At 45.7% G+C, this 69,255-nt stretch overlaps 2 protein-coding genes, 1 long non-coding RNA gene and 1 other non-coding gene across 4 annotated transcripts; 2 read left to right on the plus strand and 2 right to left on the minus strand.

Moving 5' to 3' along the window:
* The first annotated feature begins 8,145 nt into the window (after positions 1 to 8,145).
* On the plus strand, positions 8,146 to 28,211 carry Zfp449 (zinc finger protein 449). Its single transcript, XM_003752076.6, has 5 exons — positions 8,146 to 8,240; positions 9,927 to 10,373; positions 14,741 to 14,945; positions 24,941 to 25,054; positions 25,211 to 28,211. Exons 2-5 carry the CDS (start codon positions 10,020 to 10,022, stop codon positions 26,092 to 26,094), a joined length of 1,557 nt encoding a protein of 518 aa, XP_003752124.1. The 5' UTR covers positions 8,146 to 8,240; positions 9,927 to 10,019; the 3' UTR covers positions 26,095 to 28,211.
* Positions 28,212 to 28,725: 514 nt separating this feature from the next.
* Positions 28,726 to 38,712, minus strand: LOC120099129 (uncharacterized). Its single transcript, XR_005498082.2, has 3 exons — positions 38,315 to 38,712; positions 37,882 to 38,025; positions 28,726 to 29,804 (listed from the first exon to the last, which is right to left on the minus strand). It is a non-coding gene; the product is annotated as an uncharacterized LOC120099129 (long non-coding RNA).
* Positions 38,611 to 41,933, plus strand: Smim10l2a (small integral membrane protein 10 like 2A). The gene is made up of 2 exons (NM_001419687.1): positions 38,611 to 39,302; positions 40,185 to 41,933. Exon 1 carries the CDS (start codon positions 38,733 to 38,735, stop codon positions 38,967 to 38,969), a length of 237 nt encoding a protein of 78 aa, NP_001406616.1. The 5' UTR covers positions 38,611 to 38,732; the 3' UTR covers positions 38,970 to 39,302; positions 40,185 to 41,933.
* Positions 41,934 to 45,188: 3,255 nt separating this feature from the next.
* LOC120099410 (U6 spliceosomal RNA) lies at positions 45,189 to 45,294 on the minus strand. Its single transcript, XR_005498598.1, has one exon. It is a non-coding gene; the product is annotated as a U6 spliceosomal RNA (small nuclear RNA).
* Between the last annotated feature and the right edge of the window lie 23,961 nt (positions 45,295 to 69,255).

Raw genomic sequence — 69,255 nt, forward strand, 5'->3', positions numbered from 1 at the left:
TGCTCAGTGGATCCTCTCTCATGGCCATCACCTCTGGAAACAAAGCAAGCTTATTATATTATTATATTATTTATGTGGAAAGGCATGGGCCCAAGGAGAGAGAAAACAAAATTGAAACAGAAAGCTAAAGAGGGAACAATTATTTACCTGAGCGTAGATGCAGAAATCAAGGCAGTGTGGAACTGAGTCAAAGAGAGATGGTGGTGAAGCCTAACATCACAGTTATGAGAGTTATCACAGGTCACTTCCATCAGCAAAGGTACTATAGGCTCATGAGCCAGAGGAAGCCATTGTTGTTAGTGATGTAGCCGGGAGTGACTCTTTAGACATAAGTTTGATACCGTAAGCGTGAGCCATCAAAGTCAACACTGATATTTTTTGAGACAGGGTTTCTCTGTGTAGCCCTGGCTGACATGGAACTCACTGTATAGAGCAGGCTAGTCTCAAACTCAGAGATCCACTGCCTCTCAAATGTTGGGATTAAATGCATGCATAACCACTCTGTGGCACAAACACTGATATATTAAACATGAAACTGTAAAGAATTTTGCTCTGTGAAAGATCATGCCAATAATATCAAAAATAACCTGCGTACTGGGATAAATGATTTAAAAACTCATGTCCAACAAAGGATAATGTCAAAGGTATATAAAAATATTTCAAAATTCGACTTTAAAACTGCATTAAATTACAGGACTATATCAGTGCATACAGTGTTGATCCTAGCACATGGGAAGCAGAGGCAGGCAGATCTCTGTGAATTCAAAACAAGTGTGGTCCACAAAGCAAGTTGCAAGCCAGGCAGGCAGACTACACAGTAAGACGCTGCTTTGGAAGTACAAATCAGAACTATTACAAGATAATACATGCACAGTATGCTAAAGGCTAAAGTGAGAAAACAGTGCTCACATGAAATTCTGGCAACAATGCAGAGAAACTGACTTATTCATACATTACTGACTGTAATATAACATGACATATTCATTTTGGAAAATAATTTAGCCATCCCTTAGAAAATTAAATACACAACTTTGTTCTGTGAAACAGTATCTTGCTATGTAGTCTTGGCTGGCCTCTGCATCCAGAGTGTTGGGTTTCAATATGCCACTATTTCGATGATTTTACCATGCGTCAGTTTGAGCAAACTACAGAAGTCAAGGGTCAAACAGTCATCTAAGAAGTAGTGTGACAGTATTTTGTAGATTGATCCATCCACAATTAGCTGATTAAAGTAAAAAGAGTAAAGAAAATGACTTCTCATAAGACAGATGGATCTCACACAAAGACTTAGAGAACAAATGAATTGTCCTAGAGAAAGAAGAAATTCTGCCTTAAGTTCACAACATTTTTGCTTATATTATAGGTTTCACCCTGTCAACCCAATAGCTTTCAGGCTTGCCAACCCCATAATCACATAAACCAACTCCTTAAAACAAATATCCCTGTATATATGAGTATACACATGTTCATATGTATATGGTCATGTATTGGTATGTATTCATATTTCAATAGCTAAACGTGCATTAATGTGTGTTTATATATATATATATGTATGTGTGTGTGTGCACACATGTGTGTTCATGTGTGTGTGTTCCATATTCTTCCGGATCTGTTTTCTCTGAACAACCCTATCTGAATCACATTTTAGTACTGAGAGTGGTTTTCACAGGAACAGAATTTTAAGGTCAGATGCTCTGTGCTCTTTCTTTTAATCTGATTGCAATGATTCAATTTCCTGAGTGAAAGAAGACCATGACTGTCTGTGATATGATAAGAAATACAGGTAAGTGAAATGTCTGTGTTAGGTAATCTTAGCAAAGTACTTAGGGAAGGTTAAGATTTGAGGTGATCACATACTGGGCATCTTGGAACATTTATTACAACTAGGGAATATGATGAGGCTAGCTAGTTGATCTTAACTGAGCTAGAGAGAATGAGAACAGAAAAAGAGAAACTCTGGTATTCAAATTCCCAGATCCATTGCCACAAAAATGACCAGGAAGCTTCTTTGCATGTTCCAAAGGAAGCCCTTATCTCCTGTAGCCACAGGCTGAAAGCTGAAAGGGTGACTCTTGGTAAGGGACTGCCGGAAAAGGAAAGTTGTTCTGTGACACTGGTGTCAAGACTTAAAGGACCATCCTGGTAAAGCTGGGAGCACTGAGTCTCTAAACTCTACTGAGTCTCCTCAAACCAAAAAAAGTATTTTCGAGTTGTACACGGTGGTGTGGGCTTTTAAACCCATAACTCAGGAGGCAGAGAGAGAGGCAGAGAGAGAGGCAGAGAGAGAGGCAGAGAGAGAGTGAGTTTGAGGACAGCTTGGCTGGTCTACTTAGTGTGTTTCAGGACATGTAGAGCTCTAGAGAGAGACTTTGTCTCCCAAAACAAAACAAAACAAAACAAAACAACAGAAAAGTATCTGCTACCCGTTTGAGATGAACCCTGAAGACACTTTAGTGCCAGTTAGTCGGTTGCTTTGCAAGACAATGATGATTTCCCTCAGGATCTCCCTAATAAACAACCTTGCTTATTTCTAGACTGAAAAGTAGTCTTACATTCTAGCAGCCCTCAAAAGGTGAGATAGAAGGACAAAATATGGTACAGTTAAAGATCAGTTTGGTTTCTAACTCCTAAACACACGAATTTAGATACTGCAAGCAGATGTTAAGAGTGTGGGACAGAACTCATGGCTCAGGCGTTAAGAGCACTGGTGGCTCCTCCAGACCAGGTTCTCTGAACTCACTCATGTCCCCTGTGGTTCCCAACCACAGAGAACTCCAGTTTTGTGGGATTTGCTGCCCTCTTCTGGCCTCTCTGGACAACAGGCATGAATATGGTGGACAAAATCAAACTAATAATTAATTAATTAATTGAAAATAATAGTGTGATTAAGATGACATCATTTCCCCTGCACCCCTTTTCCCTCCAAATCATTGCATGTGCCCCTCCCTGCTTTTCAGTCAATTTTACAGCTTCAGTTTCTTTAATTGTTGTTAAAAAATATTTTTTTGAAACAAAAACTTCACAGTTCCAAAAAATTTTGAAATAACATGGAGGCACATAAAGTTGGGTCAAGTTGAATGTACTGAGATTGGGCCAGGACATCGTAATTCTAAATGTAATGGTAAAACTCAAGGAATTAGAAAGAGCTAGAGATCCTAACTCAGTGAAGCTGTTGCTTAGCATGTGCAAAACTGGGTCCAATGGCCAGGACACCATCTCATTCATTTGCGGAGAGAGGATTACTGCCAAAAAATACTGTAAAAAGTAGATGGGGTGGGGGGTAGAAAGAGTTCTAGCAGGTCACGGAAATGTGAACCAAAGAGAAGCTTGTGTTAAATAGAGTAGAAATGGTTAAATGGCCTTGGTATACTGTATATTAAGGCTTAGGGAGAGGAGAATGGTAAAGATCTACATACCCACGAGGCAGGATTTTTATTTTTTTTTTTTTGGTTCTTTTTTTCGGAGCTGGGGACCGAACCCAGGGCCTTGCGCTTCCTAGGTAAGTGCTCTACCACTGAGCTAAATCCCCAGCCCCGAGGCAGGATTTTTAAATACATCCACCCAGCCCGCCCCCTCTTCCCCTCTTGCTAAGCCTTTTAATTCTGTGGTTGTTTCTCTGCAGATCAAAAAGTTCGCTGGGAACTGCTGTCTGTGAGCCTGTGTACATGAAGCAATGGAGGAATTGGGGAAACTATCAGGGTGGCATGAACCAAATGAAGACATTTTATGACATTGACTTAGTTTTTCATAATGTCCCTTAAAGAGAAATAAAATAAAATAAATTCTCCTCCTCCCCCTCCTCCTCCTTTTCTTCTTCCTCCTCCTTTTCTTCTATTTCTTCCTCTTCCTCTTCCTCTTCCTCTTCCTCTTCCTCTTCCTCTTCCTCTTCCTCTTCCTCCTCCTCCTCCTCCTCCTCCTCCTCCTCCTCCTCCTCCTCCTCCTCCTCTTCTTCTTCTTCTTCTTCTTCTTCTTCTTCTTCTTCTTCTTCTTCTTCTTCTTCTTCTTCTTCTTCTTCTTCTCCCCCCCCTCTGGTTTTTTGAAACAGGGTTTCCATATGTAACATCCCTCACTGTCCTGGAACTCACTCTGTAGACCACACTGTCCTCGAACTCAGAGACTGCCTCTGCCTCTTACATGCTAGGATTAAAAGTGTTCACCACCACTACATGGTGACTAAATTCTTACTGGGTGTATGTAAGCAAACAAGTTTTAGATAGAATTCATAGACTAATAGTAATCATGAAAATCTCAACCACTTTTGAGATCTGAGCCAGTTTCAAACTTACGACCTCTTGGATGAAAGGGAAGGCCATACTCCCTTGAGAAAGGATAGGCTTCATTTCCTGCTGCAGTCTCAAGAACATAGTTCTACCAACCATGTTACCAGATTTCCCGAAAGGGAAGCATGATCTTTTACTAGATGAATGGGCAATGCAGAAAATGTATGGGCATTTGGGGCACTAGTCGTTCTTGAATATGAAATGACAGTGCTTACAGAAGATCTAAAGCATCACTGTGATCTACCAATAAGAGTGGAGGGTTATAGAGGTCAGGTGATAATGGAGTTTTAGCTCCATTCTCCCAGTGGGTCCAATAGGTCTCTGAATCCACCCTACAGGTATTCCCCACTTCCCAAATGTTTAGGTGGAATAGATACACTCCTCAGAATTTCCACACCCTTACCTTCACCTGTACAATGAGCTCTATTGCAATGGATTAACCCATGTGCAAACCATTAGAACTGACTTTTTGTTGTAAACACTGAAGCAACACCAGGGTTCCATTCCTGAAAGAATTACAGAGATTGGCCCCGCGCTAAGGGTTTGAAGCCTACAGAGACAGTGACCCCCACCATCTTTCCATTCGACTTGCCTATTTGGCCTCTGTGGAAGCCAGGCAGATTTTGGAAGATAACAGTAGATCACTGTAAATTTAATAAGGTGGTGATCTCAAGAGTGGCTGCTGTTTCAGAAGTGGTCTGGAAGTGGTTTTGCTGATTTTAACAAGTTGAGATCCCCCAGAACGTGGTGTGCAGCTACGGATCTAGTAAATACCCTCTCCATAATTGTTAGTAATGACTAAAGACTACAAGGAGCAGTTTGCTTCCAGGTGGCAAGACTAACAATTCATAACCACTACCCTATTACAGAGGGTTTTTCTAACTTTCTGGTCCTATGTCATAATTACTTCACAACATTCATTTTTAATAAAATATTTTATTAATTCTTTGATGTCTTCATACATGCATACAATATATTTTGATCATATTCACTCCCAATTCCTCTCCAAGAGCCACTTCTACTCCCATAACTTTGTGTCCTCTTCTTACTTAATAACCCACACAGATCCAAATTGTGCTGTCCATAGACTCAGGGTTGAAGGGACATCCACTAGAGCTCCTTTGACCTACCAGGGACCACATGCTTAAAGAAAACTGACTCTTCCTCCCCCAGGAGCCATCAACTGTCCATCGCTCTTCAGGGAGGAGAATGCTCCTCCTCCATGCTGGAATGATGACTGGCTTGATCTCGCACAGGTACTGTGTAGGGACCCACAGCTGCTGTGATTCATGAGTGCAGCAGGTCTGCCAATGTGCAGAGCCTGCTGTGCCTCAGTACTTCACAACCTCCGCACCACGCAGATCTGAAAGCACCTTTTGATCTAAGGGCACAGCTGATATCTTTATTGAAGTAACCCTACCTTTCTACAGAAGCCAGAAACAATACCATACTATGTACTATACTTGGGATTTGGGGAAGAATCTGGGGGAGGAATCTTCCCAACTAAGACATTAAAGCATCACAGCTAGAGATAGCTCATTTTAGAGTAACCCAGAAAGTCTGAATGGACAATGGATGAGTGAGTGGGTAAAGAAGTTTGGGGTAGAAGCTGAGAAAGCTCACTTCAGAGACAGAAGCATAAAAACGAAAGCTTTATTTTCCACACATCCAGGGAGGCGGCCTGAACAGTCTCCAAAGGGAGATTGTACAACACTATTATAGGATGGGGACACAAAGTAAGGGGGATGTGAGTGGGTTGTTGCATTGATCAATCACACTTTGACACAAGGGGTTAAGCAAGGAAGTTACTGTTAATGACTAGGCCTTATCTGGGTCACCTGGTTTCAGGGTCCTTGAGTCAGCTTTTGTAGTCAGGCCCCCTCCTGGACTCTGACCTGAAATCTAGGAAGATAAAGGCACAAAGGAGTGGATAAACAGCACGTAGTCAATTAAGTCAAGAAAGTCTGCACATTCATGGCTTCTGTGCCTTAGTCTAGCTAAGAGGATAGTAGCATCGTCCCTCTTTACATCCTTGATTGGTTAACAGACAAAAATGAGACATCTGAAAAGCAGGATAGAGGAGCGAAGGAGTAGATAAACAGCACATAGTCAATTAAGTCAAGACAGGCAGCACATCCGTGGCTTCTGTGCCTTAGTTTAGATAAGAGGATAGCAGCATCGTCCCTCTTTACATCCCTTTCTGGTCATGAGACATCTGAAGAAGCAGGATAGGAGTTGGGTTCTGGGGCCCGGAAACCTAAACTCAGTTTTGACCCTGTCAGCAAGGTGGAACTTGTTCCAGAGATGGCTGAACTCAGGAACAATGGCACGCAGACATGAAAATGTCATAAGAGAATCTATACTTGTACAATTAGTATGTGTTAATTTAAAATGATGGATGGATAGTATTATATAAATATATTGTATGAAGGTATGAAATTTTCAAAGAATAATTTTTTAAAAAAAGAAAGAAAGAAAACGGCATGTGTGAGGTACTAGGTCCAATTCCCAGAAAAGGGGAAAACGACAACAACATGAACACAGAACCCAGAAAACAAACAACTGCCTCCGACCTTGGGGCCAACTTTGAAGCAGAGAAATCTTCCCTCTTAACATATTCTCCAAGGTTTCCAAGCTCTCTCTCTAATCAAATCACACATTTAAAAAAAGTTGGAGCTCCTTCGAATTCTTAAAAGCATAGGTGGGCAGCCTTTAGGATGGAGATCGGTCCAGGGGGACCGGTCCTGCCTCTCTGTGTGCAGTTTTACCATTACCCTTTCTTTCAATTTGGCTCTCAAATCCAAAAGAATCACCAGGCTCCCATAATATCTTGGTTGAGATCAGCCTCTCTTGCTGTCAAAGATGACGGGGGGCCCAGATGAGAGTAACGGTGGCTTTGCAGGACTTGAGAGTCAGGGACTCCAGGCCTCAGCTAATGAGAACAACTTTGGCTTGGATGGAGCTGTCTTCAGTGCCTGCCAATAGCCCCGCTCCTCCCATGTCTGTCTTGCTTCCACCCGATCCTCAAGGAGGCACAAGGACAGGAAGCTTTTTCCTTGCTATCTTGGACACACTCAGGTCTAGATACAGATTCTCGGGCAGAAATAAAGTCCTAGTGCTAAAAAGCTGGCCCACACAGACCAATAGCCCCAGCCCTGGACCAACATGAGCATGTTTTCCCAATCAGCACTATTGTATTTAGTGGCCCTTGGACCAAGTCTCCCTACAACTCACTGACAAAGGAGAAGGAAAACTTTGCTTCCAAGGGCAGGAAAAGCAGGGAACCATTTGGAAGACTTGAAATAGTGCCAGAAGGCTAATCCTAAAACTCCAGAGATCACTGGGGGCTGTTGAAGGTGGAGAAGACTAGGAGGGGTTCTCTAGATAGAAGAAGCTCCAAGCTTTCAAGAGAAAAAAAAACTAAGAAGTATATTCAAGGTCACTGTGGCACACAGACAAGACAGATGAGAGTCCGCACCCCCCCCCCCCTTTAAAAAAAACTTATTAAAATGGCTCTAAGCTCTTTTGCTCTCCAGGGTGTCGTTAGGGATCCAGAAATCTGAGTTTTAAAAAATGCTTTCCCAAGAACCCCCTCCCCCCCGGGCTTGAGAATCACTGAGTGGATAGGGACTGTTTTAAACAAAGTTGTTCCCCCACCTGCATCAATTAATCTAAAGCTGATGGGAAGTAGCCCTTACTTGACTCACTACTCAGGGCTCGTCCCACCCAATCCCCTAGGACCAAGAAGCTATAAGACCGGAAATAGGAGCTCTTCCAAAACAGCTTGAAGCTAGGTGGAAGGCTAGGAGAGTCCCAGCCATTCCCACGTCAGCATCCTTGTGGGCTATAAGAGCGGCGGGAGGCGTGGAGCCTGCCGGGAGCTGTAGTACTCAAAGCGGCTGTGCGCCTGCGCCCTGGGCAGTTGCCGGTGAGCTCGGGCGAGCCGTGGGCGCAGAGGCGGTGAGTCCCGGAGCGGACAGAGGGCGTGGCTGTCCCTGGGGCGCGGGCGCGGGTAGCGGGGCTCTTTTTGCTGGCTGGGGCCACGCAAAGTGGCTAATTTCGTATGTGCCGTGGGCGCCAGGCCCCAGGAGCAACGAGGAGCAGCGGGCCCCTATTCGTTCAGGGACCCCGCCGCCGCTCCCTGCGACCTGGCCAGGCCTTGCTGGGAGTCCACGATGACTGGGAGTGCCTATCTGGGTGGTCGGACATTGTCATCCAAGAGCTCTCGGGCACCACATCTCTAATACTGGCATGGGGTTTTAAATCAGCTTTTATGCTTTTCAGGGACATGTCAGGTCTGTCGTTTCCCCTAGTGCCCTCTTTTCTTAATGGTGCCTTACGGGTAGGCCCTATGAGGGTGGATTCGGAGGCAAGCTTTGAGTGGGGGAAACACTGTTCCTTAATGAAGTGAGGTTTTTTTTTTTTACTATGTAGGGCCCAGGAAAGAACCTAGGGGATCACTTCCCTGGTAGATGTGGTGGAAGGTTTTGGGTCAGCCAGGAGAAGCTTCTCTAACCAGCTGTGAGACTGGAGAAGATTAACTAGTGGGTCCACAGCCAAAAGACTGCAGATCCTTGGATATCCTCCAGCAACGGTTACATGCTTGGGCTCAGGAAACTAGAAGCTTCCTAGGAAGGAGTCTTGACCAGCAATAAACTTCACTTGAGATCTTGCCTTGTGCCAGGCAGGCTGCTATTCACTTTCTGTGCCATTTGATCCTCGAAGGATATTTTTTTATGAAGCTGATGCTATCATTATGTGCTTGTTGCAGACAGGGGCATTTGGGTGTGAGGATTACACAGCAAATTATTCCAAAACACATCTGGCACAGGAGGACAGGTTACTATTACAGTAACGTGCGTTATTAAGTCAGGTTCAGTTCAGCTGACAGAGGGGGAAGAGGTTCAGGACTCCTTTTCTTGAATCCTCTTCAAAAAACCTTAAAGAGGACAGGTACGAGAGTTGCCTCTGCAAATGGGGTGGGTCCGTAGTATCTGTGCATGGTCAGGTCCTGAGCCCTGTATAAACAGGTATCTACCAACCCTGAGACCTCAGAGATTGCACTAAAATTATCTTGATACTTTTAGTTATTTCGGAAGTATCATGTTACCCCTCCTACATTTCTTTTGAAATTTCCATATAGAAAAAGAAAACTACTTGGAATTAGAGTAGGGATGGAATTAAATGCCAGCAGATCGGGGGGGCCTTATGAAAAGGCAGAGTTCTTACCTGTCACTGTGAGGTAGTAGAGACATGCTTTGCATGATGCTATTCACTGAGCACCTTACATCTATCTGGCATTTCTGAGGAAGCAAACTGAATTCTCAGTTAAACTTACAATACTATATGGTGTCATTGGCATATAGAATAGCGCTTTCTAGACTCTAGAATTAAGAGGCTATGGGGGTTTCATTGAGATTTTGTAAATATTTGAAATGTATGTACAATACAATTGATTGTGCCTATAAATGCTCTTCTGGGAAGTAAGTCCCCAGCTTTGATCTGATTCTCGAAACCACCAGAAAGACTGTGAGGTGCCCCTTTAAGTTCCTGTGGGAGAAAGCTGAGCACTGTTGAGTGAAGGGCGGTGAGTATGCTATGTTGTAACCATTGCTCTCTCTCCTTTTCATGTTTTCCTGTCTTCAGCTGTAAGTGGCCCCCCCCAGATTCTTACAGAGAGGAAAGAGCTGGAATCTGAACCATAGACCCCAGATAAACTGTAAGCTTCTAGAAGAGGTGATGGCTGTGGCCCTGGGCCGTGCAATCCAGGCCTCCTTGAATCAGGGCTCTGTGCTGCAAGAGTATGACACAGACTGTGAAGTTTTCCGACAGCGTTTCAGGCAGTTCCAGTACACAGAAGCCGCTGGGCCTCATGAAGCCTTCAACAAACTCTGGGAGCTTTGCTGTCAGTGGCTGAAGCCAAAGATGCGTTCTAAGGAACAAATCCTGGAACTGCTTGTGCTAGAGCAATTCCTAACTATTCTGCCCACAGAAATAGAGACCTGGGTGAGGGAACACTGCCCAGACAATAGAGAAAGAGTTGTGTCACTCATTGAAGACTTACAAAGAGAGCTTGAGATACCAGAACCACAGGTGAGAAAAAATGTGGGGGTCTCCTTAGGGGAGCAAAAAGAGGTAGGCTGCTGGGTCTGTGTCCAACATTTGGATTCTGATTCCACAGCCCCAAGACTTCTCCAGAGACTTTGCCAATGTTTTCTTTTGCTGGAATCAGCATATGGGTCTGAGGTTCTCCAGTGTATCTGTATCTAGAAAATTCTATCACAGTTAGCAATGCTTGGCTCTATGGCTTGCTAACCAGTTCCTGTACAGTATGATTGACAGTGACCTCTGAGTTGTCTACTTTGTTGATAAATTGCTTTTCAAAACAGAAGGGGGAGGAGAGGAAGAGTGTGTCCCATAAATTCTAAACTATTTATTATTCGGTTCTTTCCAGAATGATATGGCTGGCATTGAGTCAAGTAGAGTCTAGAAAGAATGCAAAGGAAGGCAAAGAAAATATGTCAACTGATACATATTTTCTACAGTATGTCTGTTCTTCACTTCAGGGGAAGACATCATGAAGTGGTCACAGGCCAATCCCTCTGCTTTCAATTACTGTGATGGGAGAGGCAGGAATTCTGACCAAAGTTCCAGGGCTTTGAGCAGTGTTGTCCCCGATGATGTGATTTTACAAAGTGGCCAAAAAAAAGTCTTAGTAAAGGGGAATAAATTCTGCTGTTTTCTCTGATTTGTGCAAAAGAACTAAAAATATGCAAAAGTTATTCCATTTATACCTGATAAACAGGGTGTGATTCTTGCGGGATTCCTTTCACGTACATGAAGGTTTGAAGGAGTTCCATGTTTCAGAGAGTGTAGCAAGAGCTCTTTATTATAAGTGATGTGCCCATCTGACCCATTAAATTCCAGAAGCACTGCCTGCCAGCATATTGCTTTCTGTTCAGAACTACCTTTTGGAAGCTTCTGTTCAGGTAGGGCATAGATGAGCTCAGGGCAAGTTGAACACAGAGGAGTCTTCCCATCAGGAAGTAGCAAGAGCTTCTACCTGACATTCAAAGTCCTTGGACTTGGGATGGGGTTTGCTAGAGCCCTTGGCTTCTGCACAACAAGTGGTTTGCCTAGGAAGTCACCAAAACTCTTTGCCTCTCTAGGGCTGGGTTATGGGTAGTTTCCTTTATCTTCCTTATTTGGGTGAAAATATTCCATTTTTTGTCTTTGGGAGATCTAGGCATTCCTGATTATCTCAGGCACTTGATACTTACAATGTAGCCAGTGCTGCTAGAATTAGCTGTGAATGTGAAATGGTACTCCTCACAGAGACTTGTACAGAGGAAGGAGCAGGTGGAATAGCTCCCTAGTAATTATTTGTGTTGGTTACTATTGAAAGCCTGGTACATTGTATATTCTGTAATAAGTACAGTCCAGGACAGTCAGCACTCCTGTCCTGTTATTGGTTGGTTGGTTAGTTGTTCGCTGTTTTTTTTTTCATTAAATTTATTTATTCATTTTCCAATTCCATATCAGCACTTCCTCTCCTTGCTGTAACCCCTTAGTAAGTCTTCCCAATTCTCCTTAGAAGAAGCTTCCCTCTGGGTGTCAACCTCCCACTCCCATCCTGCTACACCTCCCACTTCCGAACCCTGTTCATCAGGTTATGCAGGACTAGGTGCATCCATTCCCACCGAGGCCAGATAAGGCAGTCCATTTAGGGGTGCAGGATTCACACCGGCAAGAAGGTCGGCAACAGGGTCAGAGGCAGCCCCTGCTCCAGTTGATGGGGGACCCGTATGAAGATCACGCTGTTCATCTGTTACATATGTGCAGGGGCCTAGGTACAGTCAGTGCTCGCTCTTAAGTTGGTGATTCAGTCTCTTGGAGCCCCCAAGGGTTCATATTAGTTGGCTCTGTTGGTCTCTCTGTTGAGTCCTTGTTATCTTCCAGTTCCTCAGTCTTTCTTTCAACTCTTTCATTAGACTCTCTGAGGTTCATCTATTGTTTGGCTATGGGTCTCTGCATCTCTTTCCATTGAGTACTAAGTGGAGCCTCTTAGGAGACAGTTATGCTGGGTTCCTGTCTATAAGTCTAACAGAGTATAATTAATCCTGTCTACATGTATAACAGAATATCATTAATAGTGTCAGGGTGCTTGCCCATAGGATGGGTCTCAATATGGGGCAGTCATTAGTTACCTATTCCCTTAGACTCTATCTTTGTCTTTGCATATCTCTCATAGGCAGAAGAGTTTGGGTCAAAGGTTTGGTGGGCAGGTTGCTGTCCTTATCTCTCCACAGGGAGTCCTGCCTGGCAACCGGAAGTGACCACTTCAGGATCTGTACTCCCCACTGCTAGGAATCTCAGCTAGAATCTTCCGCTTAGACCCTCTGGGGCCTCTCCCCATCCCCCAGCTAATCTCCCTTCTCTCTCCCCTGCTCTCCCTATGTATGACCTCCCCCTGCCCCGTTCCCCACCCCCATCTCCTCTTCTACCCAGTTCCCTCCTCCCATTGACCTCCCTTATCTATTCTGTTTCCCCTTCTGAGTGAGATTCACCCATCCTCTCTGGTGTTCTTGTTATTTGACTTCTTTGGGTCTGTGGATTATCCTGTACTTATGGCTAATAGCCACTTATCAATGAGTGCATACCATGTGTGTTCTTTTGTGACTGGGTTACCTCACTCAGGATGATATGTTCTAGTTCCATCCATTTGCCTGTGAAATTCATGAAGTCATTGTTTTTGATAGCTGAGTAGTACTCCATTGTGTAGATGTACCACATTTTCTGTATTCATTCCTCTGTTGAAGGGCATCTGGGTTCTTTCCAGCTTCTGGCTATTATAAATAAGGCTGCGATGAACATAGTGGAGCATGTGTCTTTTTTATATGTTGGGGCATCTTTTGGGTATATGCCCAAGAGAGGTATAGCTGGATCCTCAGGCAGTTCAATGTCCAATTTTCTGAGGAACCTCCAGACTGATTTCCAGAATGGTTGTACAAGTCAGCATTCCCACCAGCAGTGGAGGAGTGCTCCCTTTGTTCCACAACCTTTCCAGCATCTGCTGTCCTTTGAGTTTTAATCGCTATCCCCTCCCCCTCTGGTTGCCCTTCCACAGTTCCTCATCCCATTCTTCCTCCCCTCTGTCTCCAAGAGGATGTCTCCACACAACCAGATCTCCCACTCCCTGGGGCTTCAAGTCTCTTAAGGTTTAGGCAAATCTCCCACTGAGACCAGACCAGACAGTCCTCTGTTGTATGTGTGTCAGAGGCCTTGGACCAGCTAGTGTATGCTGTCTGGTTGGTGGCTCAGTGTCTGAGAGATCTCAGGGGATCCAGGTTAGTTGAGTCTGCTGGTCTTGCTGTGGGGTCACCCTCCTCCTCAGCTTCTTCCAACCTTTCCCTAATTCAGCCACAGGGGTTCCTGACTTCAGTCCATTGGTTGAGTCTCAGTATCTGTGTCTGTCTCAGTTAGCTGCTTGTTGGGCCTTTCAGAAGACAGCCATGTCTTTAAGTGCTTCTAGGCCATTTGAGATTCCTCTGTTGAGAATTCTCTGTTTAGCTCTGTACTCCATTTTAATTGGGTTTTTTGGATTGTCTGCATCCTCTTGAGTTCTTTATATATTTTGAATTTTAGCCCTTTGTCAGATGTAAGGTTAATGAAGATGTTTCCCAATCTGTAGGCTGTCGTTTTGTCCTAAAGACAGTGTCCTTTGACTTACAGAAGCTTTTCAGTTTCATGAGGTCCCATTTATCAATTGTTGATCTTAGAGCCTGGGCTACTGGTGTTCTGTTCAGGAAGTTATCTCCTGTATACCGATGAGTTCAAGGCTAACACTACTTTCTGTTCTATTAGATTAAATGTGTGTGGTTTTATGTTGAGGTCTTTGACCCACTTGGACTTGAGTTTTGTGCAGGGTGATAAGTATGGACCAATTTGCATTCTTCTATACACAGACATCCAAGTTAGACCAGCATCCTTTGTTGAAAATGCTCTCTCCCTTTTCCATTGTATGGTTTTGGCTTCTTTGTAAAAAATCAAGTGTCCATAGGTGTATGGATTTACTTCTGGGTCTTCAATTCAATTCCATTGATCCACCTGTCTGTTTCTATACAATCTCATGCAGCTGTAGGGAGGATGGAGCAGGTGGAATAACTCGCTAGTAATTATTTGTGTTGGTTACTATTGAAAGTCTGGTACTTGGTATATTCTGTAATAAGCACATCCTAGTACAGTCAACACTCCTGTTTTGGTTGGTTAGTTGGTGGTGGTGGTTTTTATTTGTTTGTTTTTTAATGCATTGCCTACTGGAATCCCTGAGGTCTTTAAAGCTACATGTGTGTCTCACGATACTAGTTGGTAAGGAATATCTGACTTAGAAAGTGGTAAAACTAGCCTTACTTCCAGTGAAGTCTTGACTTTGGAGTGATGTGTTTTGGCTTCTCTCTCAGATTGACATGGATGACATGCTCTTGGAAGAACTGGCACCAGTTGGAACAGTACCCATGCCACCCAACTTGCATCTGGAGGAACCTTCACTCCAGGTGATGGCGCCTGTTCAGGAGCCCCCAGTGCCAGATGCCTGGATTCCACAAGCTGGGCCACAGGATCTGAACTACAGCACTGATGGTGAATGTCAGTCCTTTCTGGATCCTGGTAAGACAAGGACTTTCCTTTTAGTTAGGTGTTTCTTTTTGGGAACCAAAGAGCTCAGGGGCTTTCAGTTTGGGTTATAAATATGAATCTCCCAATGACACTGGACCACTGACATAAAGAGGTCATAAAGAGGCTGAGAACATGAGGAGGAATCCTCTTTTTCAGGAACACCGGGGAGTGAAGGATTTTGACTAGAATATCCTTGGGAGCTGGTTACAATGATGGCCTTGCCCAAGGGGATTTTCACCAAGGATGACTTGGGAAAGCCTCTCATGGGAGTTCAGATCCTCCAGTGTGGACACAATTGTCCATCACTTTTTAAGCCTAAGATATGAGACCCAAAGGAACATTTGCTTTTCTAGTATAAAAAGCCCCATTCAAGTAGAATACTTTGCAACATACCCTTCTCCAATCCTTAAAAATGATGCGGTCATTAATAGGGTGTGAAAAATAGTTAATGTAATGAAATCCCAAAGAGTGTTTGTAGAATGTGTTGAGAGCCACTGCAACAACTTAATCCAGATAAGTGCTGCACACACTGATATTTGAAGCCAGCTGGCTCTGACATAGCAAGGAGCTATGTCCCTTAGAGAAAGGCAGCTGGACCATGCAGCCCGCATGCCTTGGTGCTTCCCTTCCTTTTGGGGTTCCGTGACATCATTAGCCATGTTCTCCACCCTCTCTGTCCCCTTGTCCCTCATGAAAGATTTGGCTCAAGTGTGGCTGGAACTGTTATCTCGTGGGCACAGGTTCAACATGTTAGCACTTGGACTAAACTGTAGGGTCCTGAGACACAAAAGAGAACCAGAAGATGGAAATCAGTGTAACCAACCAGAGTTACAAAACGGAAACGCTTGGTGCTTGAACAAGTAGCATGGGGCTGAGGCCTAAAAGTCCTTTTTACAACGTTAGATTTATGAATTCGGCCGACATTAGGAGAATCTGTGAAGGGCCAGGACAGACACTGGGGATTGGTTGTTACACAAAGTAGAAAAGTAGCTTTGGCCACCCTGGAACTCAGTCTGGTAGGCAGTTGACAAATTCCATATGTGACAATAATGGCACATGGAGGAGAGTCACCTTCCCCCAGCTACGAGGCGACCAGACATTACTGTGTGTAGCACTTACTGTGTTAGGGTGATGCAGGAGGTTACCACATTCTAAAAACATTACTTCAGTTTGACTCTACATTACATTGACATTGGTTCACCACCCATAAGTGACCGGATTCTTTTTGAGACTCAGAGGAGAGCATGTTCCAAAGTATTCTACTTGCATGGGGCTTTTTTATACCATAAAAGAGACCAGAAACACTGTCTCCCGAAGCTCCAGGGGCAAAAAGAATACCTGTATTTGCACTGTGGAGGGCCAACAGGAGCCAGGAGCCAAGGTGGTGATCACTGAGAGGAAGAAGCAATTCCAAAAAGCTATTTAGCATGTGTAAAAAATAGGACTTGCTGACTGAGTGGTTATTGTGTAATGAACAAGAAAGGTGAAGGATACCACCTAGGTCTCTGGCATACAGAACCCAACCGAAGACTGGCTCATGGTCAAAGTAAGCTGAGATTTGACCACATGAATTTGTAGAGCTGTGTATTTTCAGAATTTATTTTATTACTTATTTGAGACACAGTCTCACTATTCAGCTCTGTGTGGTCTAGAACTTGCATTGTAGACCAGGGTGGCCTCAAACTCACAGAGATCTGCTTGCCTCTGATTCCTGAGTGCTGGGATCACAGTTATGTAGCACTATAGCAAGCTGGAATATTCAAATGATGGCAAGAAAGAAAAACACCCTAAAGTCCATACTTTTACATATTGGTTGAAGCAATGCTATATAATATTACCATGTATTTTCTAGTCTTTGTATTATCTTTGTTTTATATTCTTTTTAGAAATCTAAATCCTTGTGCATGTATATTTGCACTTAATTTTAGATCGTAGCCATCCTACTCAATTATAAACCCACATTGCTCATTCTGATTCGCATGTGATCTTAATCTTGTCTTAATTTTGCAGGAAAATAAGCACAGAACAGTGGTATTGTCAACTATTCATATTCATTTTCATACTTTACTTTCTAAAGCATATTGCCATTCAGGGCATTTTGAAAAGCAGATATAATACATTAATGAATCAAGTAAAAATAAAAATCAAAAGAAATTATCCTGTTAAAAATAATGTAAAATGCTTTATATTATCCCATTATTTATTTAATAACACTTTTGACTTTTTTTTTTCCTCTGGAGCTGAGGTCCGAACCTAGGGCCTTGTGCTTGCTACCACTGAGCTAAATCCCCAACCCCCCTTATTTCTTTAAAAGTTACTTAAAAATTTGCTTTTTTTAAAAAAATGAAAGTATCTCAGTATTTTATATTGGAAAGTGAGTGAAAAAGCATAAGACAATGACTAATGAGAAAATAAATGTAAAACTCATACATAAACTCAGTTAAGTCTACCTTAAAATGTGGAACATATCCCGTCAGTAAAAAATGAACTTTGGGGATACACACACACACACACACACACACACACGCCCACCCAGCTGTAGTAACAACACCTCAGTCACGAAGTAGAGACTTTGTGACATGATCTATGCCAAGTGGAGCTTAGTAAACTGATTCCCTGAACATAGGATGCTAACCGCATCCCCAAAGTACCTTCTTTCTTAACCTCTGGTTTTTATCCTTCATATTCCATTCCACTATATGATTTCTTGCGCATCACATCCCACAGTTATAAATCACCTCTAAAGTTTAAAGATTAAGGAAGAAAATGAAGGGTGTGCTTTTTTAAAAAGAATACAGTTTCTAAGAGTTTGAAATTCAGAAGGTTTACCATGCTTCTGACTCAGTGTCTGAACCCTCACTTCCTTGCTAATGGAACCTCCCCATATGCGTGTCCTCTTGACAGGGAGATCAGAAGGTTGAGGTCAAGGATGCTTGGTTATACACTTAAGTTTTGGGTCAGTCTGGACTACATAAAAGTCTTAGGAAGGAAGGGAGGGAGGGAGGGAGGGAGGGAGGGAAGGAGGGAGGGAGGGAGGAAAACCATACAAATAGGAATACAAACCTCTAGGCATACCTTTGCCTTTGCACTTTTGCATTGAATTGTTTGGTCCACTCTTACTTAGTTTCTTAGGAGTATATGGTTGGAATGACATACGCCGTTTTAGTCTTCAGTGTCTCGTGATTCTTTCTGTCCTCTCTCTTACTGCTTTCTTTTGTGTTAGGTGATTATTTGTAGTGTAGCATTCTACTTGCTTTAATGAACACTCACTATGTCTAAGTTAATTCCCCAGTAGGTGATTACAGTTTACTATTCTGTTTTAGCTCATCATCAGTTCTGAGTTATACTGATAATGTAATTGAAATACAGAAGCATTAGACCTATATAGGACTATATTCTTTACTTCTGGTACTATAATCAGATTGTTATATCAAGCACATTATATGCCCCACAATATATTGCTATAATTATTACTATACATAGTTTTAAGAATTTTATAGAAACTAAAAGGAAAACAAACACATTAGAGCTTTTGCTTTTTAACATCATTTGTCATTTCTGGTTTTTTTTTCATTTCTTTAGATGGTTTGAGCAGGCCACCCTAGTCATTTCTTAGGCTTGTGTAGGGTTTTTTCTCACCCTCCTCACACATGCTGTTATTGACAGATCGATTGCCTTTCTCCATGGCACCAGGCTGTTCTCTTAAATCTTTTGAGAGGAAAGAAGCAGAGCCTTTGATTTATAATGTCTCCTAATTATAGAGCTACTTTGATTTGTGCTGTTTTTTCATGTGGCTTTAACTTATGATCTTGGAGCTTCTCCCTTGCACACTGAAGAACAGCCTTGCTATCTTTAACATTATATTACTGTGTTCAGACAAGTTGGCTAGCACTGAATTCTGTTTTGTTCCTCAGGGATATCTCCATTTCTTTTTTTCTTTTTTTTTTAAAGATTTATTTAGCCCTCTTCAGACACACCAGAAGAGGGCACAAGATCTCATTACAGATGGTTGTGAGCCACCATGCGGTTGCTGGGAATTGAACTCAGAACCTCTGGAATAGCAGTCAGTGCTCTTAACCACTGAGCCATCTCTCCAGCCCCCAATATCTCCATTTCTGATTACAAGACAGATGGTTGAATGGAGAGCTCTTAGTTGACAGTTTTCATTTCTCTTCATGCACTTTGACTGTGTCACCCACCCCACTGCATTTTAGCCTCCCTTGCTTCTAATGAGAACTGAAATTTTCATCTTAAACTAAATTGGTATAATTAAATCTCTAACTATTTTGGAGTTTAATGTTTTACTAAATTTACTCTCTACTCACTTTAAAAATTATATTACATTCATTTATATATATGTATGTGTATAAATATCCCTGGACCTATCACATGTTTCCCAGAAATTAAATCTGAGTCACCAGGCCTGGCAGTAGGGGCTTTTACTGAGCCCTTATACCAGCCCCTCTGTTAACTTTAATTGAATCCAATTTAATATTTACCTAAATTTGTGGGTCATTTTTTCTGTTTTTCAACATTTTACATCTCTCTCTCTCTCTCTCTCTCTCTCTCTCTCTCTCTCTCTCTCTCTTTCTCCCTCCCTCCCTCCCTCTCTCCCTCCCCTCTCCTCCCCTCTCCCCCCACCTCTCTGCCTTTGCTGTGATGTGGCTGTGGATCTTCTGTATTTGTCCTTCTTGGAATTCGCTGGGCTTCCCTTACGTAGATGAGTCACTTGCAGTGCACTTGAAGAGTTCTCTCTGCTGCCATGTACCAATCCCTGCCATACGTTCACTTTTTTATAATGGGGGAGAGATATGGCTAAAATCACCCAGCTATTCATTCATTTAACAGAAAATCAAATAACAATAACAAGTTCAGGAGAATGACTTTGTTGTATGCTTTTCCTGGGGAGATGCTACCACACAAGAACTTGCCCCAGATAGGAACCTATGATAACCCAAGTTTGGGTACCACCAAAGTCCAACTTGGAGAACCATTGATTTTATTAGTGTTGTTTTCAGGAATATGGGTGTTACTTACAGGGATAGAAATGGCTCAAAGAGCTGCATCACCGAAGGCCACCGCAGCATGGTGACAGGAACCTGGCACACACTGCACAGCCTGCAGGCAGCTCAACAGGCCAGAGAGTGTCCTTTAAAAGTGACTCAGTCTAAATCTCTTCCAGTACTCAACTGGTTTTTGCTTCTTACAAAAGAAGGTACCTGGTCTGGTCTCTTGAGTCTTCTGCTCAGCTTGGCCTGTTTTAGAATCTTCTTAGAAGAGCTATACTGAGTTGTTTACCTTTTGTCTTAAAGACTTTACTGCAGAGTAGATGTTCAGTTTTGGAGGAAATGCTATACAACAGCTACACATCAGAATTACAGTTGTTACCATATATTATCTAGTTGGTGTATGTGTGTGTGTGTGTGTGTGTGTGTGTGTGTGTGTGTGTGTGTGTGTGTGTGTGCGCGCGCACGCGTGTACTCAAGTGGTGGTGGCACATGCCTTTAATCTCAGCATTCAGAAGGCAGAGGCAAATGGATCTCTAATTCAAGGGAAGCCTGGTCTACAGAGGGAATTCCAGGATGGCCAGGGCTACACAGAGAAATCCTTTCTCAAAAAATCAATATATATGAATAATATATATGTGAACAGAAGCATATGGCCATATTGGAATGTGGACTGTAGCCCAGGCTGACCTGGAACTCACTATGTAGCCTAGGTTAGCTTCTAGCAGATGAGAACCTTCCTTCCTCAGATTCCCAATTACAGCATGAGTTACCACACCCCAATGGCTATGTTTACTTCATACTTTTAAATGTATCTGTTAATTTATTGACCATTGTATTACTTATTCTTTTATTGTTTCTTTTTTCTTAGTTCTTTATATACCTGGAGAGTAAAAGCAGGAACTTTTTTTTACCTGTTCTCTAAGCTATTTCATTATTCTGTTGTTTCCATTACTGTTCACAAGGTTTTTGTTAACATGATAAGATGCCATTGGCCAAGTCTATTCTTTCCCAAGATACTAGAGTCCTCTTCAGAAATATTTTACCGACACCTATATCAGAAAATATTTACCATACTTTTAGTAATTTAAAGGAGTTAGATTTATTATTAAGGTCTTTAATATTTTTAAACATTTTTTCTTTTCTTTTTAAGATTTATTTATTTATGGATATATAAGTACACTGTAGCTGTCTCTTTAGATACATCAGAAAAAGGCATCAGATCTCATTACCGATGGTTGTGAGCCACCAGTGGTTACTGGGATTTGAACTCAGGACCTCGGGAAGAGCAGTCAATGTACTTAACCACTGAGCCATCTCTCCACCCCCATTTTTTTGGGACAATTTTCCTGTGAGCTCTAGTGTTCTCTTTATTCAGGACTGCTTTGACTCTCTGTATTTTTTGGTGCTTCTATATGAACTTTTCTAGTTCTATGAAGAATGTCATTTGAATTTTGAAAATTACATTTAATCAGAAGGCCACTTTGGGTAACTGACATTTTTACAATTTTAATTCTGCCAATTTGTGAATGCAGGAGGTCCCTTAACTTTATAGTATATCTCTCAATTTCCTTCATACATGTTTTATAGTTTTCATCATAGAGACATTTTACTTTCTTGGTTAAGTTTATTCCTAGGTGCTTAAAATATTTTAGTCTTTATTTTTAATTATGTGTACAGTGGAATACATGAATCCAGTGCCCTCAGAGGCCAGAAGGCATCATAGTCCCCAGACCTAGAGTCACAAGCATCTGTATGCTGCCAGATGTCACTGCCATTTCTCCAGCCCCTATTCCTACTATTTTTTGATGGTATAGTAGATGGCATTGGTTTTCTGGTTTCTTTTTCAAGTTCAGTCCCTTTTTTTTTTTAAGCCACTCGCTCTTGTTTGTCTTGTTTGTTGATTTTGTATCTGGCCGCTTTGCTGAAATCATATCAGATCTTAGATTCTTCTATCTTTGGGTTTTAAATATAAGAACATATCTACAAATAGGGTACTTTGGCTTCATCCTTTTCCATTTGTTTCACTTTTATTTCTTTCTCTTGCCTTGTTGCTCTTGCTAAGATTTCAAGTGCTGTATTTTAAGAGTAATAGGAAAGGACAGAACATAGAACTTTCAGTGGTTTGGGGTAAATCTTTTCCAGTAGCCAGACAATTGGTGTTTAGTCCAACACTTTCTACATTGCTTTGTGAGTTTTACTGTGGGTTTCTGGAGATTAAAAAAAAAGATAATAATGTAGATACCTTTGAATCCTAAAGCAGCTCAGAAAAGACCTTAAGATGTCTTTTCAATAATACACAATAATCAAACAGTGGGAAATAGAACTTTCCCCAGTGCCAGTGTGCTATGCAGATGCCATATTCCACATTTAGGCTGTGCTTTCTTCTTAAATGAATTACTTTAAAATTTTTTTTACATCCCAATTGCTGCCCCTCCCTTCCAGTCCCTCTTCACAGAGTCCCTTCTCCTGTCCCCCTCCCCTTCTTGTCTTAGAGGGTGGGGCCCCTTTGGTAACTCTCCCTCACACATCTTGTGTCTTCAGGATTAGACATATCCTCTCCCACTGAGGCCAGAGAGGGCAGCCCTGCTGAGGAACAGATACCACGGACAGACAAGAGCTTTAGGGACAGCCTCTGCTGTAGTTGTTGGGGGAGCCACATGGAGACTTAGCTGCACATCTGCTGCATAGGTGCAGGGGCCTCGGTCAAGCCCTTGTATGCTCTTTGGTTGGTGGTTCAGTCTCTGAGAACTCCTAAGTGTCCAGGTTAATTGACTCTGTTGGCCTTCTTGTGGAGTTCCCATCCTCTTCAGGGCCCTCAGTCCTTTCTCCAACTCTTCTATATTACTCTCCGAGCTCCGTCCAGTGTTTGGCTCTGGGTATCTGTGTATATTTCAGTCGGCTGCTAGGTAGAGTGTCTCAGAGTCCTATCTGCTAGCATAACAGAATATCATTAATATTGTCAGGGATTGGTGCTTGCCCAGTCTCAAGTTGGGAGATGATGATTGGTTGGCCGTTCCCTCAGTCTCTACTCCATCTTTGTCCCTGCGTTTCTTGTAGACAGGACAAATTTTGGGTCTAAGGTTTTGTGGGTGGGTTAGTGTCCTCATCCCTCCACTGGTGGTCTCTCCTGGTCACGAAAGGTAGCCTCTTCAGGTTCCACTGCTATGCTTCTCAGCTAAGGTCACCCTGTAGACTCCAAGGAGTGCCTCCCAGGTCTCTGGCACTTCCTAGAGAGAGATTTTCCGCATTCCCTAGAGAGAGATTTTCCGCATTCATTCCCTAGAGAGAGATTTTCCGCATTCATTCCCTAGAGAGAGATTTTCCGCATTCCCCAGCCCAGCAGCTATACTTTGAGCTGTGCTTTTGCATACAGCTGAAGAGTGTTTTCTGAGTTTCTCCTTTTCTTTGCTTCAGTCCCCACTCTCTGCTGTGCCATTACCATATACAAGGGTGTTCTTTCCGGATCTACTCTCCAGAAGTATCAACATTTTCTCACATCTCTGTCTTTTTACAACTACAGTGCCTTCCTGCCACCGGCTATGTCTAAGGGTAGTTAGTTCCTCTCTAGCTGTGTCAATCCTATCCCCAGGAAAACTTGGCAATTATTGGGTGCCTATAATCTGAATAAGTCTCAGACTGTTAATAGCTCAGGCTATTAATCTTCCAACTTTTAACTCATGTTTCCTCCCAGCAGCTTTCTTTTGAGCTGTGACCCTCAGTCTTTTTTTTTTTTTCTTTTTTTCCGGAGCTGGGGACTGAACCCTGGGCATGTGCTTGCTAGGCAAGTGCTCTACCACTGAGCTAAATCCCCAACCCCCCTGTGACCCTCAGTCTTATTTGATCTATTCCATACTACCCCTCATCTCATCTTAATTTTTGAAATCCAAATAAAGATCAAATAGTGAATTGTGAAGTGAATTTTCCTTTTGAGGCAGAGTCTCACTCTGTAACCAAGATTGGGGTGGAATTTTCAGCTGTCTTATCTCAGTGTAGAATTACAGCATGCACCATCACACCCAGCACAGAAATCCATATGAGTTCTAGCCTTCGTTTCTTAGTCTGAAAATTGAAATATAAGACCTTTTGTTAAACAAGGAATTTCTATTTCTCGTGTCTTAATCCGAAGTACAAGTTTTTCTTTGAATTAGTATTTGCTTGTATGTGCCATTTTAATAATTCTAATATCTAACCGTCAGCCCATTTGTTATCTCAGGTTGACCATTTCCAAACCATATCTTACTATAGGGTAGTATATGTAACCAACAATGAGGATTGAGAGGAAGAGGCAGAAAAAAATAAGAAGGCTGAATATGGGGGAAAGCAAGTACTTGGTTCTACTTAGGCTGTGAGACAAACACACCTGGCAGTTAATTTGGGTTATTTTTTAAATGCCCTATCTGGATCTGCTGACACATAAAGACTATGTTTTGCTGCTGCCAATTAAGTTCAATAAAATGGAAATGTTTCTAAGAAGGTTCAAGTGAACTTATTCCAGTAAACAATTTTCTAACACCTATGTTTACACCACTCTTCTTTGACACGTATGTTTATACCAGTCTTCTATGATATGTATGTTTACACCACTTTTATTGACATATGTTTACACGACTGGTCTTTGATCCATATGTTTAGACTGATCTTTTTAAAGCAATCAATAGCAGTATTTCCCACCAACATTTTATAAAGCTTTGCTCACTGTTTTAGCTGTAGCATAAATAAATGTTTCGTCCCAATGAATTCAGAACTAACTTAGTGCATTGCTCTGGCACACATGGATTCACTCACCTGAGAGTGCAGGATGGCCTCCTCCAGTGCTCTTTTGTTCCTGTTATTGAGAAACGACTCTTATAAGTGACTCTGGGTGAAGGAACAGTAACGAGGAGGAAGGAGGCATGCGTCCATGCAATTAGCCTCTATTCTAGAAAACTGCTCAGTGAACCACATTGTCATGCTTCTTCCCTTTTGCTTCTTGACCAGGTTATCAGTTACCAAAGCTTGACATGAATTTCCCATTGGATCATAGAGAAGAACCATGGGTAAAAGACTTAGAGGATCCCAAAGAAATGAAACAGTTACTTGATTCCAAGATTGGTGAGTAATGATTCATGTATATTCTTGGGAAGGTGGGGAAGAATCAACAGTAACCAAGAGCAGAGCTAGGAAGCATGTTGAGGAGTTTCTACACTCCCTACTGATCTCCTTCCGACCCCCCACACAATGACATCTTCAGTCTCCATTTCTTCTCAGGTTTTGAGATGGGAATAGAAAATGAAGAAGATGCTTCAAAACAGAAAAAACTGGAAAATCTGTACCCATTTGTTGTAACTTTAGAGGGGAATGCTCTCCATGGTCCCATTTTGCAGAAAGACTATGTGCAGTTAGAAAATGAATGGGAAACATCCCCCGAGGATTTGCAGACAGATTTAACAAAACTCGTAGACCCGCAGAACCCGACTCTAGGAGAGACACCTGAGAACCCTGACTTGGAAGAACCTCTCAACCCAAAGCCTCCAAAGAAAAAGAGTCCTGGAGACAAACCTCACCGATGTCCCCAATGTGGCAAATGTTTTGCTCGGAAGTCACAGCTTACTGGGCACCAGCGAATTCATTCAGGAGAGGAGCCTCACAAATGCCCTGAATGTGGAAAAAGGTTCCTGCGTAGCTCTGACCTTTACAGACACCAACGACTTCACACAGGAGAAAGACCCTATGAATGCACTGTATGCAAAAAGCGATTCACCCGGCGCTCACACCTTCTTGGGCACCAGAGAACCCATTCTGAAGAAGAAACATATAAATGTCTTGAGTGTGGAAAAAGCTTTTGTCATGGATCAAGTCTTAAAAGACATCTGAAAACTCATACAGGTGAAAAGCCTCATAGATGTCATAATTGTGGGAAAAGTTTTAGTCGCCTGACGGCACTTACTTTGCACCAGAGAACACACACAGAAGAGAGACCTTTTAAATGTAGTTATTGTGGGAAAAGCTTTAGACAGAGACCAAGCCTTGTAATTCATTTAAGAATCCATACCGGGGAAAAGCCATACAAGTGTACTCATTGTTCTAAAAGCTTCAGGCAGAGAGCAGGCCTTATTATGCACCAGGTCACACACTTTCGAGGACTTCTTTAAGAACTGTTAAGGGAAACAGGTTCTATCAAAGTTAACACTAGCTCAGAGACAGTGTAGGCTACAGTAGATGTTTATCTTAGAAGCCTTTTGTCTGAACTTGTAAGTGTGGCTTTGAGGGGTGCTATTTCTTTAAAACCATCTTTCAAGGTATATGATGAGTACTAGAGTGTCCACGTATTCTTGCAGTTTCTCTGAATTGATTATCTTCTGTCTTTTCTGTGTTTAATTGCAGTAGAAATGTATGGTTCCAAGGCAACCTTATGATAAGCATAAGCACAAAGCGTGTAAACGGCGGCCGTCGTTTACGGGTAGGACCAATTGATGGATGAGTACGGTGAGGGTTACATTGCTACCACGCTTGGCTCCTGTGTAATTATTAAAGGTGGTATATGGAAGCAGCCGGTAGGTAGATGTGCCCCAAGTGGCCAGAAATGAGGCAGTGAACTTTTTCAACACATTAAAATATTGTTTCAGGGGGATTAGGGTAAAGAGGGTGTTATTGGCCTAAGGAACAGGCTTGTTTCCACTTACAGTTTTGTGCTTAGAGAAGTTGTGGTGTTAAGTTTGAATTTTGTGAAGTTTGCTGGTCTGCTTAGATGGCTGTCTGTGGTGATGGTGGTTAGCGTGTGGTGATTAGCGTGGAGTGCTTTCCTTTTAACTGTGCTTGGTGTAGCAGAAGTAACTTGCAGTTGATGATGTGCGAGTAGAAGCTTAACTGTATTTAGAGGACGGAAGAACAAGTCTGCATGGATGTCCACTCTGCTTCAGGATTTGCTCCTGTTTATTTCAGTGCTTTTGAAACTTTGTCCATTCTTAAGTCAGTGTTTTTCTAAGTATGTGTCATAGAATACTTAGTTCCGCAAGTTGTTCTACAAATAACTTTGGGAATTGCTTCTAGCTGTTTGTCCTTCCTAGAATCACGAAAGCTCATCAGCATACGAGGCTCCTGGAAAGGCCCTAATTTAGAAAGGAGGCGCCTCTTGTAGCTCAATGCTTTCCAAACTTATTTGAGCCTAGAACATTTTTCCTGTACACATAGTGATACCTTGCAGTAGGATTCTGCGAGTATCCCTTGGGACATACTGCCTTAAACCAGTATGCCTGTAGCTGTCAGTGCAGTCCTGTCGCTCTAAACCTAGTTATTTCTAGTTGCAATGATTTTATGAAAAAATATTTGAAGATATACATATTTTGTATTATACACACATCATTTCAAGGACGTTAAAATCACTAATTCACACAATTTGTGGGTTACTTGGTGATTTGCAGCCTCTGAGTTTTAATTACACTTAGACACACACACATTTTAAGGAGGTGAAGATCACTAATTCACATAATTTGTGAATTATGTAGTGATTCTTAATCTCTTTGAATTTTACTTATAATCTCTCTCACACACACACACACACATACACACACACACACACACACGAGTTGGTACTTATATAAGTGTTCTCATGTAATCATAGTAACAACTCAAATCTCATAGTAAGAAAAAATCTCATCAATTAAAGCTGTTGATATGTGAAAATACTCATTGAGCTTAGTCCTTGTTATTAGATACAAGAAATGGGACATTCAAATACATTCCCTTTATGGAGATACACAGTCATCTTTAAAGTAGAACTAAGGAAAATATATCTTTTCATTGCATTGAAGTTCTTGGAAGTGATAAAGTATTTGGCGGGTATGTATTATGTGCCTAATTTGTCTTGTTCTAGTCTTAATGGAAGCTAGTAACAAAACATAATTCATATGTTGAGGCTCATAAAGCGTTTATAATATCTCTAGTTAAACAAGAGTTGGGAAACAAATGGAAAACAGTACAAGAGAGAGCTTGTGATTAAGTGCCAAATCATATGAAGTGCCAGAGCCAGGATGTGTCTTTTTTCTTGGCATCCAGGTCCCTGTATGATGCTGCTAATAATTCTGGGATTAAAATTAGACCCCAGTAACATGGGAGGAGTCTGAATGTAGAGATTAAAAATACAGAATGTAATGGCTTCTCTTTCTCTCTTGTGGAATTGCATTCAAACCAGAACAGTGCCTTAGAATGGATGTGCCCAACTGCTCTGTATTTATACATGATTTTAATAAAGTGGAAATGTGTATATATATACTCTTTCTGATTCTCTTCCTTTAAATGATTATTTGAACAACTTAGAGATCCTTCCCTAAGCATAGCAACGAGCATCCCAATAGACATCTACATGGCCACCCCAGGTTGGAATCACTTTTGAGACTGCAACCCTAATGCTGTGGTAAGGCATTTCGTACAGACAGCTTTAGTGGCAATCATAATATGGACTGCATCCTTCCCCTCATCTATATCATGAGTACATTTATACAGGGTAGAAAACATCTTATATTCACTCCTTTGTTACTTAATGTGCCCTGTATAGAATGACCATTAATGACCACTCATGGCATTAAATGAAGACGCATGTGAAATAACTCTTGGATTCAAGTTACATTATTAGTATGTTGCATACATATGCTTAATTGGGACATATAGAGGACTTAACTCCTATCATAAAGGGTAATAAGCAGGACTCACCTCATAACTATTAGAAATATTAAATGAGATATATTGTGTGCATGTCCTACACAGTGTCAGCATTAATACATATCTGACATGTTGTACTTTATTTATTTTTAATGTAATAATAAGAACACTTGAGTTTATGGGTTTTCTCTTAAACATAGCTTTGATCAAAGTCTATAATTTTTATACATAATTTTCTTGATTATGAAATTGTTATGGTAGTTTGCATTAGGTTTCCCCTTCTTAGCCATTTTCAGTTTTATTTTTGCCATTGTCATTTTTAATTTTTGGTTTTGCTATACTGTAATTGAAAAATAGGTTTCATTCTATTGCTACTTTAAAACCTCTTTGTTTTTTTTTTTCAAGACAGGGTTTCTCTGTGTAGCCCTGGCTGTCCTAGAACTTGCTCTGTAGACCAGGCTGGCCTTGAATGCCTTGAATACCTGCCTCTGCCTCCCAAAAGCTGGGAGTAAAGGTGTGTGCCACTATGCCCAGCTTAAACATCATTTTTCAAACACTTGTGTTTATAAAATCTGGTAAGCATCCTAAAAGCTATAGAACATAGGGATTTCATTTATGGCCATTCTAGTTAGAGTCCTGGCCTCTCCTTCCACTGGCTTGCCGTCTTTACCATCTTTCTTGTGAAGGAACAGGAACAGAGATTGGGTTCCTCCCAATTCCATCTCCATGAATGTCACCTTCCCTCGGTTAAGAAAAAAAATGTCCTATGAAATTATATATTACAATTTGAATACTGTCTGAGTAAACAGAGAAGGTCAAACCAACTACATGTAGTATTGCTTCCTCAAGGCAGGCTCAGAATATTTACCCCCAAGATCTGATCCTTGCCTCTCCTGAGAGCAGACAGAAGCCACAGGAGTCCCTTTAAGGTTTCCCACAGTGCTTTCTTCCTGAATCAGCGGGGCTTGCTTCCTTGCATGCCAAGTTTGTTCATCTAAGGCTGACAAATAGGGAAGTCAGTCCCCTGGCGGCTCACTGAAGGTGGCAGAAGAAGTGCCACTTCTTCCCCTTTGCACCGCAGTCCCCATGGCTTGAAGGGTGCCAGTGTTGGGCTCTTCCAGGCAACTGCACAGGCTGCCTTCTTTTCCCTCTGTCAGTGCCTGCATTCGGTCTGCACATCGTCATCTGTAGTCATTTGTAGTGTCTGTGTAATGGGAAGGGAATTCAACTCTGAGTCTTTCAGTCATGATAATCTGTTTTCTCAGTCCACAGTTGAGGTACTTAACACTACAGAATCTGTGAGGGGGTAGATTCTCTTCTCCACTCAGCGATATAGTATAGGTTACCTCTTCCAGCTCTTTTGAAGCTCTTTCTGACAATCACAACATACCTTGGCCCTAAGAGAAACCTATTTACTCATATTTTAAAATATGAGTATTCATATTTTAAAATTCATATTCTACATGTTTTCAGATATATAGTCACCCTTAGATTCCCTTCTTATGTGATTGTAAAAGGAGAAGCAATCAAGGCCCTTCATCTTGATCTGGAGTGAAAGGAAACATTTTCATTCCCTCCAGACAACTCATCCTGGAAAAGTTGGAGTCTCTCATCCTAAAATGCTATTTACATGATCACACACACACACACACACACACACACACACACACACACACACACACACACACACACAGAGGCACACACAGCCCCCCCCCACAGAAACATACAGACATACACACACAGACACACACAGAGGCATACACACATAGACACACATAGTCACAGATACAGACGTAGACACACACAGACACACAAACACACACAGAGACGCACATGTACACAGGCACACAGACAGACACATAGACACACTGACACAGAGACACACACAGACATATAGACACACATACCTAGACACACAGACACACACATAAGACACACACAGACACACATGCACGCAGGCACATTTATAGACACACAGACACTCAGGCACACATACATAGACACAGACACATGCATACAGGCATACACACACAGACACACACAGGTACACATGCAGATGGACACATATACACAGTCTCACACAGACACATGCATACATGCACACACACATACACACTCAGACGTGCACATAGACACACACATACACAGAGACACACACAGATGTACATGCACACATACAGAGAGACACATACAAAGACATACACACAGACAAATACACAGATATGCACTCAAACACATACAAAGAGACAGACACACAGTGACACACATATGCAGACATAAACATACATAGGCACACACAAAGGGAGACACATACATGTACCCAAACACACACATACACACATACCAGGGGAAGAAAAGGAACATACACACACACACCGGGGAAAGAAAAGGATGTCTGTACTCCTTATCCCAATTTCCTCACTTTTTTCTCTTCTTTTTTTTTTGGATTTTTCCATTAATTTATTTATCCATTTTACATCCCAATTACTGACCCCCCTCTTCTGGTTCCCTCACACAGTCCCTTGTCCTGTGTAAGAGAGGAGCCCCCCTCCCCGGGGATACCCTACCCCAGCACATCAAACAAACAAATGTTGGGATTAGTATTAAGAAAGACTGAACCCCCAGTGAACTAGACTGGTGGGGGGAGGGCGGCAATGGGGGGAGGGTTGGGAGGGGAACACCCATAAGGAAGGGGAGGGGGGAGGGGGATGTTTGCCCGGATACCGGGAAAGGGAATAACACTTGAAATGTATATAAGAAATACTCAAGTTAATAAAAAAAAAAAAGAATTATCAGGCGGGGCAAAGGATTAAATGATGTCATGACTTAAAAAAAAAAGAAAGTCTCTGTTTATCAAACAGATGGCCTTGACGAAGGCTCCAAGTCTTGATCTCTCTTTTGGATTTCTGTTTGTTGGTTCATTGGAGTATTTTTTAGACAGTTTCTCTGTGTAGCTCTGGCTGTCCTGGAACTCACTGTGTAGACAAGGCTGGCTTCCAACTCACAGAGTTGCCGCCTGCCACTGCCTCCCAAGTGCTGGGATAAAAGGTATGCATCACCACCACCCAACTGCCTGAGTTTTTAACCTGTTGTAACAGTTATAATGTATTTCTGCAAAGTATTTGCTATGTTTCCATCAACATAAAAGGTGTCTATCCCTTGTCTTTGAATGTGGGCGTGTTTGAGATGGCTACAAAAGGAAAGCATGTGATAGAATGTTGTACTCTGAGAGGAGGTCATAAGAGACACTATACCTTTACACATTAGCTTATAGAAACACTCTTGGATCCCAAGTTACAAGTCTTTGTAATACCAGCATTATGAAGAAGGCCACTAGAGGCTCTCTGGTAGCCATAAAGTAATAAAAGTTTTATTATACTGCTGAAATTAGGATATAAATTAAACTCAATTGTTCTAGATTAAGACATTAATTATACTCACCAGGATAAGCACTGAGAAACCAGACTAAAACTACAGGGTTTTTTTTAAATCTATGTCTGATCAAAATGCAGAGAACAAGTGCCAATCATGGGGATACGAAGCTCAGTTATTAAATCTCCAATGCAACCACTAAGGCTCGAGGAACATCTCCGAAGAGAGGGAGGGACTATTTTAAGATCCAGAAGACTAGGCATCTGTTGTTAGTGTCTTCCAGATATAACAGTGAAGGTGAACCAATGAAATCTCAACAGTATGGTTGCCTAAACAAAGACCAACAATACCAATTTAGCATAGATGGCAGGAATTTCACGAGGTCTCACTCCTAGATAAAGAGCTACAGGCAGTCAGTCAACTGCTGCCAGAGAGAAGCAATCACTTTTCTTCAGGAATAAGCTCTTAAAGGTGATCCAATCCCAAGTAGTTAGCCCCAAACATGAATATAACAAGCAACACCAAATGGACTCAATAGGTTGTGAGGGGGACGCACATGCATGCACTCATGCTACGTAGTGAGGCCCCATCTAAAAACAATTAATGTAATAAAACAAAAGAAAATAGCAAGGGAACAGACATGAATTGAATCCCTAGAACCCAGAGTTAAAAGCCTGACTCATGTGCGTGCTGATGACATCAGCACTAGGAAGGCAAAGACAGGGCCATCTCCAGGACTGACCCAGTTTCCAAAGCATAAGGTACAGACTAGGAAGATGGCTGAGTGTGTAAAGTGTTTGATGTACAAGCATAAAGACCTGTGTTCAGACCCCCAGTCCCTGTGTAAAAGTCTGGACGTGGTGGCATACCTGTAACCCAGGCACCAGGAGATCAGGTAGCATGATTGGAGACACATAGGTCACTGAAGGGCCATTAGCCAGCAGCCAATCTAGCCAAGAAACAGTGAGCTCTAGGTTCACTATGAGACCTTTTCTCAAAAATTAGAGGGAAGGCACGTGAGGAAGATATCTCGTGCAGGCAAGTACACTTACCCATATACCTTTGTATACAACACACACACACACACACACACACACACTCAAAGTGAAATTATGTGCCAGAAAAGCATCTACTTCAAATGAAATGCAATAAAATAAAAAAAACAAAACAAATATTAAGGATATAGGACACAATATAAAATACAGAAATAACAAAATGGCCACTGTACAATCCTATCTTATTAGTAATCACATTAATTTAAGTTTTTAAAAAAATTATGGGAATGGCTTTTGCCTGAGTGTATTGATTCTGAGTATTAAGTGCATGTCTGTTGCCTGAGGAGGTCAGAAGAAGGCTCAAGATCACTTGTGAGTCACCATGTGCATAGTGGGAATCAAACCTGGGTCCTCTTGAAGAGCTTTAAACCACTGAGCCTTTTCCCAGGTCGCAATAACATTCTATTTGAATGGACTAAATAGTTAGTAAGAATGTAGCCAGGTGGTGATGCACTCAGGACAGAGGCAGGGGAATCCCTGAGTCTGAGGCCAGCCTATTCTATGAAGTTCCATGACAGCCAGGGGTTACATAGAGAAACCCTGTCCTGGAAAAATAAAATAAAATAAAATGTAATCATTTATCATAAAATGATAAAATCATTCTTTTAAAATGTTCCAAGTACATTTTTTTTTGCCTGCATATATGTTAGTACACCACATGTGTGCAGTGCCCACAGAGGCCAGTAAAGAGCGTTGATCTCTTAGGACTGGAGTTACAGAGAGTTGTGAGCTTTCATGTATTGGGAGTTGAACCTGTGTCCTCTGGAAGAGTAGCCAGTGCTCTTAACCTTATCTCTAGCTCCCCTTAGTAGATTTTTTTAAAAGTATAATCCAACGGAATAATGTCAACAAGAGCCACACCTGAAATTTAAATACAAAATAACTCAGAAAGTAGAAGTGTAGAAAGCAATAGGTTTTAAATATGCGCACATGTGTGTCTGTGTGCATGCATGTGACAATGTTAATTACAGAAGTGGCTGGGAACTTAAGAGAGGAACGTGAAAGGGAAAGGAATGAAAACAATGTGAATTGAGTAGTCATGTTCACAATGCTCAAAAAAGTAAACTAAAAAAGTGTGAGGAGGGGCTGGGGATTTAGCTCAGTGGTAGAGCGCTTACCTAGGAAGCGCAAGGCCCTGGGTTCGGTCCCCAGCTCCGAAAAAAAAAGAACCAAAAAAAAAAAAGTGTGAGGAAATATATTGAACTATCACATATATCCCTTCAAATAATAATTGCTATGTACCATTCAAAAATACATTTCATAAAGACATGCAAAAAGTACCCAAAAGAAAGCTGGAACTGCTGCTGTATTAATGTCAGGAACAATATATGTTCGCTTTGTTTTTCTTTTATTTATTTTTGAGATAATATAATTACATATTTCTTCCCTTTCTTCCCCTCTTAACCCCTCCTTTCTCTCTTTCAAAGTCATGACCTGTTTTTTTAATTGTTGTTACAATGCTTATTTGTGTATATATATATATATACATATATTCCTAAATATAATCTTCGTCTATATAATATTACTTATATGTCCTAGTAACCACGTTATTTTTCCATTGTTATATAATCACTAAATTGTTCTAATATTATATAAAGTATTTACTCATTGTTGCTCTTTGAGTTTCAAGGAAATCAATGTTGATAAAATAGTGTAGCCAATTAATTCAACAAAAAATTAAACAAGAACAGTATGCCCAAGAGGGATTGATGTCTAAAGTTGTTACAGTATTATTTAAATTGTCCATTTTTCATCAAAACATGACAAGATAAAAATGGCAAAGTAAAAGCACAAATATTTCTGTTCTCCAAAATATCAGTCAGATTATGAGCTAATCATTGAAATCAACATTTTTAGAACCATAAAAATAACTCAAAGGCTTACATTACATTTCTCAGGAAATGAATGGGAGAATCTCAGAAAACAGGCAATTGTTATAGCGTTTATATTGTCTTCATTCTGTCTCCCACTCTCTACTTCTGGCATAGTCTGAGGAAGTAACAGCCCACACTCAGGGTATAAACATTAGCCCAGCAATCTCCAGAGTTGCCTCCTCCAGAGGAGGAACTTATAGAAAGCTTAAGTCTCACAGACAATTATTATTTGATCTGTTCAGTAGCTTCTTGGAAGACCCTACTCATAGGTTGGGTTATGTTGGACCAAATTTTGAGGTCACCCAGTAGAAAACTTTATCTCAATAGAGTTATTTGAAGGAAGTTTTAAAATAAAGGTGCCAATCTAACAGGAAGAGCAATACACCCAAAACATTTATATTTCCCTTGAATGTACCCCAAGGGTTGATTTTCTAATATGCAAAAGAAGCTAACCTTGAAGACCTTAGCAACTGTCTTCATTAGCAGTCCAAACCTCAGGTGTTGCTATGTAGTCCAGGCTGTTCTTGAACTCAGTATGTAGGCAGGGCTGGACTTGGTTCTGACTCAGCCTCCTAAGTTCTGGGATTGTAAGCATGCACTACCGTATCTACCTACTTTTGCTGCCTACTTCCTTTAAATACACGGCTTGTTTGAATTTTTTCTGGGGAGAGGTGTTTGAGACAGGGTTTTTCTGTGTAGCCTTGGCTGTCCTGGAACTTGCTCTGTAGATATCAGACTGGCCTTGAATTCACAACTCAGGTAGATCTGCCTGTCTCTGCCTCCCAAGTGCTGGGACTAAAGGCATGCGGCAACAAGCCCAGCTGAAGGTTTTTTTTTTTTTTTTTTTGGTTCTTTTTTTTTTTTTCGGAGCTGGGGACCGAACCCAGGGCCTTGTGCTTCCTAGGCAAGCGCTCTACCACTGAGCTAAATCCCCAATCCCGGTTTTTTTTTTTTTAACTACAACCATGACACTAATTAATGTATCTTTGGGTGTTTTATATTTCCGTGCCTAGGTAATAATATCCCAATCTAGTGTTGTAGATGGAAAAGTCTGGAATTATAGTGAGTAGAAACAGTTGAGGTTAGGTTGTAGTTCACGTGCAAACACTACTTGAAAGAAAAGAAGTCTTTCACTAGGGACTGGAGAGCTAGCTGGCTTAGCAGTTAAATGTACTTGATGTGCACTTATGAAAATGTCAATAATGAAAAATGGAGTTCAAATCCCAAGACCACATAACAGCTATCCAAGTGTCTAGCCAATACCTGTAAAGTAGTTCTAGTGATGAGATCTTGACAAGTTCTTCCAGCCTCTGCAAGTACAAGCACAGACACACACACACACACACACACACACACACCGAGAAAGACTGAGAGAGAGAGAGACAGAGAGAGACAGAGACAGAGAGACAGAGAGACAGAGAGACAGAGACGGATGGGGACAGACAGGGAGAGCAGATATGTGCCCCTGCAAGGATGCACATACGTACATTCAAATATTTTGTGTGTGTCTGGCATAAGACACTGTTCATTTAAAATAGTAACACAAAAGTAAGGCTAGACTAGGCTATATAATGAGTTCCAGGCAAGATTGAGACTGTGAATCAGAGTTAGATGCATGAAAGTTTATGATAATAGTAATTTTAAAAATATTCAGTATCAGTGAGGTAGGAAATGCATTTACTGCTACACATCCATTATGGCAGCAAACTCTCATCATTCTGCCTTGCACTGTGAATTCTAGCCACTGCAATGAGACAAGGAATGGATATAACGATTAGAAAGGACCAAAGGAACTGCCCTAACTTGTACAAGATGTGATATTCTAGTTACAAAGTTTCCCTGTGCTGAGAAAAAAGAAACCAAGAAAGAGTTGAACTCCTTAATGGGACACAGGATGAACACACAGACATTTATATTTCAAGGGTAGGAGGATGGTTCAGAAAGTAAAGCACAAAGGGAGAGGACCTGATTTGCACCCCCAGAACACATGTAAAAAGTGAGGCATGTAAGGACGTGTGTGTGTGTGTGTGTGTGTGTGTGTGTGTGTGTGTGTGTGTGTGTGTACTGCTTGCTTGCTTGTTTGTGGATGGTTGGAGGTTTTGTTGGAAGCAGCCTGGGACTTGTTATGTAGACTAGGCTGTCTGGAAACTTGCAGAGGTTTGCTTGGCCCATGCCTCCTGAGTCCTTAGGATCAAAGGCTTGTGTCATTACGCTGGGCAGTGGCATATGTTTTTAATCCCAGGCCTTGGGAAGTCAAAGACATGCAGATCCCGAGGCTCGCTGGCCTTCAGGTCGACTTGGCGGGTTCCTGGCCATTAAATGACTATCCAAAAAACAAAGGGGGTCGTCTTCCTTGGTTTGTCCTTTTGCCTCTGCACACAGGCATGCACGAACACCTTCACATGCCTATGTATCCACACAGGAATATATATACATACACATATACACATACATACACATATACACATATATATACATACATACATATACATACAATATATATTTTTTCTATATACTAATAATGAACAAACATGTGGAAATTGAGATCAAAAGTTCAAAAACATTTATAATGCTTTCAAAGAAAATATTAGTTTAGAGTACTTTTAACAAATATATAAAGATCTCAATGTCAATAAAAGAAACAAACAAACAAACAAACAAACAAAACCCAGCTTGATGAACAGAGATTCTGTTCATGACAGTACAATCGGCATAGAAATGGTGTCAGTTTCTCCCTGAAATTGGTCTATTTATTTGACACAATTTCTAGCAATACCTTTTTGCTCTCACAGACATGTTGATTCTAAAATTATATGGATACACAGAGCCTCGAGAGTAACTAGAGAGTAACTCTACCCCTTGGAGTAGACGGATCGCTCTACTCCGTGTCAGTGTATGCAGATGATCTTTGATTTACACCCCTTACATCTAGACAAACCAATTGTAAGTCGAATACATCCTAAGACAAAAATGCACTTACTGTGCTTAACCTACTCAACACCGTGGTTGAGCTTCACACTGCAATGTGGGATTTTGGCTCTTTTGCCCTCGCCTTTGCATAGGTGACTAAACACCGCCCTGCATCTCCAGAGCCGATCTGGCTTTGGGCTGGATTTGGTTGAACCTGTTGATATAAAGATTAGATGTTAACATGAAAGAGGGACCAGCAAATACAACAGAAAAGGGAACAAAATGCATGCACCATTAATCTGATGGCACTGTGTGGGACAGTTAAGTATACTATGAGAATGAAGAAAGGTTCAATGCGCCCTTTGGCCTGGCTTCCTGGAGACAGTGAAGGGTGTTATCGCGCATAGGAGAGAATTTCCTATTGAAATAACAATAGTCCCTAAGAGCTAGCCCTGAACCCCCCCCCCATTCCTTGATTTCCCCAGCGAATCCTAGCAGCATACCTTCCAGGCCACTCCGTCTTTGTACACACTAGGAACAAGCTGAACAGGTGGGACAGGCACTTGGAAGGTGTGGAACTTCGTGGAGAGAGGGTTCCTATCCGTGGGACTGCATCAGTGGGGTGAAGCAAGTCTGGCCCTCCCACTACAGCCATTCTGCAGCAGCTGGACCCGGGATGAGTTAATGATACCTGCCGAACCAGTGGAGGGCTTCAGCCTCAAGCCGGCAGAGAGGGGGCGGCGCTGAGCAGTCGCAGGTCTGGAGGGAGGGCGGAGAGCTACAAAGGCAGCGGTGCTGGGGGTGGAGCACTGGAGGCTGCAAGGACCTGGGAGCCCTAGGGCGGGGCTGCGGACAGCGTGGGGTGGCGTGGCTCGGCACAGTGAGCTGGCTCTGCAGCAGGTGAGCAGCTGAGCCAGGCCAATGGCGGTGACTGCGGCCCTCTCTGCTGCTGCTGCGGCGGCGGCCCTGTCTGGCCTGGCACTGCGACTGTCGCGTTGGGCTGCGACGCGCAGCTCCTACGGTGCCTTCTGCAAGGGGCTCACACGCACGCTGCTCACCTTCTTCGACCTGGCCTGGCGCCTGCGCGTGAACTTCCCCTACTTCTACATGGTGGCCTCCGTGATGCTCAACGTCCGCCTGCAGGTGCGGATCGAGTGAGCAAACGCTCCCCGCCGCAGCGGAGAGGGTCACCCGTGCCTTCCGCGCCGTCCTGGCCGCCACAGTAAGGACAGCGGGGCCACACGGTGCCTCGAGACTGCGGCGGGGGGCGCAGGCGGCACGGCCGGGGCCCCTCCATTTTAGGTCTCTGCTGAGGGCCTAAGGAACCGCATCCCACACCGCAAAAACCTTCACAGCCCAGTCCTTTTCCTCTGCATCCAGAGAATCGCCAGAGTCTGGCAAACCTGTTGCCTCCCCATTGGCCGAAAGCGGGAGAGGCCCAAAGAAGGGATGCTACCACAGGACTTTATTTACCAGGCCCTGTGCCTGAAGGTAGGCGACCACAGGTTGGGATGGGGGCAGATGGGTATGAGGTCATGGCATCTGGTCTGTGGGAATAAAGAATAGAGCCGGCACATCTGCCACCTAGCCAAGCTGGGAAAATAAAAAGGTAGGCGAGGCTCTTCACAATTCCTGGTAGTGTGGTTCCTTGATAGGGTGAGAGAGGGCATGGTATCTCGGAGGGTCAGCTAAAAAGGTAGGTAGTGTGATTCCTTGAGGGGCTGAGGGGCGTCACCAGCACACAGACAGGGAGCCCCTCCCACCCACCTTCCAGGCATCCAATCCCTTTTTGTGCAGAGGACTCATGAGATGTCACCTGAACCTGACAGGGACAGGGTTGGGCCAGTGAGCTCCCAGGAATGCCCTAGACAGCAAAGATTTATCCATCCATCTAAGTCAGGTGAGCAGTTAAAATAAACAGTTCTTTTTGAACCAATCCGCAGGCCTGTCCCCTTCTTGGCGGGGACGCCCAAGGATACTCTGCAGCTGTGCACAGTTCTTCCCAAATTGCCTCCAGCACCGTTGGGGATGGTGCAGGGGACTGGACTCAGCCACTTATTCCTAACCCCGTCTGAGGGCATTTCTGAGACTCTGCATCTGCAGACAGGGAAGAACAGGAAATAGTTGGTTCTAGCCATCTCTTCCCCCACAAGCTGCTTCTCCCATCTTCCCTGTCTACCCAGGCTCCCTGAAGTACTGCAGGGACACCCGAGAGACCCACAAGCCCATCTACCAACCATGACCTGCATGGCTACTGTGTGCCACAGGATCTGGAGACGTGAAGGACCCCAGAAGCAGGCAGCTGCTCTCAGAATAGGACAGAGAAGGGGAGCACACAGGAGGCCAACTCTGAAGTCTCTCTTTCTTTTTCAGACATTGGTCTTCTGGGTGATGGCTCACCCCGTCTCTGAACATTTCAAATCGGATCCTAGAGGTGCCACTGTTGCTGTAGTAGCCCAGGTAGCAGCTGAGTGAAGAGCCTGCCTAGAAGGAGAGGGGCCTTTCTGGTGAGCCCAGAGGGGTGAGGTGGCTCAGGTCTCCTGGTCCCTCCACAGAAAAGCCTTGGACACTGATATCTCCCAGTAAGTGTGAGGGAGATGTGCTCTCCCACCTGTTACACGAGAAGAGGAGAGAGCCCAGCCTGTCTTGGACCGGCATTCCTCCATCCCTGCTACAGTTTCTCCACAACCTGGCAGGACATTGGGGTTGGGAGGGAGTGGAGAGCTACCAAGGGGCCTAGGGAGAAAGAGAGGCCATGAGATAGGGGAGCTGGACGTCTGCATTCCCTTGGAGTGGTCTGAAAGACAGGTGAACAGTTGATTTCATAAATAGAGGGTAAGGTTCAAGGATTTCCTAAAATGTCCAGCCCCCCTCCAGAACCAAGCCCCCCACTTCTCTGGTGCTTGACTAAGAGCTCCTGGGCTATTGTGTGGTATGGACAGCCGTGAGGATGGCATTGTGGTTTATAGGGTCATGATGTCACTGGAAGGTTGAGGAGATGTGGCTGAGAGCCATGGTATGGCCCTGTTTCTCTGTTCCCAGCTCGCAGGCCCATCCCTGGCATCACATGGGAAATCTCATCCAGAGAGGCAGAGGACAGCCTGTCCAGGAGGCCCTATCTAGGGTAGAAGTTGTGATCTCTCAATGCCCAAGAATGGCCCAAGGGATACTTTTGCTCCTTAACCCATACTCCTCCAACTTCTCTGGCACTAGTATCTCAAGGTCTATTCATTCCTTTCCAGCATGCCAGCCGGCCAGCCCCAGGGACAGAGGGGCCCAACTGCCCACTCAGAGTCAGATAAAGATCTCAGTTTGTCTCACCCAAAGGGCACAAACTGAATGGTGGCTGCCACATGGCCTCTGCTGCTCACCATAGGGCAGGACTAATGGCTTCCTTCTCCCAAGTTTCACTAGTAGTCCATGTACGTATGTTTGAATGCATGTGTGTGCGCCTGTATGTAAATGTGTGTGATGGGGTGGAGTCATTGGGTAGGGAAAGGAGCTCCTGGAAATCCCCTGTTTTCCAAGTTACAGGAAGGATCATGGACTACTGGGAGAAATGAGTGTGAAGCCTGAGGCCCCTTCCTCTTAGACCTCACACTACTACAGGGAAGCTCGTCCCTGCCCATGCTCAGACATCGGCTATGGTGTGAGATCAGAGCACTGGTATTAGGCTAGACTTTGGGCCCAGTGATGTCATCCTGGAGAGAGGCAGAGTTAGGACTCAGCTTTGAGCTCATGTCCCGTTCTGGCCCTGATTAGTCTGTGAGCTTCTGCTTTGGCGTCCCCTTGGCTACTTTTGTTCTTCCGTGGTGCCCTCGCTGTATGATGTCATGGTGCCCTTGCTGTATGATGTCATGGTGCCCTCGCTGTATGATGTCATGGTGCCCTCGCTGTATGATGTCATGGTGCCCTGTATTTGCAGGCTGTATGATGTCATGGTGCACTGTATTTGCAGGCTGTATGGCAGGCAATGGAGCTTCAAATTCAGAGACTTAGCCTGGATGACCTTACATTTCCATGTGTGTTGGACTCTGCATGGCCAGCGCCGTCCGGTCAGAGATAGGGTTTTAGAAATTGTCACGTTATCTCCCAAAGGTAAAAGAACATCTGTACACCAAACACTGCCTGTCTGCCTCCTGTTTCTGGTGGGTGCCATATCTTATCCTGGGTGGGGAAGTGGGTGGGACATGGGACAGCAAGCTCCAAGCCAAGAGGGCAATCCAGAGATGAGCAGAGAACCTCCTCTCCTTCAGAACCTCCTTCCAGATCACCCTTGACAGGACGACCACCCTCTGCTTCCCCCACCCCCATGGACCAAATGGGAATGACATTGGAGCCAGACCCAGAATGTTCTAGTTGGTCAAGGAGCATAGATCTTCTCTTTGCTTCTGGAGACTGATGGAAAAAAATAATTTCCTGAAGTTGAACTTCAAGGGTAAAAGGAAGTGTAACTGGTCTTCTGCGGAGGTCACTTTGCAAGTCGGAGACTTCTGAAAAGATAAGCCATGTATACAGCATTGGTGCTCTATGCCTATTTTCTCTTAGCCTTAGGATCCAACTCAGAGTAACCCTGCCTTGGGCTGCCCCAGAGAAATCTGGAACTGCTAGAGTTCAGGTGAGAGGGTGGTTGACCAGCAAGGAAAAAACTAGATGAGATTAAGTTGGGGAAGCCAGGAGGTGGTGGTTCATGCTTTTAGTCCCAGTACTCGAGAGGCAGAGGCAGGTGGATCTCTGAGTTCAAGGCCAACCTAGACTACAGAGTGAGTTCCAGGAAAGCTGGAGCAACACAGAGAAACCCTGTCTCAAAACACCACCCCCAAATAAAAAGAAGGTGGAGTAGGATAGAGAGAGGGAGCAGGGTTCAAGGGGAAGGCAGAGAAGGAAGGAAGTTACAGACTGGAAGGAGGAAGTCAAGGCTCCCGTGTCTGGAAGAGGACAGAAGCCTGGGGAAGAAGACATTTGAACATTTGGGAGGACAGTCCACCATACACTATGCTATACAGCATAAATCATGCTTTGGCTGAGGACAACCTGAGTTGAGGGGCTCTGGTTACGCTCACTGCATGCCTCTAAGGAACCATAATAAGGGCAGAGAGGACTCCTAACACCACTGCATGTGAGTCCATGCAGCATCCGCCAGATGCACAGACCCAAGTCCCTGGACTCTGCTCTCTTCATTCCACTCACCTCCTTAGGGTGCTGATGGTTCTAGCACTCTCAGATCACATGACCTAGTAAACCAGGAAGCGGAATACCCAAGCCAGAGCCAGGATCACAGGCGTGATAATGAGAGAAGGCCACCTAGGACAGCAGAGGAGGCAGGCAGGCTGAGGCTGCAATGTTCATAGGGGTTTCCCATGAAAGCCTGAGCCAAGCTCTCCTCCTTAGTTGTATGTGAACCCTGGTACAGCAGTGCATACCACACACAACTCGCATTAATCTCTTAAGTGACCTTTATGTGCTTTGACATTTGCCATCAGGTCATGGGGCAGCCTTGTTACTAGGAGGAAAAGGAACCACATGATGGGAGCTGACACCCAGGGGGATCTTGCTGGAGGATGGCACTGTGCCACATGCTTAGCATTTTAAATCTCAGCACAGTTCCCCACACACCCAACTGTTGTTCTGTGTTCAAAAGTGGGGTAGGGGACTAAAATCGATCATGAAGCAGAAGCCCATTTCCTGACCCCTTTTTCCCATGTAAGAATAGAAAGGTGGGTTCCAAAATGCTGGAATAGCAAGGCTGAAAGGACCTCCCTGTGCTCTGTCGGGCATCCAGGACTCAGAAGAAAGCCTGAGCCTTGGGGAACAGGCCTGCTCTAAGTGGAGCTCCCTATGGGGAGCAGCTGGGGCCATGTAGAGATGGGACATCATCTCTCCATGCCACCTCCAGAAACTTCTAATCTAAGTGACTGAGTCAGGGGGAGAATGAGTTGGCAGCAATCAGGCAGTGCTGGGGTAAACAGATCGAGTGTGAGGAGGAGGAGGAAAAGCAAGCAAAGTTCTATCTTACTCTACTGTGCACCCACCAGAGTGTATCGTCCAAGACACTGAGGCTTGGATGAATGAGGTGGGGTGGGGACAGAATGTGAAACTGAGTCGTGCTTAATCCTGCACCTCATCCCTCCCACTTGTCATTCCGTACTATTGAGTTAGTGTCTGCATTCAGAGCTGCTCCGGCCCCTTGTATGAAGACATTAATTAGGTGTTTCTTGGTGTTTTGTCATTTCCCTCTGTTGCTGTTCACAGATTTTAGGTTTTGGGTTTTGTTTTTGTTTTTTGTTTTTTTTTTTTGAGGGGGTAAAATTCTTTGTTGTTATACAGTTTTATGGATGATAAAACGACAGCTGTCATCAAGGATAAATATGTGGCATTTTCATGGCCAGTTTCTAAATCTATGCTTTTAGTTGTGGCTGAGAGGACAGGATGGACAATCAGGAAGAATATGCCTGGAGCGTTCGTTTCCTCCCAACGTTGGGATAACTTTCTTTCCTTGTCTGAGCTAGGGATGAGAGTCATTTATGAGAAAAGGGTGACAATTCTGGGTCACAATACCTTTTAAAGAATGCTGCCGCCAGGCGAGTGGTGGTAACACACACCTGTATTCCCATCACTGGGGAGGCAGAGGCAGGGGAGTTCGAAGCCATCTTGGTCCACGGAGTGAGTTCCAGGACAGTCAGGGCTACACAGAGAAACCCTGTCTGGAAAACCCAAAACAAGAAAAGAATGCTACAGCCTTTATTCCCTCAGGCTCGGTGCAGATCTCTCTTTCCACGATCAATAGAATAGTGAACTAAACCATAAATTTCCTAACTCTTTTCTCTGCTCTATTCATGACCAAAGTTAAATCTGGTTTCCCAGTCTCTGTGGGCAGAGAGCCCGAGCCTTTACCTCTTCCCGTTGTCTGTAAGATTTACGTAAGGTTTCTAAATCTTTCCATTTGATACATTAAAATGGCTTCTTTTTGGCATTTACTTTGGATTCTTTGAATGCACATAAAGGCAATATGTTTTCATATTTGTATTGGCACTTATAATTCTCTTTTCAAATGCAAGCAGTAATTTTGTTTTGGATTGGTTGGTTGGTTGGTTGCTTGGGGTTTTTTTTTGGGGGGGGTGGGTGGTTATCGAGCCAGAGTTTCTGTGTGTAGCCCTGGCTATCCTGGAACTCCCTCTCTCTCTCTTTTTCTCTCTCTCCCCCACTCCCCAGGCAGGCTTCGAACTCAGAGGTCCACCTGCCTCCCAATGCTGGGATTGAAGGCCTGTGCCACTACAGCCCAGCACAAGCACTAATTTGTTTTTTAATATTTTTAAGCAGCATGTTTTTAAAAAGAGGAAAATCAGGTGTTCTTTTCTTCTTTTCCATCATTAATTTTTTTAGAAGGAACACTTCACGAATTTGCGTGTCATCCTTGCACAGGGGCCTAATCTTCTCTGTATTGTTCCATTTTTTTTAGTATATGTGCTGCCTAAGTGAGCACCTTTTCCATCATTAATCAATGGGAACTAATATCAGGCCAGGGTGTCAGCTTGAACTTGCTCCATAGACAAGTCAAGCTTATCCCATCCTTCACCCTGTCTGACCCATGGTGAGAATGCATATCATCACTTAGGAACACTAGCTGATCCCACAAGAGAAACAAAATAACACTTTGGGACCAGAAACAGCAGACAAGGAGGATGATAAATGAAACTGAAGGCTTCCCAGCCTTCGGCAGTTACGAGTCAAAGCAGGCCTGGGAGGCCAGGAAAGCCAACCAGAAATGAAGGGACAGCCTGTGGAGGGTATTGGCTGGGGGGTCTAGAGCTGTCGTTTATATGGACTTCTGATGCACCAATCTATTGTCTGCCAGGAATGAGAACCAGGATATCTTGACTTGCCTTCCTGTGACTCACAAAAGTTAATTCTCATGTCCAAACCACGGTTCGAAATGGACTCACCATCCAGACTCAGTCCCAAAGAGAAACTTCTGTTAACCTAGGCTTTATGCTTGGCTTTGAGATGGACACCTGACAAACACAAAGGCTTAGGCATTTACTATTCATTACATCTTAATGAAAGTCTTACTCAAGTCTTTCTCAAGCACTTGAGCAGTAAGAACAAGAAACCCAAGAGGAAGACAAAGAAGAGTTACAAAAATAGCAAGTAAATACTCACTCACACAAGGGCTGGAGAGATGGCTCAGTGGTTAAGAGCATTGACTGCTCTTCCAGAGGTCCTGAGTTCAAATCCCATGGTGGCTTCACAACTGTCTGTAATAAGATCTGATGCCCTCTTCTGGTGTGTCTGAGGACAGCGGCAGTGTGCTTATATATAATAAATAAATCTAAAAAACAAACCAAAAACAAAAACAAAAACAAAATCAAATTGAGCACCGACTGCTCTTCCTGAGGTCCCAAGTTCAATTCCCAGCAACCACATGGTGGCTCACAACCATCTGCAATGAGATCTGATGCCCTCTTCTGGTATGTCTGAAGACAGTGACAGTGTACTCGAATACATAAAATAAACAAATATTTTTAAAAAATACTCACACAAAATGGCTTTAGATGGAGCCAAAATAGCAGCTTAGAAGCAAGCAGAACTTACCAGTTTCTTGGTTCAGAATCAAAACAAAGAAAAGCTCCATGGGGGTAGGTTGACTGAGAGACTGCGCTGAACATCAGTGTTAGGTGGATGGATTTGGAGGGACCCAGAGATCCAGAAACAGCAAGGAACCTGCTTTGCTGTAGAAGCCTGGCAAATGAGAGGGCTAAGAAAGAGGAAAGAGAGGGTGACGTAGTAGGCAAAACTAAAACAGAAACGAATGCAGAACAGAAAGGCAGAGTGGGCTCAGCTGCACAGGCCCTACAGAGGAGCCGGGTGCCTGAGAAGTTCGTAGATCCATGAAGCCATAAGGGGAGCCGTCCTGAAAAGTTTGCACTCAAACTCTGCTTTGGCAAGCATGAGTTCCCTCCACTTTTCCTTGGTGGGACTCATAATAAGCTTTACCACACTGTACTGCATCTGGCTTGTGGATCTATTTTTTATTTATTCATGTGTATGAGCTCTTTGTCTTCATACACATCAGAAGGGGGAATAACAACATCCCATTACAAATGTGTGGCTGCTGGGAATTGAACTCAGTCCTCTGGAAGAGCAACCAGTACTCTTAACTGCTGAACCATATCTCCAGCCTTGGCTTGTGGCTCAATATGGACCTAACAGTACTCCACTGAAGCAAGTTCACTGAAAATTATGTGCTGTGAGATTTGAGTCAGAAACACAAACAGGAACAGCATTCACTCCCCTCTGGTAATAAATAGCTGTGCAATCCCCACCCTCCCCGCACAGTGACCCGGTGCAAAGTCCTAGTGGTAGGTGGTGGGAATGCAGGATCTCCTGTGCCTATACCTAATTTCCGTGCCTCACCCTCATTGTGGTCTTCGGTCTGGATACCTGAGATCCCTCTGTGCAGCAAGGCTATCAGATGACCTCTAGCTAATCTGGTTGGAATGACCTCCAGGTAGCTGCTTTGTGTGCTCAAGCAAGAAAGCTGCAACCATTTGAATGAGCTTTCTTCTCCCAACACTCCTCCTGGCAACTGCTCTCTCTTTGTTAGGATTTTCTTTCTCACTAACAAACTGTTCAAGAGTTCTGGGCCATGTTTAAAAAGACCAACCTTATGGGGCTGGAGAAGCAATATACAATTGATGGCTTCTAGGAGAGGGCGAGGAGAGAGTTTAAAGGTATGGCCCCTGGTAGGTCACCGGTGTTCTAGTGGATGGGTCTCAAGCCTGGGAGTATCTAGTAAGCACTGCTCACACTGGGTTTTTTCTAAGATGCAAAGTTGAGCCAGGCACTTGTAGACATAGGCAGACAGGAGTTTGAGGCCATCCTGGTCTACAGAGCGAGTTCCAGGACAGCCAGGACTATACAGAGGAAATCCCACCTTGAAAAACCACCACCACCACCACCACCACCACCACCACCACCACCACCACCACCACCCTCCCCACCACCATCATCAACATCATCATCTGCAAACTTGGGAGTGGGTAAGGAAATTGGTGTGGATGTGAGAGACACTATAAGAAGGAATGAAAGATGAATGTGACTACCATACATTATATGAAATTCTCAAAGAATTAATAAATTACTATACTAAAACTAATGGAAAGTGCTTGTAAGAATGCTGTTTGATATTAAACGATCAATACATATTAGTTGTTATTCTTAGGGAAAAATAGACCAAAATTAAGTGTTCATGTGTAGGAGATATTAGAAGTATAGGTTAAAGTCCCAGAGAACCTATATAGTTAAGAACAGAGAACTATTGGGAAACTCGTGGACACAGATATCTGAGTGTAGAATGCTGCTTTTAAAAATCCACAAACGAGAAAGACTTTCTCTGTGTCAGTCTATAGTTTATTTTTGTGTGTTTCTCAAACAAGAATGCACTCTGTTGCCAAGGCTGGTCTGACTCATATATATATCCTCCTGCCTCAGCTTCCCAAGTGCAAGGGTTATAGATGTGAGGTGATGTCTACGTTCATAGTACAAGAATAAAGAGAATAAGGGGTTGGGGATTTAGCTCAGTGGTAGAGCGCTTGCCTAGCAAGTGCAAGGCCCTGGCTTCGGTCCCCAGCTCCGAAAAAAAAAGAAAGAAAAAAAAGAATAAAGGGAATAGTAAAACCTCAGAAGTAAAAGTACCAACTTACTACGAAAAGCCATTAAAATAACCACATGTGTCTCAATAGGCAGTCCAAACGCCAAGGGTGTGTGTGTAATATAGTTCAAATTGTCACGTAAAATAACTACTCATTAGTTCACTGTATCAGGCAAAGTTAGTGTTCAGAATCAAGAAAAACTCGGGCTTTTTATCCAAGGTAAACTGCAACTTAAGGAACTCATGATCACAGTCTGCACTGCAGAAGACACTTAAAGGCATTCTGTGCACAAGGAAGGAGACAAGCAGAACAGGGTAATAAACCTCACAGAAAGAGGAAATTGGCAAGTGAGAACTGGGAATGAAAATCAATACGAAACAAGGAATTGGAACATTGAATACCCCTGAAAGCAAATTCTCTAATTAAAAAGCAAAAACTGGCCTACTAGATTAAGAAGTATATTTAACTATTTGCTTCCTTCCAGACATACATTAGTGTAAGAAGTCATACAAAGTCAAAATATGGAAGCTGATACACTCCAAGCAAATGGACTCTTGAAGCAAGTAGGAGTGACTGAAATTACTTCCAGCAAAGCAAACCTCAAGAAGCTGAATGTGTGGTGTGTGTGTGTGTGTGGTGTGTGTGGTGAGTGTGTGTGGTGTGTGTGTGTGTGGTGTGTGGTGTGTGTGTGTGGTATGTGTGTGTGGTGTATGTGTGTGAGGTGTGTGTGTGTGTGTGGTGTGTGTGGTGAGTGTGTGTGGTGGGTGTGTGGTCTGTGTGTGGTGTGTGTGTGTGTGTGGTGAGAGTGTGTGTGGGTGGGTGGTGGGTTTGTGTGGTGTGTGTGTGTGGTGTGTATGTCTGGTGAGTGTGTGTGTGTGTGGTGGGTGTGTGTGGGGTGTGTGTCGGGTGTGTGTGTGGTGTGTGGTGTGTGTGTGGGGGTGTGTGTGGGATGTGTGTGTGGTGTGTGTGTGGTGTGTGTGGGATGTGTGTGGGTGTGGTGTCTATGGTGAGTGTGTGTGTGTGTGGTGGGTGTGTGTGGGGTGTGTGTCGGGTGTGTGTGTGGTGTGTGGTGTGTGGTGTGTGTGTGGGGGTGTGTGTGGGATGTGTGTGTGTGGTGTGTGTGTGGTGGGTGTATGTGGTGTGTTGTGTATGTGTGTGTGGTGTGTGTGTGTGGGGTGTGTGTGTGGGGTGGGTGTATGTGGTGTGTGTGTGTGGTGGGTGTGTGTGGGGTGTCTGTGTGGTGGGTGTATGTGGATATGTGTGGCAAGTGTGTGGCAAGTGTGTGTGTGGTGGGTGTGTGTGTGGGGTGTGTGTGTGGTGTGTGTGGTGAGTGTGTGTGTGTGGGGTGTGTGATGGGTGTGTGTGGGGTGTGTGTGGGGTGTGTGTGTGCATTAGGTGTGTGTGTTGGGTGTGTATGGGGTGTGTATGTGGGTTGTGTGTGTGGTGTGTTGGGTGTGTGTTGGGTGTGTGTATGTGTTTGTGGTGTGTGTGTTGTGTGTGTGGTGTGTGTTGTGTGTGTGGTGGTTGTGTGTTGGGTGTGTGGGGTGTGTGTGTGGTGTTTGTGTGTGTGGTGTGTGTGTGGTGAGTGTGTGTGTGGTGTGTGTGTGGTGTGTGTGTGGTGTGTGTGTGGTGTGTGTGTGGTGAGCGTGTGTGTGTTTGTGGGGTGTCTGTGGTGTGTGTGTGGTGTGTGTGTGGTGTGTTTTTGTGGGGTGTGTGTGTGGTGTGTGGTGTGTGTGTGTGGTGTGTGTGTGGTATGTGTGTGGTGAGAGTGTGTGTGTGTGGTGGGTGTGTGGTGTGTGTTTGGTGGGTGTGTGGTGAGTGTGTGTGTGTGGTGAGTGTGTGTGTGTGGTGGGTGTGTGTGGTGTGTGTGGTGTGTGTGTGTGATGTCTGTGTGTGGTGAGTGTGTGGTGGGTGTGGTGGGTGTGTGTGGTATGTGTGGTGTGTGTGTGGTGTGTGCGTGTGGTGAGTGTGTGTGTGTGGTGGGTATCTGTATGTGTATGGAGTGTGTGTGGGTGTGTGTGGTGTGTGTGTGTGTGTGGGGGAGTGTGTGGTGCGTGTGTGTTGTGTGTGTTGTGTGGGTTGCGTGTGTGTGTTGGTGTGTGTGTGGTGTTTGTGTGTGGAGCGTGTGTGTGGGGTGTGTGTGTGGTGTTTGGGGGGTGTGTGAGTGTGGTGTGTGTGTGTGGTGAGTGTGTGTGTGGTGGGTGTGTGTGTGGTGTGTGTGTGGTATGTGTGTGTGTTGGGTGTGTGTTGGGTGTGTGTGGGGTGTGTGTGTGGTGTGTTGTGTGTGTGGTTTGTGGGGTGTGTGTGTGGGGTGTGTGTGGGTGTGGTGTGTGTGTGGTGAGTGTGTGTTTGTGGTGTGTGATGGGTGTAGTGGGGTGTGTGTTGGGGTATGTGTGGGGTGTGTGGTGTGTGTGTATTAGGTGTGTGTTGGGTGTGTATGGGGTTTGTATGTGGGTTGTGTGTGTGGTGTGGTGTGTGTGTAGGGTGTGTGTGTTTGTGGGGTGTGTGGGTGTGTGTGTGGTGTGTGGTGTGTGTGTGCGTTAGGTGTGTTTGTTGGGTGTGTATGGGGTGTGAATGTGGGTTGTGTGTGTGGTGTGTTGTGTGTGTGTTGGGTGTGTGTATGTGTATGTGGTGTGTGTGTTATATGTGTGGTGTGCGGTGTGTGTGTGGTGGTTGTGTGTTGGGTGTGTGTGGGGTGTACGTGGTGTTTGTGTGTGTGGTGTGTGTGTGGTGTGTGTGTGGTGAATGTGTGTGTGGTGTGTGTGGTGTGTGTGTGGTGAGTGTGTGTGTGGTGTGAGCATGGTGTGTGTATTTGTGGGGTGTGTGTGGTGTGTGTGTGGTGTGTGTGTGGTGTGTGTGTGGTGTGTGTTTTTGTGGGGTGTGTGTGTGTGTGGTGTGTGGTGTGTGTGTGGTGAGAGTGTGTGTGTGTGGTGGGTGTGTGGTGTGTGTTTGGTGGGTGTGTGGTGAGTGTGTGTGTGTGGTGGGTGTGTGTGGGGTGTGAGTGTGTGTGTGGTGAGTGTGTGTGTGGTGGGTGTGTGTGGTGTGTGTGGTGTGTGTGTGTGGTGAGTGTGTGTGTGGTGAGTGTGTGGTGGGTGTGATGGGTGTGTGTGGTATGTGTGGTGTGTGTGGTGTGTGCATGTGGTGAGTGTGTGTGTGTGGTGGGTGTCTGTATGTTTATGGAGTGTGTGTGGGGGTGTGTGGTGTGCGTGTGTGTGTGGGGGGTGAGTGTGTGGTGCGTGTGTGTTGTGTGTGTTGTGTGTGTTGCGTGTGTGTGTTGGTGGGTGTGTGTGGTGTTTGTGTGTGGTGGGTGTGTGTGGGGTGTGTGTGTGGGGTGTGTGTGGGGTGTGTGAGTGTGGTGTGTGTGTGGTGAGTGTGTGTTTGTGGTGTGTGATGGGTGTGTGTGGGGTGTGTGTGTGGGTGTGTGTGGGGTGTGTGGTGTGTGTGTGCGTTAGGTGTGTGTTGGGTGTGTATGGGGTTTGTATGTGGGTTGTGTGTGTGGTGTGGTGTGTGTGTAGGGTGTGTGTGTTTGTGGGGTGTGTGGGTGTGTGTGTGTGGTGTGCGGTGTGTTTGTGGGGGGTGATTGTGTGTTGGGTGTGTATGGGGTGTGTGTGGTGCATGTGTGGTGAGTGTGTGTGTGGTGGGTGTGTGTGGTGTGTGTGTGGTGTGTGTGGTGAGTGTGTGTATGTGGTGAGTGTGTGGTCTGTATGTGGGGTGGGTGTGTGGTGAGTGTGTGTGTGTGTGGTGGGTGTGTATGGGGTGTGTGTGGTGTGTGTGTGGTGAGTGTGTGTGTGGTGTGTGTGGTGTGTGTTTGTGGAGTGTGTGTGTTGTGTGTGTGTTGTGTGTGTGTTGTGTGTGTTGTGTGTGTTGTGTGGGTGGGGGTGTGTGTGCTGAGTGTATGTGTGGTGTGTGTGTGGTGTGTGTGGTGTGTGTGTGTGGTGTGTGTGTTGTGTGTGTTGTGTGCGTTGTGTGTGTTGTGTGTGTGTATGGTGTGTGTGTTTAGTGTGTGTGTGTGGTGTGTGTGTGGTGTTTGTGGTGTGTCTGTGGTGAGTGTGTGTGGGGTGTGTGTGTGTGGTGGGTGTTGTGTGTGTTGTGTGTGTGTTGTGTATGTTGTGTGTGTGGTATGTGTGTGTTTGTGTGTATGTGTGTGGTGTGTGTGTTTGCGTTGTGTGGGTGGGTGTGTGTGTGGTTGGTGTGTGTGGGGTGTGTTGTGTGTGTTGTGTGTGTGGTGTGTGGTGTGTATCTGTGGTATGTTTGTGGTGTGTGTGTGGTGTGTGTGTGTGGTGTGTGTGGTATGTGTGTTTGTGGGGTATGTGATGAGTGTGTGTGTGGTGGGTGTGTGTGCGGTGTGTGTGGTGTGTGTATGTGTGGTTAGTGTGTGTGTGGTGTGTGTGGTGTGTGTGTGGTGGGTGTGTGTGTGTGGTGAGTGTGTGTGTGGTGTGTGTGTGTGGTGAGTGTGTTTGTGGGGTGTGTGTGGTGTGTGTGGTGTGTGTGTTTGCAGGGTGTGTGGGGGGTGTGAGTGTGGTGTGTGGTGTGTGTGTGTGGTGGGTGTGTGTTTGTGTGTGTTGTGTGTGATGTGTGTGTGGTGTGTGTGTGGTGAGTGTGTGTGTGGTGTGTGTGTGTGGTGAGTGTGTTTGTGGTGTGTGTGTGGTGTGTGTGGTGTGTGTGTTTGTGGGGTGTGTGTGTGTGGTGTGTGTGGTGTGTGTTGTGTGTGTGTTGGGTGTGTGTTGTGTGTGTGTTGTGTGTGTGATGAGAGTATGTGGGTGTGGTGGGTGTGTGTGGTGGGTGTGTGGTGGGTGTGTGGTGAGTGTGTGTATGTTGGGTGAGTGTGGGGTGTGTGTTGTGTGTATGTGTGGTGAGGGTGTGGGTGGTATGTGTGTGGTATGTGTGTAGTGGGTGTGTGTTGTGTGTGTGTTGTGTGTGTGGTGTGTGTGTGTTGTGTGTGTGGTGGGTGTGTGTGGTGTGTGTGTGGTGTTTGTGGTGTGTCTGTGGTGAGTGTGTGTGGGGTGTGTGTGTGGTGGGTGGTGTGTGTGTGTTGCGTGTGTGGTGGGTGTGTGTTGTGTATGTTGTGTGTGTGGTATGTGTGTGTGGTGTGTGGTGTGTGTTTGTGTGTATGTGTGTGGTGTGTGTGTTTGCGGTGTGTGGGTGGGTGTGTGTGTAGTGGTGTGTGTGGTGTGTGTTGTGTGTGTTGTGTGTGTGTTGTGTGTGTTGTGTATCTGTGGTATGTTTGTTTGTGTGGTGTGTGTGTGGTGTGTGGGTGTGTGGTGTGTGTGAGGTGTGTGTGTGGTGTGTGTTTTTGTGGGGTGTGTGTGGTGTGTGTGTTGTGTGTGTTGTGTGTGTGGTGGGTGTGTGTTGTGTGTATGGTGAGAGTGTGTGTGGTGTGTGTGTGTGGTGTGTGTGTGGTGGGTGTGTGGTGAGTGTGTGTGTGGTGGGTGTGTGTGTGGTGTGGGTGGTGTGTGTATGTGTGGTGAGTGTGTGTGTGGTGTGTGTGGTGTGTGTGCTGGGTGTGTGTTGTGTGTTTGTGTGTGTTGTGTGTGTGTGGTGTGTGTGGTGAGTGTGTGTGGTGTGTGTGTGTGGTGAGTGTGTGTGTGGTGTGTGTGTGGTGGGTGTGTGTTGTGTGTGTGGTGTGTGTGTGGTGTGTGTGTGGTGGGTGTGTGTTGTGTGTGTGGTGTGTGTGTGGTGTGTGTGTGGTGAGTGTGTGTGTGGTATGTGTGGTGATTGTGGTGTGTGTGTGGTGAGTGTGTGTGTGTGGTGTGTGTGTGTGGTGAGTGTGTTTGTGGGGTGTGTGTATGGTGTGTGTGGTGTGTGTGTTTGAGGGGTGTGTGTGGGGTGTGTGTGTGGTGTGTGGTGTGTGTGTGGTGGGTGTGTGTTGTGTGTGTTGTGTGTGTGTTGTGTGTGTTGTGTGTGTGATGAGAGTATGTGGGTGTGGTGGGTGTGTGTGGTGTGTGTGTGGTGGGTGTGTGGTGAGTGTGTGTGTTGGGTGTGTGTGGGGTATGTGTTGTGTGTATGTGTGGTGAGGGTGTGGGTGGTATGTGTGTGGTGTGTGTGGTGTGTGTGTTGTGTGTGTGTTGTGTGTGTGGTGTGTGTGTGGTGAGTGTGTGTGTGGTGTGTGTGTGGTGTGTGTGTGGTGTTTGTGGTGTGTCTGTGGTGAGTGTGTGTGGGGTGTGTGTGTGGGGGTGGTGTGTGTGTGTTGTGCGTGTGTTTTGTGTGTGTTGTGTATGTTGTGTGTGGGGGGTATGTGTGTGTGGTGTGTGGTGTGTGTTTGTGTGTATGTGTGTGGTGTGTGTGTTTGCGGTGTGTGGGTGGGTTTGTGTGTGGTTGGTGTGTGTGGGGTAGGTGGTGTGTGGTGTGTGTGCTGTGTGTGTTGTGTATCTGTGGTATGTTTGTTTGTGTGTTGTGTGTGTGGTGTGTCTGTGTGGTGTGTGTGTGGTGTGTGTGGTGTGTGTGTTTGTGGGGTGTGTGTGCGGTGTTTGTGTTTGGTGTGTGTGTGGTGTGTGTGGTGTGTGTGGTGTGTGTGTTTGTGGGGTGTGTGTGTGCGGTGTGTGTGTGTGGTGTGTGGTGTGTGGTGTGTGTGTGTTGTGTGTGTGTTGTGTGTGTGTGGTGTGTGTGTGGTGTGTGTGTGTGGTGTGTGTGTGGTGGTTGTGTGTTGTGTGTATGTGCTGGGTGTTTGTGGGGTTTGTGTGGTGTGTTTATGTGTGGTGAGTGTGTGTGGTGTGTGTGTGGGGTGTGTGTGGGGTGTGTGTGGGGTGTGTGTGGTGTGTGGTGGTGGTGTGTTGTGTGTGTTGTGTATGTTGTGTGTGTGTTTGTGGTTTGTGTGTGTGGTATGTGTGTGTGGTGAGTGGTGTGTGTTTGTGTGTATGTTTGTGGTGTGTGTTTGTGGTGTGTGTGTGTGGTGGGTGTGTTTTGTGTGTGTGGTGTGTGTGGTGTGTGTGTGTGGTGTGTGTGTGGTGTGTGTGTGGTGTGTGGTGTTTGTGGTGGGTGTGTGTGTGGTAGGTGTGTGTAGGGTGTGTGTGGGTGTGTGTGTGTGTGTTGGGAGTGTGTGTTTGGTGTGCGTGTGTGTGGAGGGTGTGTGTGGGGTGTGTGTGCTGTGTGTGTTGTGTGTGTGTGGGGGTGGATGTGTGTGGTGTGTGTGTGGTGGGTGTGTGTGGGGTCTGTTTGGGTGTGTGTGGTGGGTGTGTGGTGTGTGTGGTGAGTGTGTGTGTGTTGTGTGTGTGTTGTGTGTGTTGTGTGTGTGGTGTGTGTGGTGGGTGTGTGTGTGGTAGGTGTGTGTGGGGTGTGTGTGGGTGTGTGTGTGGGTGTGTGTTGGGTGTGTGTGTTTGGTGTGCGTGTGTGTGGTGGGTGTGTGTGGTGTGTGTGTGTTGTGTGTGTTGTGTGTGTGGGGGTGGATGTGTGTGGTGTGTGTGTGGTGGGTGTGTGTGGGGTCTGTTTGGGTGTGTGTGGTGGGTGTGTGATGTGTCTGGTGAGTGTGTGTGGTGGGTGTGTGTGTTGTGTGTGTTGTGTGTGTTGTGTGTGTGGGGGTGGATGTGTGTGGTGTGTGTGTGGTGTGTGTGTGTGGGGTATGTGTGTGTGTGGTGTGTGTGGTGTGTGTGTGTGGTATGTGTGTGTGGTGGGTGTCTGTTGGGTGTGTGTGTTGTGTGTGTTGTGTTGTGTGTGTGGGGGTGTGTTTGTTTGTGGGGTGTGTGTGTGGTGTGTGTGTGGTGTGTGTGTGATGGGTGTGTGTGTGGTCTGTGTGATGGATGCGTGTGTGTGGTGTGTGGGGGTTATGTGTGGGGTGTGTGGTGTGTGTGTGCGTTAGGTGTGTGTGTTGGGTGTCTATGGGGTGTGTATGTGGGTTGTGTGTGTGGTGTGTTTTGTGTGTGTTGGGGGTGTGTGTGTTTGTGGGGTGTGTGTTTTGTGTGTGGTATTTGTGTGTTGGGTGTGTGGGTGTGTGTGTGGTGTTTGTGTGGGTTTTTTGTGTGTGTGGTGTGTGGGTGTGTGGTGTGTGTCTGGTGTGTGTGGTGAGTTTGTGTACGTCGTGGGTGTGTGTGGTCTCTGAGTGTGGTGGCTGTGTGGTGAGTGTGTGTGTGGGGTGGGTGGGTGTGGTGTGTGTGGTTAGTGTGTGTGTGGTGTGTGGGTGTGTGGTGTGTGTGAGGTGTGTGTGTTGTGTGTGTTTTGTGTGTGTGTGGTGGGTGTGTGTTGTGTGTTTGTTGTGTGTGTGATGAGAGTGTGTGTGGTGGGTGTGTGTTGTGTGTGGTGGGTATGTGATGAGTGTGTGTGTGGTGGGTGTGTGTGTGGTGTGTGTGGTGTGTGTATGTGTGGTGTGTGTGTGGTGTGTGGTGTGTGTGTGTGGTGAGTGTGTGTGTGGTGAGTGTGTGTGTGTGGTGTGTGTGTGTGGTGAGTGTGTTTGTGGGGTGTGTGTGTGGTGTGTGTGGTGTGTGTGTTTGTGGGGTGTGTGGGGTGTGTGTGTGTGGTGTGTGGTGTGTGTGTGTGGTGGGTGTGTGTTTGTGTGTGTTGTGTGTGATGTGTGTGTGTGGTGTGTGTGTGGTGAGTGTGTGTGTGTGGTGTGTGTGTGTTTGTGTGTGTTGTGTGTGATGTGTGTGTGTGGTGTGTGTGTGGTGAGTGTGTGTGTGATGTGTGTGTGTGGTGTGTGTGTGGTGAGTGTGTGTGTGTGGTGTGTGTGTGTGGTGTGTGTGGTGTGTGTGTTTGTGGGGTGTGTGTTTGTGGGGTGTGTGTGTGTGGTGTGTGTGGTGTGTGGTGTGTGTGTGGTGGGTGTGTGTTGTGTGTGTGTGTTGTGTGTGTGATGAGAGTATGTGGGTGTGGTGGGTGTGTGTGGTGTGTGTGTGGTGGGTGTGTGATGAGTGTGTGTGTGTTGGGTGAGTGTGGGGTGTGTGTTGTGTGTATGTGTGGTGAGGGTGTGGGTGGTATGTTTGTAGTGTGTGTGTGTTGTGTGTGTTGTGTGTGTGTTGTGTGTGTGTTGTTTGTGTGTGTGGTGTGTGTGTAGTGAGTGTGTGTGTGGTGGGTGTGTGTGGTGTGTGCGTGTATGGTGTGTGTGTGGTGAGAGTGTGGTGTGTGTGGTGGATGTGTGTTTTATGTGTGTGGTGTGTGTGTGGTGTATGTGTGGTGTGTGGTGTGTGTGTGGTGGGTGTGTTTTGTGTGTGTGGTGTGCGTGGTGTGCGTGTGTGGTGTGTGTGTGGTGTGTGTGTGGTGTGTGTGTGGTGTGTGTGTTGTGTGTGTTTGTGGTGTGTGTGGTGTGTGTTTGTGGTGGGTGTGTTTTGTGTCTTGTGTTGTGTGTTGTTGTGTGTGTGTTGTGTGTATTGTGTGTGTGTTGTGGGTGTGTGTTGTGTGTGGTGTGTGTGTGGTGTCTGTGTGGTGTGTGTGTGGTGTGTGGTGTGTGTGTGTTTGTGGTGTGTGTGGTGTGTGTTTGTGGTGGGTGTGTTTTGTGTCTGTGTGTTGTGTGTGTTGTGTGTGTTGTGTGTGTTGTGTGTGTTGTGGGTGTGTTGTGGGTGTGTGGTGTGTGTGGTGTGTGTGTGGTGTGTGTGTAGTGTGTGTGTGTGGTGTTGGTGTGGTGCGTGTGTGGTGGGTGTGTGTGGGTGTGTGTGTGTGGTGTGTGTGGGGGTGTGGTGTGTGTGGTGTGTGTGAGGTGTGTGTGTTGTGTGTTGTGTGTGTGTTGTGGTTGTGTGATGGGTGTGTGGTGTGTGTGGTGTGTGTGTGGTGTGTGTGTGGTGTGTGTGGTGTGTGTGTGTGGTGTGTGGGTGGTGGGTGTGTGTGGGTGTGTGTGGGGTGTGGGTGTGGGTGTGGTGTATGTGTGGTGAGTGTGTGTGTGTGGTGTGTGTGATGAGAGTATGTGTGTGGGGGGTGTGTGTGGTGTTTGTGTGGTGGGTGTGTGTGTGTGGTGTGTGTGGTGAGAGTGTGTGTGGTGTGTGTTTGTGGTGTGTGTGTGGTGGTTGTGTGGTGAGTGTGTGTGTGGTGGGTGTGTGTGTGGTGTGTGTGGTGTGTGTATGTGTGGTGAGTGTGTGTGGTGAGTGTGGTGGATGTGTGTGTTATGTGTGTGGTGTGTGTGGTGTGTGTGTGGTGTGTGTGTCTGGTGTGTGTGGTTCTGTGTGTGGTGTGTGGTGTGTGTGGGGTGGGTCTGTGTTGTGTGTGTGTTGTGTGTGTGATGAGAGTATGTGTGTGGTGGGTGTGTGTGGTGGGTGTGTTGTGTGTGGTGTGTGTGTGCTGTGTGTGGTGGGTATCTGTGGTATGTTTGTTTGTGTGGTGTGTGTGTGGTGTGTGTGTTTGGTGTGTGTGCTGTGTGTGGTGTGTGTGTTTGTGGGGTGTGTGTGGTGAGAGTGTGTGTGTGGTGGGTGTATGTGGTGTGTGTGTGGTGGTTGTGTGTGGTGTGTGTGTGGTTGGTGTGTGTTGGGTTTGTGTAGTGTGTGTATGTGTGGTGAGTGTGTGTGGTGTGTGTGGTGTGTGTGTAGTGGGTGTGTGCTGTGTGTGTGGGGTGTGTGTGTGGTGTGTGGTGTGTGTGTTGTGTGTGGTGTGTGTGTTGTGTATGTTGTGTGTGTTTGTGGTTTGTGTGTGTGGTATGTGTGTGTGGTGTGTGGTGTGTGTTTGTGTGTATGTGTGTGGTGTGTGTGTTTGTGGTGTGTGTGTGGGTTTGGTGTGTGTGTTTTGTGTGTTTGGTGTGTGTGGTGTGTGTGTGTGGTGGGTGTGTGGTGTGTGTGTATGGTGTATGTGGTGTGTGTGTGGTGTGTGTGTGGTGTGTGTGTGGTGTGCGTGTGGTAGTTGTGTGTGGGGTGTGTGTGGGTGTATGTGGGGTATGTGTGTGGGTGTGCTGTGTGTGGTGAGTGTGTGTGTTTGTGGGGTGTGTGGTGTGTGTGTGTGGTGTGTGTGTGGTGTGTGTGTGGTGTGTGTGTGGTGTGTGTGTGGTGTGTGTGTGGTGTGTGTGTTGTGGGTGTGTGTGGGGTGTGTGTGGTTGTGTGTGGGTGTGCTGTGTGTGGTGAGTGTGGGTGTGTGGTGGGTGTGTGCAGAGTGTGGTGTGTGTGTTTGGTGTGTGTGTGAGGTGTGTGTGGGTGTGTGTTGTGCGTGTGGGCATGGTGTGTGTGTAGTGAGTGTGTGTGTGGTGGGTGTGTGTGGTGTGTGCGTGTATTGTGTGTGTGTGGTGAGTGTGTGGTGTGTGTGGTGGATGTGTGTGTTATGTGTGTGGTGTGTGTGTGGTGTGTGTGTGGTGTGTGGTGTGTGTGTGGTGGGTGTGTTTTGTGTGTGTGTGGTGTGTGTGGTGTTCGTGTGTAGTGTGTGTGTGGTGTGTGTGTGGTGTGTGTGTGGTGTGTGTGTGTGGTGTGTGTTGTGTGTGTTTGTGGTGTGTATGTGGTGTGTGTTTGTGGTGGGTGTGTTTTGTGTCTGTGTGTTGTGTGTGTGTTGTGTGTGTGTTGTGTGTGTTGTGTGTGTGTTCTGGGTGTGTGTTGTGTGTGGTGTGTGTGTGGTGTCTGTGTGGTGTGTGGTGTGTGGTGTGTGTGTTTGTGGTGTGTGTGGTGTGTGTTTGTGGTGGGTGTGTTTTGTTTCTGTGTGTTGTGTGTGTTGTGTGTGTTGTGTGTGTTGTGTGTGTGTTGTGGGTGTGTGTTGTGTGTGGTGTGTGTGTGGTGTGTGTGTGGTGTGTGTGTAGTGTGTGTGTGTGGTGCGTGTGTGGTGAGTGTGTGCGGCTGTGTGTGTGGTGTGGGTGGGGGTGTCGTGTGTGTGGTGTGTGTGAGGTGTGTGTGTTGTATGTTGTGTGTGTTATGGTTGTGTGATGGGTGTGTGTGGTGTGTGGTGTGTGTGTGGTGTGTGTGTGTGGTGTGTGTGTGGTGTGTGTGGTGTGTGTGGTGGGTGTGTGTGTGGTAGGTGTGTGTGGGTGTGTGTGGGGTGTGGGTGTGGGTGTGTGGTGTGTGTGGTGTGTGTGGTGAGAGTGTGTGTGGTGGGTGTGTGTGGTGTGTGTGTGGTGTGTGTGTTTGTGGGGTGTGTGGTGTGTGTGTGGTGTGTGTGCTGTCTGTGTGGTGTGATTGTGGTGTGTGTGTTTGTGGGGTATGTGTGTGTGTATTTGTTGGGTGTGTGGTTTGTGTGTGTATGGTGTGTGTGTGCTGTCTGTGTGGTGTGTGTGGTGTGTGTGTTTGTGGGGTATGTGTGTGGGGTGTGTGTGGTCTGTGTGTGGTGTGTGTGGTGTGTGTGTGGTGTGTGGGTGGTGGGTGTGTGTGGGTGTGTGTGGGGTGTGGGAGTGGGTGTGGTGTGTGTGTGGTGAGTGTGTGTGTGTGGTGGGTGTGTGTGGTGTGTGGTGTGTGGTGTGTGTGGTGGGTGTGTGTTGTGTGTGTCTGGTGTGTGTGTGGTAAGAGTGTGTGTGTGGGGTGTGTGTGGTGTGTGTATGTGTGGTGAGTGTGTGTGTGGTGTGTGTGGTGTGTGTGTGGTGGGTGTGTGTTGTGTGTGTGTGGTGTGTGTGTGGTGAGAGTGTGTGTGTGGTGGGTGTGTGGTGTGTGTTTGGTGTGTGTGTGGTGAGTGTGTGTGTGTTGGGTGTGTGTGGGGTGTGTATTGTGTGTATGTGTGGTGAGGGTGTGGGTGGTATGTGTGTTGTGTGTGTGTGTTGTGTGTGTGTTGTGTGTGTTGTGTGTGTGTTGTTTGTGTGTGTGGTGTGTGTGGTGATTGTGTGTGGGGTGGGTGGTGTGTGTGTGTGTAGTGGGTGTGTGTTGTGTGTGTGTTTTGTATGTTGTGTGTGGGGTATGTGTGTATGGTGTGTGGTGTGTGTTTGTTTGTATGTGTGTGGTGTGTGTGTTTGCGGTGTGTGGGTGTGTGTGTGTGTGGTTGGTTTGTGTGGGGTGTGTTGTGTGTGGTGTGTGTGTGCTGTGTGTGGTGGGTATCTGTGGTATATTTGTTTGTGTGGTGTGTGTGGTGTGTGTGTGTGGTGTGTGTGTGCTGGGTGTAGTGTGGTGTGTCTGGTATGTGTGGTGTGTGTGGGGTGTTTATGTGTGGTGTGTGGTGTGTGTGTGGTGTGTGTGTGTTGTGTGTGTGTTGTGTATATTGTGGGTGTTTTTGTGGTTTGTGTGTGTGGTATGTGTGTGTGTGGTGTGTGGTGTGTGTTTGTGTGCCTGTGTGTCATGTGTGTTTGTGTTGTGTGTGTGTGGTGTGTGTGGGTGTGTTTTGTGTGTGTGTGGTGTCTGTGTTGTGTGTGTGTTGTGGGTGTGTGTTGTGTGTGGTGTGTGTACGGTGTGTGTGGTGTATGTAGTGTGTGTGTGTGGTGTGTGTGTGTTTGGTGTGTGTGGGTGCGTGTGTGGTGTGGGTGTGTGTGTGGTGTGTGTGGTGAGTGTGTGTGAGGTGTGTGTGTGGTGTGTGTTGTGTGTGTGTTGTGGTTGTGTGATGGGTGTGTGGGGTGTGTGTGGTTCTGTGTGTGGTGTGTGTAGTATGTGTGTGTGGTGTGTGGGTGGTGGGTGTGTGTGGGTGTGTGTGGGGTGTGTGTGTGGGTGTGGTGTGTGTGTGGTGAGTGTGTGTGTGTGGTGGTTGTGTGTGGTTTGTCTGTTGTGTATGTCGTGTGTGTTTGTGGTGTGTGTGGCGTATGTGTGTGTGGTGTGTGTGGTTGTGTGGTGTGTGTCTGTGTTATATTTGTTTGTGGGATGTGTGTGTGGTGTGTGTTGTGTGTGTGGTGAGAGTGTGTGTGGTGGGTGTGTGTGGTGTCTGTGTGGTGAGTGTGTGTGTGGTGGGTTTGTGTTTGGTGTGTGTGGTGTGTGTATGTGTGGTGAGTGTGTGTGTGGTGTGTGTGGTGTGTGTGTGGTGTGTTTGTGTGTGTTTTGTGTGGTGTGTGTGTGGTGAGTGTGTGTGTGTGGTGAGTGTGTGCGTGTGGTGTGTGTGTGTGGTGAGTGTTTTTGTGAGGTGTGGGTGTGGTGTGTGAGTTTGTGGGGTGTAGGTGTGTTGTGTGTGTGGTGTGTGGTGTGTGTGTGGTGGGTGTGTGTTGTGTGTGTGTTGTGTGTGTGATGAGAGTATGTGTGTGTGGTGGGTGTGTGTGGTGTGTGTGTGTTGTGTGTGTGTTGTGTGTGTGTTGTGTGTGTGTTGAGAGTGTGTGTGGTGTGTCTGTGGTGTGTGTGTGGTCATGGTGTGGTGAGTGTGTGTGTGCTGGGTGTGTGTGGGGTATGTGTGGTGTGTGTATGTGTGGTGAGTGTGTGTGTGGTGTGTGTGGTGTGTGTGTGTGGTGGGTGTGTGTTGTGTGTGTGGTGTTTGTGGGGTGTGTGTGTGGTGTGTGTGTGGTGGGTGTGTGTTGTGTGTGTATGTGTTGTGTATGTTGTGTGTGTGTTTGTGGTGTGTTTGGGTGTCCTGGGTGTGTTTTGTGTGTGTGTGGTGTGTGTGGTGTGTTGTGGTGGGTGTGGTGTGTGTGTGGTGTGTGTGTGGTGTGTGTGTTGTGTGTGTGTGAGGTGTCTGCGTTTGTGGGGTGTCAGTGGTGTGTGTGTGGTCTGTGTGTGCTTTGTGTGTGGTGTGTGTGTTTGTGGGGTGTGTGGGTGGGGTGTGTGTGCGGTGGGTGGTGTGTTTGTGGTGGGTGTGTGTTGTCTCTGTGTGTTGTGTATGTCGTGTGTGTTTGTGGTGTGTGTGTGGTGTGTGTGTGTGGTGTGTGTGGTGTGTGTCTGTGGTGTGTTTGTGGGGTGTGTGTGTGGGATGTGTGTGTGTGGTGTGTGGTATGTGTGTGGTAGGTGTGTGTTGTGTGTGTGTGTTGTGTGTGTGGTGAGTGTGTGTGTGGTGGGTGGGTGTTGTGGGTGTGGTGTGTGTGTGTTGACTGTGTGTGTGGTGGGTGTGGGTGTGGTATGTGTGTGGTGTGTGTGTGAGTGGATGTGTGTGGTGTGTGTGTGGTGGGTGTGTGTGGTGTGTGTGTGGTGTGGGTGTGGGTGTGGTATGTGTGTGGTGTGTGTGTGGTGGGTGTGTTTTGTGTGTGTGTGGTGTGTGTGTGGTAGGTGTGTGGTGTGTGTGATGTGTGTGTTGTGTGTGTGTGTTGTGTGTGTGTTGTGTGTGTGTTGTGTGTGTGGTGTGTGTGGGGTGTGTGTTGTGTGTGTGTTGTGTATGTTGTGTGTGTGTTTGTGGCTTGTGTGTGTGTGGTATGTTTGTGTGGTGTGTGGTGTGTGCTTGTATGTGTGTGGTGTGTGTTTGTGGTGTGTGTGTGGGTGCGGTGGGTGTGTTTTTTGTGTGTGTAGTGTGTGTGTGGTGTGTGTGTGGTGGGTGTGTGTGGGGTGTGTGTGGTGTGTGTGTGTGGTGTGTGTGATGTGTGTGTGTGTTTTGTTTGTTGTGTGTGTGTTTGCGTTTAGTGTGTGTGTGGTGTGTGTGTGGCGTGTGGTGTGTGTTTGTGTGTATGTGTGTGGTGTGTGTGTTTGTTGTGTGTGTGTGGTGTGTTTGTGGTGGGTGTGTTTTGTGTGTGTGTGGTGTGTGTGTTGTGTGTGTGTGTGGGGTGTGTTGTGTGTGTTGTGTGTGTGTTGTGTGTGTGTTGTGTATGTCTTGTGTGTTTGTGGTGTGTGTGGGGTATGTGTGTGTGTTGGTGTGTGTGTGGTGTGTGTGGTGTGTGTCTGTGGTTTGTTTGTGTGCTGTGTGTGTGGTGTGTGGTGTGTGTGTGTGGTAGGTGTGTGTTGTGTGTGTGGTGTGTGTGTGTGGTGGTTGTGTGGTGAGTGTGTGTGTGTGTTCTGGGTGTGTGTGTGGTGTTTGTGGTGTGTGTATGTGTGGTGAGTGTGTGTTTTTTGTGTTGTGTGTGAGTTGTGTGTGGTGTGTGGGGTTTGTGTGTGGTGTGTGTGTGTGGTGGGTGTGTGTTGTGTGTGTGTTGTGTATGTTGTGTGTGTTTGTGGTTTGTGTGTGTGGTATGTGTGTGTGGCGTGAGGTGTGTATTTGTGTGTATGTGTGTGGTGTGTGTGTTTGTGGTGTGTGTTTGGTGTGTGTGTGTGGTGGGTGTGTTTTGTGTGTGTGGTGTGTGGGAGGTGTGTGTGTGTGGTGGGTGTGTGTTGTGTGTGTGTGTTGTGTGTGTTGTGTGTTGTGTGTGTTGTGTGTGTGTTGTGTGTGTGTTGGGTGTGTGTTGGGTGTGTGGGGTGGTTGAGTGGTGTGTGTGTGGTATGTGTGGTGTGTGTGTGGTGTGTGTGTTGTGTGTGTTGTGTGTGTGGTGTGTGTGTGGTGTGTGTGTGGTGTGTGTGTGGTGGGAGTGTGTTGTGTGTGTGGTGTCTCTGTGTGGTGTGTGTGTGTGGTGTGTGTGTGGTGTGTGTGTGTCGTGGGTATTTGTTGTGTGTGTGGTGTGTGTGTGGTGTGTGTGTGTTTTGTGTGTGTTGTGTGTGTGTTGTGTATGTTGTGTGTGTTTGTGTTTAGTGTGTGTGTGGTATGTGTGTGTGTGGCGTGTGGTGTGTGTTTGTGTGTATGTGTGTGGTGTGTGTTTGTGGTGTGTGTGTGGTGTGTTTGTGGTGGGTGTGTTTTGTGTGTGTGTGGTGTGTGTGTGGTGTGTGTTGTGTGTGTTTTGTGTGTGTGGTGGGTATGTGTTGTGTGTGTTGTGTGTGTTGTGTGTGTTGTTTATGTCTTGTGTGTTTGTGGTGTGTGTGGGGTATGTGTGTGTGTTGGTGTGTGTGTGGTGTGTGTGGTGTGTGTCTGTGGTATGTTTGTTTGTGTGGTGTGCGTGTGGTGTGTGGTGTGTGTGTGGTAGGTGTGTGTTGTGTGTGTGTCGTGTGTGTGTGGTGAGTGTGTGTTCGTGGTGGGTGTATGTGGTGTCTGTGTGGTGGTTGTGTGGTGAGTGTGTGTGTGTTTGCTGGGTGTGTGTTGTGTGTGTGGTGTGTGTATGTGTGGTGAGTGTGTGTTGTGTGTGTTGTGTGTGTTGTGTGTGTGTTGTGTGTCGTGTGTGGGGTGAGTGTTTGTGGTGTGTGGTGTGTATGGTGGGTGTGTGTTGTGTGTGTTGTGTATGTTGTGTGTGTTTGTGGTTTGTGTGTGTGTGGTATGTGTGTGTGGCATGTGGTGTGTGTTTGTGTGTATGTGTGTGGTGTGTGTGTGTGGTGTGTGTGTTGAGAGTGTGTGTGGTGTGTCTGTGGTGTGTGTGTGGTCATGGTGTGGTGAGTGTGTGTGTGCTGGGTGTGTGTGGGGTATGTGTGGTGTGTGTATGTGTGGTGAGTGTGTGTGTGGTGTGTGTGGTGTGTGTGTGTGGTGGGTGTGTGTTGTGTGTGTGGTGTTTGTGGGGTGTATGTGTGGTGTGTGTGTGGTGGGTGTGTGTTGTGTGTGTATGTGTTGTGTATGTTGTGTGTGTGTTTGTGGTGTGTTTGGGTGTCCTGGGTGTGTTTTGTGTGTGTGTGGTGTGTGTGGTGTGTTGTGGTGGGTGTGGTGTGTGTGTGGTGTGTGTGTGGTGTGTGTGTTGTGTGTGTGTGAGGTGTCTGCGTTTGTGGGGTGTCAGTGGTGTGTGTGTGGTCTGTGTGTGCTTTGTGTGTGGTGTGTGTGTTTGTGGGGTGTGTGGGTGGGGTGTGTGTGCGGTGGGTGGTGTGTTTGTGGTGGGTGTGTGTTGTCTCTGTGTGTTGTGTATGTAGTGTGTGTTTGTGGTGTGTGTGTGGTGTGTGTGTGGTGTGTGTGTGTGGTGTGTGTGGTGTGTGTCTGTGGTGTGTTTGTGGGGTGTGTGTGTGGGATGTGTGTGTGGTGTGTGGTATGTGTGTGGTAGGTGTGTGTTGTGTGTGTGTGGTGTGTGTGTGGTGAGTGTGTGTGTGGTGGGTGTGGTGTGTGTGTTGACTGTGTGTGTGGTGGGTGTGTGTGGGGTGTGTGTGGTGTGTGTGTGTGAGTGGATGTGTGTGGTGTGTGTGTGGTGGGTGTGTGTGGTGTGTGTGTGTGGTGTGGGTGTGGGTGTGGTATGTGTGTGGTGTGTGTGGTGGGTGTGTTTTGTGTGTGTGTGGTGTGTGTGTGGTAGGTGTGTGGTGTGTGTGATGTGTGTGTTGTGTGTGTGTTGTGTGTGTGTTGTGTGTGTGTTGTGTGTGTGGTGTGTGTGGGGTGTGTGTTGCGTGTGTTGTGTATGTTATGTGTGTGTTTGTGGCTTGTGTGTGTGTGGTATGTTTGTGTGCTGTGTGGTGTGTGCTTGTATGTGAGTGGTGTGTGTTTGTGGTGTGTGTGTGGGTGTGGTGGGTGTGTTTTTTGTGTGTGTGGTGTGTGTGGGGTGTGTGTGTGGTGGGTGTGTGTGGTGTGTGTGTGGTGGGTGTGTGTTGTGTGTGTGGTGTCTCTGTGTGGTGTGTGTGTGTGTGGTGTGTGTGTGTGTGCTGTGTGTATTTGTGGTGTGTGTGTGGTGTGTGTGTGTCGTGGGTATTTGTTGTGTGTGTGGTGTGTGTGTAGTGTGTGTGTTGTGTGTGTTGTGTGTGTGTTGTGTATGTTGTGTGTGTGTTTGTGTTTAGTGTGTGTGTGGTATGTGTGTGTGGCGTGTTGTGTGTGTTTGTGTGTATGTGTGTGGTGTGTGTGTTTGTGGTGTGTGTGTGGTGTGTTTGTGGTGGGAGTGCTTTGTGTGTGTGTGGTGTGTTTTGTGTGTGTGTGGTGTGTGTTGTGTGTGTTTTGTGTGTGTGGTGGGTATGTGTTGTGTGTGTTGTGTGTGTGTTGTGTATGTCTTGTGTGTTTGTGGTGTGTGTGGGGTATGTGTGTGTGTTGGTGTGTGTGTGGTGTGTGTGGTGTGTGTCTGTGGTATGTTTGTTTGTGTGGTGTGTGTGTGGTGTGTGGTGTGTGTGTGGTAGGTGTGTGTTGTGTGTGTGTCGTGTGTGTGTGGTGAGAGTGTGCGTGGTGGGTGTATGTGGTGTATGTGTGGTGGTTGTGTGGTGAGTGTGTGTGTGTTTGCTGGGTGTGTGTTGTGTGTGTGGTGTGTGTATGTGTGGTGAGTGTGTGTTGTGTGTGTTGTGTGTGTTGTGTGTGTTGTGTGTGGTGTGTGTTTGTGGTGTGTGGTGTGTATGGTGGGTGTGTGTTGTGTGTGTTGTGTATGTTGTGTGTGTTTGTGGTTTGTGTGTGTGTGGTATGTGTGTGTGGCGTGTGGTGTGTGTTTGTGTGTATGTGTGTGGTGTGTGTGTTTGTGGGGTGTGTGTGGTGTGTGTGTGTGGTGGGTGTGTTTTGTGAGTGTGTGGTGTGTGTGGTGTGTGTGTGGTGTGTGTGTGGTGTGTGTGTGGTGTGTGTGGTGTGTGTGTTGTGTGTGTGTGGTGTGTGTGGTGTGTGTGTTTGTGGTGTGTGTGTGGTGTGTGTTTGTGGTGGGTGTGTTTTGTGTCTGTGTGGTGTGTGTTTTTTGTGTGTGTTGTGTGTGTTGTATGTGTTGTGTGTGTGTGGTGGGTGTGTGTTGTGTGTGGTGTGTGTGTGGTGTGTGTGTGTGGTGTGTGTGTAGTGTGTGTGTTGTGTGTGTGTGGTGGGTGTGTGTGGGTGTGTTTGGGGTGTGGGTGTGAGTGTGGTGTGTGTGTGGTGAGTGTGTGTTAGGTGTGTGTGTTGTGTGTGTTGTGTGTGTGTGTTGGTTGTGTGATGGGTGTGTGGGGTGTGTGTGTGGTGTGTGTGTGGTGGGTGTGTGTTGTGTGTGTGGTGTCTCTGTGTGGTGTGTGTGTGTGGTGTGTGTATTTGTGGTGTGTGTATTTGTGGTGTGTGTGTGGTGTGTGTGTGTGTCGTGGGTATTTGTTGTGTGTGTGGTGTGTGTGTGGTGTGTGTGTGGTGTGTGTGTTTGTGTTTAGTGTGTGTGGTATGTGTGTGTGGCGTGTTGTGTGTGTTTCTGTGTATGTGTGTGGTGTGTGTGTGTGTTGTGTGTGTGTTGTGTTTTTGGTGGGTGTTTTGTGTGTGTGTGGTGTGTGTGGTGTGTGTGTGGTGTGTGTTGTGTGTGTGTTGTGTGTGTTTTGTGTGTGTGGTGGGTATGTGTTGTGTGTGTTGTGTGTGTTGTGTATGTCTTGTGAGTTTGTGGTGTGTGTGGGGTATGTGTGTGTGTTGGTGTGTGTGTGGTGTCTGTGGTGTGTGTCTGTGGTATGTTTGTTTGTGTGGTGTGTGTGTGGTGTGTGGTGTGTGTGTGGTAGGTGTGTGTTGTGTGTGTCGTGTGTGTGTGGTGAGAGTGTGTTCGTGGTGGGTGTATGTGGTGTCTGTGTGGTGGTTGTGTGGTGAGTGTGTGTGTGTTTGGTGGGTGTGTGTTGTGTGTGTGGTGTGTGTATGTGTGGTGAGTGTGTGTTGTGTGTGTTGTGTGTGTTGTGTGTGTTTTGTGTGGTGTGTGGGGTGTGTGTTTGTGGTGTATGGTGTGTATGGTGGGTGTGTGTTTTGTGTGTTGTGTATGTTGTGTGTGTTTGTGGTTTGTGTGTGTGTGGTATGTGTGTGTGGCGTGTGGTGTGTGTTTGTGTGTATGTGTGTGGTGTGTGTGTTTGTGGTGTGTGTGTGGTGTGTGTGTGTGGTGGGTGTGTTTTGTGTGTGTGTGGTGTGTGTGTGTGGTGTGTGTGGTGGGTGTGTTTTGTGTGTGGTGTGTTTGTGTGGTGTGTATGTGTGGTGTCTGTGTGGTTTATGTGTGGTGTGTGTGTGTGGTGTGTGTTGTGTGTGTTTGTGTTGTGTGTGTGGTGTGTGTTTGTGGTGGGTGTGTTTTGTGTCTGTGTGTTGTGTGTGTTGTGTGTGTGTTGTGTGTGTGTTGTTTGTGTGTGTGTGGTGTGTGTGTGGTGATTGTGTGTGGGGTGGGTGGTGTGTGTGTGTGTAGTGGGTGTGTGTTGTGTGTGTGTTGTGTATGTTGTGTGTGGGTTATGTGTGTGTGGTGTGTGGTGTGTGTTTGTTTGTATGTGTGTGGTGTGGTTGGTTTGTGTGGGGTGTGTTGTGTGTGGTGTGTGTGTGCTGTGTGTGGTGGGTATCTGTGGTATATTTGTTTGTGT

This window comes from Rattus norvegicus, chromosome X (genome assembly GCF_036323735.1).
Source record: "Rattus norvegicus strain BN/NHsdMcwi chromosome X, GRCr8, whole genome shotgun sequence".
Classification (NCBI taxonomy): Eukaryota; Metazoa; Chordata; class Mammalia; order Rodentia; family Muridae; genus Rattus; species Rattus norvegicus.

Bases quoted from the DNA above. Each gene is read 5' to 3' on its own strand.
- Zfp449 (XM_003752076.6), top strand. From the start codon at position 10,020: ATGGCTGTGGCCCTGGGCCGTGCAATCCAGGCCTCCTTGAATCAGGGC. The intron at 10,374-14,740 runs GTGAGAAAAAAT...CTTCTCTCTCAG, and splicing joins TTGAGATACCAGAACCACAG to ATTGACATGGATGACATGCT. The intron at 14,946-24,940 runs GTAAGACAAGGA...CTTCTTGACCAG, and splicing joins TCAGTCCTTTCTGGATCCTG to GTTATCAGTTACCAAAGCTT.
- Smim10l2a (NM_001419687.1), top strand. From the start codon at position 38,733: ATGGCGGTGACTGCGGCCCTCTCTGCTGCTGCTGCGGCGGCGGCCCTG.